Source organism: Sorghum bicolor, chromosome 10 (genome assembly GCF_000003195.3).
Source record: "Sorghum bicolor cultivar BTx623 chromosome 10, Sorghum_bicolor_NCBIv3, whole genome shotgun sequence".
In the NCBI taxonomy this organism is placed as follows: domain Eukaryota; kingdom Viridiplantae; phylum Streptophyta; class Magnoliopsida; order Poales; family Poaceae; genus Sorghum; species Sorghum bicolor.
In genome coordinates, this window is record NC_012879.2 from 8,107,979 (window position 1) to 8,174,564 (window position 66,586).

At 44.6% G+C, this 66,586-nt stretch overlaps 5 protein-coding genes across 5 annotated transcripts in view; 1 reads left to right on the forward strand and 4 right to left on the reverse strand.

The window, feature by feature from the left end:
* LOC8065520 (HVA22-like protein a) overlaps window positions 1–2,446 on the reverse strand; it is a 5,042-nt gene extending 2,596 nt beyond the window's left edge. Inside the window, exons 1-4 of the mRNA XM_002438056.2 lie at window positions 2,229–2,446; window positions 468–494; window positions 255–377; window positions 1–122 (exon numbers count right to left, since the gene is read on the reverse strand). The exon at window positions 1–122 is cut by the window's left edge and continues 119 nt beyond it. Of these exons, the coding sequence (XP_002438101.1) occupies window positions 1–122; window positions 255–377; window positions 468–494; window positions 2,229–2,284 (328 nt within the window). The 5' untranslated portion in view covers window positions 2,285–2,446. The remainder of the gene's footprint in view (window positions 123–254; window positions 378–467; window positions 495–2,228) is intronic.
* On the forward strand, window positions 23,697–25,863 carry LOC8065521 (transcription factor TCP14). Its single transcript, XM_002436700.2, has one exon. It carries the CDS (start codon window positions 24,247–24,249, stop codon window positions 25,429–25,431), a length of 1,185 nt encoding a protein of 394 aa, XP_002436745.1. The 5' UTR covers window positions 23,697–24,246; the 3' UTR covers window positions 25,432–25,863.
* Window positions 41,953–44,242, reverse strand: LOC8081286 (sphinganine C4-monooxygenase 1). The gene is made up of 3 exons (XM_002438057.2): window positions 43,662–44,242; window positions 43,160–43,405; window positions 41,953–42,707 (listed from the first exon to the last, which is right to left on the reverse strand). The coding sequence occupies exons 2-3, from the start codon at window positions 43,382–43,384 to the stop codon at window positions 42,141–42,143; spliced, it is 792 nt and encodes a 263-aa protein (XP_002438102.1). The 5' UTR covers window positions 43,385–43,405; window positions 43,662–44,242; the 3' UTR covers window positions 41,953–42,140.
* On the reverse strand, window positions 45,910–52,965 carry LOC8065522. The gene is made up of 5 exons (XM_002438058.2): window positions 52,810–52,965; window positions 51,487–52,493; window positions 47,357–47,473; window positions 46,787–47,244; window positions 45,910–46,545 (listed from the first exon to the last, which is right to left on the reverse strand). The coding sequence occupies exons 2-5, from the start codon at window positions 52,486–52,488 to the stop codon at window positions 46,149–46,151; spliced, it is 1,974 nt and encodes a 657-aa protein (XP_002438103.1). The 5' UTR covers window positions 52,489–52,493; window positions 52,810–52,965; the 3' UTR covers window positions 45,910–46,148.
* Window positions 56,283–59,867, reverse strand: LOC8065523 (probable galacturonosyltransferase 9). The gene is made up of 2 exons (XM_002438059.2): window positions 58,534–59,867; window positions 56,283–56,901 (listed from the first exon to the last, which is right to left on the reverse strand). Exons 1-2 carry the CDS (start codon window positions 59,767–59,769, stop codon window positions 56,623–56,625), a joined length of 1,515 nt encoding a protein of 504 aa, XP_002438104.1. The 5' UTR covers window positions 59,770–59,867; the 3' UTR covers window positions 56,283–56,622.

Below are 66,586 nucleotides of genomic sequence, written 5' to 3' on the forward strand. Positions count from 1 at the left end.
CTATTTGGCGGTTCACAAACGTTGGCCGCACAAAATGGTCGTAAACATAAGCAGCACCATTGAACCAAGGTAAGACCAACCAGCAGTTAAAGAACAACTTTGCATATGACCAAAATGGAAGCCTGCAAACAAAGATCTAAAGTGAGCATATCTAGTTTTCTATTCACCAACTTGATGCACCAAACACGGCTATATCCATGTACCACCACTGATGTTTGCAAATAATAACAAAGGCCACCGAAAGTGTTATTTACCACTCGATAATTGGAGCAAAAGTTAGCTCAAACAAAGTGATAAATGAGTACAACACCCAGTAAGTGAGCCACTGCTGGTCATCTACAGGATTTTTGGTCTCTATTGCTCTAACAGAAGCATATCTGCAAATGTGCCAAAACAGAAAGTGATTAGAAATATAACAATAGTGCTCACATAGCATCTAGAGGAAAAAACCGAGAGGTGATACTTACAGAGGATATGCAAGTGATATGAGTGGCCTGAAAAAAAAAAGGGAAAAGAGAAACTCAGTATCACCAGAAGAAAGCACCGTCAAACAAAGGGCCACCAGAAACTTAGAATTTACATTGACAGCATTTGGTAATCTATCTCAGTCATATAGCTAACAGCTGCCATATTTAAATTTACATTGACAGCATTTGGTGATCTATCTCAGTCATACAGTTGCCATATTTACTTCCTAGAGTAAGCTCTGTACCCCAAATAATATGGTATGTGACATTGTCATTTACTAATACTAAAATAAATAAAATTCATTTGGTGGAAGTCAGCCTCCATCCTCTCTAGTCCATGAAGATGAAAATGCAGATAAGTATGATGCCTCTGTACAGTACACATGACATCAGGGCCAACGGTTCTTTAATGCATCGGCTCTTTTCAGAACATTTTAAACCCATGTTTTCTAACCTAGGCCTTGTTTAGATGCGGAATCTTTTTGGATTTTGCTACTGTAGCACTTTTGTTTGTTTGTGGCAAATATTGTTCAATCATAGACTAACTAGGGTCAAAAGATTCATCTCACGATTTACAGACAAACTGTGTAATTAGTTTTTGTTTTCGTCTATATTTAGGCCTTGTTTAGTTCACCCCAAAAACCAAAATCTTTTCAAGATTCCCCGTCACATCGAATCTTACGCCACATGCATAGAGTATTAAATATAGACGAAAATAAAAACTAATTGATGAATCTTTTAAGCCTAGTTACTCTATGATTAGATAATGTTTGTCAAATAAAAACGAAAGTGCTACAGTTTCGAAAACTTTTCAGTTTTCGGAACTAAACAAGGCCTTAGTGCTTCATGCATGTGCCGCAAGATTCAATGTGACGGGGAATCTTGAAAACTTTTTGGATTTCGGTGGGAACTAAACAAGGCCCTAATGCTGATAAACCACTTATTTCTGCAGCTTTCTGTCTGCAGCGTGACAACTTCCACATCGGGCGTACAAATGTTCCCCATAAATAGTAAGTTATGGTAGCGGTGCAACCTTATGTACTAGATCCAGGGAATGTAGCCAGCAACAAAACTAGGGCCAAGCTACAGAAGCACAACATGGTGGATTTCAACAAAACAAAATGGCACACAAACAAGACAAAATATTACATCATACTGATCAGTAACACAAACGGTACAAGTTGAAGACCCAGCATGGAAACCTTGAAATATCTAGTGTATTGGGGTTGAACTTTAGAACTAAATTTGAAGGATTTGGATTCCAATACCAATATACAAAGAGTTCCAAGATGCCCTGATTGATTACTATCATCTATACCAAAAGAAAAAGGAAACCTTTTAGTGAGTTTCCTTCGATAGTTGTTGGCAAGGTTTTGCAGTAAAACCCAGCCTTAATCCTACCAATCAATTGACCAAGGCACTAAAATCCCATCGTAAAATCAAGTATTTAGCCACAACAACCCATCGCACAGTTTTATCGCAGCACCGAGATCCCCGGAAAGAGGGGAGCCCAAACACGTTCATCCACACCAACCCAACAACCCGCAACGGAAGATTCCCGTCGCACACACTTTCCCCATGCCGCCGATTGGTACAGCAACAATCAACAATCAACCATCAGGATCAGCCTCGCTCGCTCATATAGAATCTACGTCGAACCCTACCAAAACAAACCGCGAGAAAACGCTGCATCTAGCAAGAATCAATGAATCGCCCTGGGGGCGAAAACAAAAGGATGAGAAAAGAAAAAAAATACCATACCCTGCTAGGACATCGAAGTTGTTAGCCAGCACCTTGAGGAAAGATCCGGACCCCATCTTGCTCCCTTCCCTGCTCTTCTTCCTCCAGTAGAACAGAACTTGACTATCGCTGCCCTGATGGAGCAGCTAATACCTTGGAAGCGCGTGCAGAGACCGACTCGATTCTCGCGAGCCAGCCGTTGGGGGGGGCTGCCTGCTGCTCTCTCTCTCTCTCTCTCTCTCTGAGAGAGGCCTTGTTTAGTTCCTCAAAAATTTTACAAAATTTTTCAGATTCGTCGTCACATCGAATCTTTAGACGCATGCATGAAGTATTAAATATAGACGAAAATAAAAACTAATTGCACAGTTTGATCGGAATTGACGAAATGAATCTTTTAAACCTAGTTACTCCATGATTGGACAATATTTGTCAAATACAAACGAAAATGCTACAGTGTTGATTTCCCAAATTTTTTTGGAATTTCGTTAATCAAGTTGTCTAGCCTCCTGGGCCTTTTGGGCCGCGTCCGTCGTGAGCCAGGCTTGCGTTCTGGACTGTCAACATTCTTGGCCTGTCCACATTCTTGCCTTGGAAAACCTCCAATTCTCGATGGCCAACGAGGAGGTATATCTTCTCTCCGGAAGATCTCATGCGGTGGTGGTTCTGGCTCCACCTCTGGAGTAGGCTTTCCTGTTTGAAACGCGGAACTGATTCCTGTGAAATTTCAGCGTGATTTCACTAAAATTCCAGTGTTCCAAACATGCCCTTATGCTTTCCTCGTATTGCAGAAGAAATAAACCAACAATCATCATCATCAAAGCGACCACCAAAACGGTGGTCCTATCCTATCAAGTCGCACAAGCTTTCATTCACTCCAATGGCAGTATACGCCCTCCTACCGGGCTGGGAGCCTACCCAATCAAATCGCGACAAGCAAGCAAGCAAGCTGCCGATCGAAACGCCCGCGCGCGTGGTCCGCGTGACGATTTTTAATGGGGGCCAACAGTGGCATGCTCGCCACTCGCATGTCGCAGCTGCCGCGTGCCGTGGCTCGTATCGCGCCTGCCGAGCATTCATGATGCTGTGCGTCTCTGCCTGGCGCCCTCCGAGAGGACGGACGATGAAAACCATGCAAAAATCTCCTCGGGCGCGGGCGCGGCGCGGAGACCCTCGCCTCGCCTGCGCGCCCTCACGCGAACGGAGAGCCGCTTGCCTGACCTGGGCGTGCCCGTGCGGACAGGGACAACGCCAGGCGCGTTCGCGGCACCCACCGGCCGGCCACCGCGCGGCTCCATCCCCATATGCTCCCAGGACACCTGGAGCAAACGCAAGGCGGCATGCGTCGTGGTGGCCCGACACGGATGTGGATGATGACTCGGGCAGGCGTGGAGCTACGCGATATGCATTGCAGATCGAGTCGCGTCCCTTTCCGTGACCGTGACGCGACGAAAATTCAGGGAGACGTCGTCGGCTCGAAAACAATGGGTCGGTCCATCATCCATGGATTTATATAGGAACTTAAAAACATGTACTCTATGGTGCAGGGTCGTGTGTGATGACTAGTGGCGGAGCTAGCAGCAACTTATAGGAGGGGTCAATTTGTCTTATGAAGCTAAACGTGGATACAAATACTAGATCAATTAGTCAGTAACTGTAAACTTTAGGCTAATTAAGACCTAAAAAACGTAACAAATTGTATCAAGTAAACTCTATTAAATATAAATTACCATTTTTGTAGTCACTTCTAGTAAATGTATAGGCTATATAGAGAATAACTCTACAGATTAGTATGGAAATGTAAAAAAATGTAGCAACTAAAATATTGATTATTAACCTAAAACTACTACTTTGGTTGTGGCAAGTGGGGGGGGGAGGCCCAGGTTGGCCTGGCCTTGGCTCCGCCGGTGGTGATGACTGACAGTGCATGTACGAGATGCCTGGAGACCGACTGCACAGTGGGACTAGTGTTGGGTTTGATATGTTGAAAGACCGAGTTCATAGAGAAAAACCCCGCGTGCACGACTTGATCAGAGTCGCCAAAAGAAACCTGACCTCTCGATACACAAAGCTTATAAAAAGAAGGTTCCCTAACCTACTCGGTAGCCAACACGGAGGTAGGAGAGGTTAGCCACATCGATCAAACCCTAAGTACCCGATCTAAGCAAGTGCTGGAAAAAGGGAAGTCCATCGTCCCATGTTTCCTTCTTTGACCTCGTTCACAGGGTCATCGCCACCACTTAGTAGATGTACCATTGGAAGGAGTAAGTTGCCGCCGCCAGAAGGACATCGGCGACAAGTATGACTACAAGCATATCACCACCACCTCACTACATTAGTGCTTGCATCATGCAGGCACGAGCCCTCGCACCTAAAGCCTAATGCCTTCTTCATCGAGAGAAGAAGGTACTACCTAGATCTAATATATAAGCCTAAGATAGGTATCCTAATTAGAACTAGAGATCATGTTAAGTCGTGCCAAAGGACTCTAGCCCAAGCGGTTAGGGGATTCCGATGGCACCCCTAGGTCCTAAGTTCGTCTCCCTGTGGAGTGAATTTCAAGTTGGGGGAAAAATCCCCTCACCTATTGTTGCCTCAAGAGTCATGTGATGTTGTGGTAGACTTAGATATTCCTTCCCATCCGAGTGACATGGCACTCCACATTTGGTGTCAATCCTCCTCCGGGCCTCTTTTGACCTCTACGACCATGTGAAGTAACTTCTTTGCGGTGCTACTAGAGAGGCTTTGATTGCCATCCTGCTAGGGTTAGGGTCCTATTTGGTTCATGACCAAAACTTGCTACACCAAAGTTAGTCATGCTATAATTTTTTGGTAGTTGATTCCAAAGATGAGATGGATGGTTTCATATGATGAGTTGCATATCCTGTGTAACTCTGTATACGCTCATTACTCGTACTCTGTTAAAATAGTTCCTACACGTGAAGGTGAAAGTACCGATCTTACTTTTTGTTTAATTTTGAAATTAGTTTCGGTCCACTACCTGATTTCTCTTAGCTGGTACCTTCCTACTTTGGACCATTAGATCTAAATCAATAAATGGATACTATTATTTTCAAGTACTGTATGTATAACTACTTTCTTTAACACGCTAGGAATCCTTTATCCTTGGGCTCTTAGGGCTTCGACCACGGTTCAACATAGCTAACGTGACCTTTTTTTTACTTTTGTCCTTTTTAATTTTTGATTTTTTTTGTGCTCCATGAAACCTTTTCCACGTGTAGAAAAAACCGGGCATAGCGCAGCGCGCTCACCGTGTTAGTAAATTTATCTAGGCATAACCAGATTTATTTGGGATAACTTCCATCCTAAATTGTAAGTCATTACAAGAATATTGGAAAGTCAAAGCATCTTAACTTTGACCAAAATTATAGAGATAAATTACAAATATTTATAACATCAAATAGGTACAATATGAAAATATAATTAATAAACAATGTAATGATACTACTAAGTTGACACTATAAATATTATTATCTTACTATATAAATTTGGTCAAACTTGAAATGATTTGAGTCTCCAAGAATCTTGGAATGACTTATATTTGAGATGGAGGGAGTAGTAACTTTTTTCATTGAAGAAAGAAGTGGCCTGGTAGTAAATTTTAATATAATTGAATCCGAGTGCAATATAATCAACCCCCAAGCAATCCTGACAATGTGTCATTTCAAAATCCTAATGTTCTTATCAACAACGTGATGATCCATGGCCGACGATCATTACCGATCATGATAACCAACCCCCTTCCCTTTTCAGGTCACTTGTTGTGATAATTATTAGCACATTGTACAACTTGCAGGTGCATTTAGGCCTTATAACGGCCGGGTTTCAATAGATTATCTTTTCAGACCGTACAAAGAGGGAGGCACACAACACTCGCAGCCCATGTCATCATGTACACTCATTACTCATTAGGAACAAGTACCACTATACATATAATATACTCTGTCAAACAATATAAACAAAGTGGTGAATTTGTTGCGCTAGCTAGCAACAAACCTCAATCATTTGAGATGCTCACGGTTTAATTTATCTTTGCTTGACATCTATGAAAACATATATAGGACACATTTTGTTGTTATGCGGGGATTCTTTTCGTACTAATTGTCTACATTTAAAAGAATATATATAGGTATGTCATACCATTTCCAATATCACCTACTACTTGTATATATAATAATAAAAAGAATCTCTTAATTTACCTTTTCTATATATAAGAGCTAATGATCCTGCTAGCTAGCTAATTCACGTACTTGGTGTTCAGCTTTTTCTTCAGTGTGCGCCTATGCGTTGGCTACTTTAGGTAGAGGTTGACTGGTTATAGTAATCATGTTGTTCAAGCTTTGCTAGGATTTGTGCAACCAGCAATGTGCTGTTGGTTGTCTTTTTAGTGTTGCTTTGAGAAAGATATTATCTTATACATTTATTCAGGTCAAAGATGGTCCACCCACCAAAATGATGTGGTACAGGTACTCCAGGTACATGTTCAAGCCAAGAAAAGTTCTACCCATGTACTCCACCATTTGGTTAAGCTTCGTTTCCCTGATGTATAGCGTGTTTATTTTTTGAATCAGGTTAGCAATTTTTTTAGTTTCAAATCAACGAGCAACTCTACTGTTGGGACTTAAGTATTTTAATATTTCAAAAAACCTGTTTGGTCAAACGACGTCTCATAATAGATCTGAGAAAGATAGTTGAGACTTGAGAGAAGATAGTATTTTCAGCTCCATCCAACACCGGATTTTCAAGAGCTTCACTTGACGAGTTGTTTTATTTTATCCGTGCATAGAAAATGGCTTCTAAAGTTGTCAGAGAAGTTATGCCAAATGGGGATCAATAACCCTTAGAGCAACTCCAAAAGCCTCTATTTATTTTTCTTACTCATAGGAATAGTGATTTTGATAAAAATAACTTCTAACATTTTTTAATTAGATCTCTAAATATTGTCATTCTCTATTCCGGATTTTTTACTAGATAAAGATGAAGAACATGATTGTCTCTCTAGAGTGCACAAAAAATATAGAAAACTAGTAGAGGGTGAAAGATATGGAGAGTGGTTGTTATTCAAATGGCTATCTAAATGATGATTTTGAAAATGGGTTTAAGAAAGACACTTAGAGATATTCTTAGTAGCAGGCTTGTGTATCCACCTTCTAGTCTCTCCTAGCATCGTCCTATGAGTAACTTATAATAGAGTGGGTTAGTTATATATATATTTTGTTGTTATGCGGGGTATATATATATATATATATATATATATATATATATATATATATATATATATATACCCGAATGGCCTCCTAATTCCTAGTTAACTAAGCCTGAAAGAGATTTTTTGAAGTATGAATCTATAAGAGCATCTCTAATAGTTTACTATTTTTTACTTGGTAAATCTTATGATTTGCCAACTTCCACAACAATATGGGAGTAAAAAAATAGCCTCTCTCTAAGAGTTTGCTATTTTGGACTTGGTAAAATAAAAAAAGAAGGCCCACAAGATGGTTTTTTCTCGGGCGCTACTAATTCCACGTGCTTCTCCTCCTCCCTTTCGCGCAAACGATCCGCCGCCACATCATAGCTTCATCGATCGGTTCTCTAGCGTCAGACCTAGCGTGAACCCTAGAAGGACGATGACTACCCACAGCGCCAGCCTTGCCCTAGCATATGCCGACTATCCTAATTGTGCTTGAAGATCGACGATGGGACAAAGAAGAAATCACGTACCTGAACGCAGGACGGCCTAGCTTCACGTCGAGGAGAAATGAAGAATGGTGCGACGCGACCTTTTCTTCACACAGACGAAGGAGGCGTGCCCTTTTCTTCACACGCACGGGGGAAGGAAATGTGCGAAGGCTTCGTGTGCGTGGGGGAAGGAAATGTGACGTCAGAAATCATGATGGCAAGTTGATATGCTAAGTTGCGATAATTACTACATTAATTTACAAGATTATAGTAACTTCTTACTAAGTGGTTTACTATAACATTACGGTAAATATCCCCATGTGTTATAGTAATCCAGCTATCGTAAATATGTAATATGTATACTTATTATCGTAAATGGAGGTGGCTATATATATATATATATATATATATATATATATATATATATATATATATATATAAAGGTGGTCTTATCCAATAACAAAACCTTTTCCAAACAAGATCTACAAGTTTTCCACGAGATTGGGCAAGTTTTCATTGAATTAGGTTAGAGTTGGATTCGAACAACAAAAACTGGCCTAGGACTACTTCCAAACCGGACTAGGCCAATTTTTATGGGTCTCGTGGGCCGGCTAGAGAAACTGACCTTATCTTATGGGCAATAGTCCCGTACCTCTGTGTCACAACATGTCTAAATCATTATTATGGAGGTGATGGAATGCCCACCTTTGTAAATGCAATTAGAAAAAGAAAACCAACCTTGTGAGCTCACTACAGAGACCCACCGAATCTATCTAAAAGTGTATCTAGCCCTTTAGTGGATTTTGGTGAGTTGAATGACAATATAATTAAAGGTCTAATAAGTTTGCTAAGTGTTGGACAAGAAATTGAGTCTATTGCATATACTTGTGGATTATGTATTAACAAGTATATCCAAGGTTTAATAAGTTAGCAAACTTGATGGTATTTGTCGGTGTTTTCCCCACCGGGGGTCACACCAACGAGTAAATTTATATGCGTGCTCCCATTCCCAGATGGCGATGCAAGAAGACACAGAGATTTATCCTGGTTCGGGCAAGAGAAGGCCCTACGTCCAGCGGGGGAGAGAGAGTTTGTATTATCTTGCACCGAAGTGCTTGTACAGGGGTGAATACAAGCGTGGTATGGAGTGTGTGAGTTCTACTGCTTATGGGTGTAGTGTGGCCTCCTCGTTCTATTCCTGAGTCCTTCCTTTTATAGTTCCAAGGAGTGACTCAGGGTACATGTATAGATGTCAGAGTAGGGGTTGTTGACGGTGGATATACCATAGAAATCCACATACAAAACACCGTCAACATGCCTCGGTTGCAAGAGGAAACGACATGACATGAACATATTTTATCCATAACTAGTTCCACTTGTACTCTTAGCTTGTTTATGCAGGAACAACAAATTCAAGACATTATTTGACAAAGCCAACATCAGAATCATCAAGAGGAGATCGAGGGGACAACAGGTGACACCCTGGGCCCACAGGGAGGGGGTCGCCCGACCCCTCTTTGGTGGGACCCAGGTGTGCCACCTAGTCCACCGACATAAGGGACCCCTGTGGACACTGCTGGTGGGCCCAGAGGCCCAGAAGTGGGGTCGCCCGACCCCACGCGGTTCCAGGGTCGGTGGCCTCCCACCGACCTTCCCCACATGTCCCACATGTTGATTTGCCCCTGCAGTTGATCAAATGGCGGTTGTGAGGTCGGTTTGATCCAAGGGTGGAGAGAAGATGTCACGCGGATCGATGACGTGGCGATGGAGTAACCCCTACTCCATCTCCCTCTATAAAAGGCAGCCTCCATCCTTCATTTCAAGTGTGCAATTCCAAGGCCAAGTGCATTACAAGTTCCAAGCATACAAGTAGAGTAGTAGTTAGTCTAGAGTGGGAGTTAGAGTCGAGTCGAGCGAAGCTCGGGGTCTCCGGAGTCGTCTTCTGGAGAGTCTGGTATAGCTCTTGTACCTTTCTACTTTTGTAAGACTTTCCTTTTATTAATATATTATTCTTACTTACTTTACTGAGTTCTTACTTAGTGCAAGTCTTTTAGTCTTGTTGTGCATTTACTTTAGTAATATAGTTGTCTTAGTGAAGTTAGTGACCTGTAACCACTCCTGTGTGTGCATCATCGTCCTATCTTGTATAGGAGCTCTAGCTAGCTGCAACTAGTTAGCGTTGTAGGATTAAGTGTGAGCGTGGTGCTCATACTTAAGATTACCTTTGATTACCGCTGGCTTGAACGGAAAGTAGGAGCGCACTCCCTAGTAGGTGACAGATCGTGGGCGGCATTAGGTTCTCCTCACGTACAGGCTAGTTCTTAAAAGGTAAGGCGTCCATAAGCCCAATAGTCGCTTTCGGTAAGGGGTTAGGTGAAAAACCTTCTAAGCGTCTTACCAGCTCGGCTATCCCTCGCACACAGTTAGTAAGGCTCTAGCGTAGTTAAGACAATTATCTATTAAAGTAAGTCACAGAAGTCAAGTTAGATACATAGGAGTCCTTTACTCACTCGTTGTCCTCCCACCTAGCTAACTCTACCATTTACCTTTAGCATAGGACCTTGGATTCACCACTACCCTTCCTATTCGTTATTTACCACCCTTATTCACTAGTTGATACTAGATAACTCAAGGAATCTCATTCCCCTTTTTGTTAAACACACTTAGCCGCTTTCCCTTGGGAAAATATAAATTACGATACCTTGGAATACTCCTTGGTGAAGTGCTACAGCGGTACATTCTGTGCGCTTGCGGAATTATCCAATAGTAAATAGAGTTACCCTACCAGGGCACTTCTGGCGCCGTCGCCGATATCCGGTGGTTGCGTTAAGAAGTGTCAACAAGCATTTCTGGCGCCGTTGCCGGGGAGAGCGTCTGTCTAAGAGTTTTAACAAAAAGAGAATACAGAGTTTGCTAGTTATCAAGTAGTGATAGGGATAACCCATCACTTGTCTTGTCTTCCTTTATTGTGAAGCCTGACAGTGTATGAGCGGTTTCCAATTGCCGTCAAACTTCGTTGAAGATCCTGAGCAACTGTTGAGGAGAACTAGACGTCGTCAAGTTCCACCTCAAAGGTTCATCTCGAACCTGAATCCGTTAGAGGAAGGAGTATCTGCACCGGTTATCAAAGAAGCTATGGCCCAGAAGACCATCTCTGAGTACTCTGCGCCGTCGGCTGACAATGTCGCCACGGGTCCGCAGCTTAACTTGGGGGATGCGACTTTTGAGTTGAAGCCTGCGCTTATCAATATGGTGCAAGCTAATCCCTTCTGTGGAAAGCCACACGAGGATGCCAATGCCCATCTCCAACACTTCTTGGAGGTGTGCGGCACCTTCACCATCAAGAATGTCGCCGCAGACGCCATCCGTCTTCGCCTCTTCCCATTCTCGTTATTGGGGAAGGCGAAGCAATGGTTCTACGCCAACAAGGGTGAAGTGACCACGTGGGAGAGGTGCGCCAATGCAGTTCTCAAGAAGTTCTTTCCGATGGGCAAGATCAGCGCCCTTCGTGGAAAGATTTCCAGCTTCCAACAGCAAGCAGATGAGACGATTCCCGAAGCATGGGAACGTCTGCAGGAGTACATTCGCGCCTGTCCTCATCATGGGATAGAGGAGTGGCTCCTAATCCAAGGTTTCTACCATGGCCTGACCGGTTTGGCCCGTAGTCACCTTGATGCTGCCGCTGGAGGAGCATTCTTGCAACACAATGTCAAGGATGCCAAGGACCTCATTGAAAAGATGGTTATAAACCAAGGATGGAATGAGGAACGCCTCCAACCCAAGAGAAGAGGTGTCCATGCCTTGAATGAGGTGGACATGCTCTCTGCTAAGATGGACCTCTTAATGAAGAAGATGGAAGAAAGTTCCAAGCAAGAGACCATTCAACCTTACGCCACTGCACGGGCCATTGAATCTGATTCATGGTGCGAAGTGTGCGGAGGAGATGATCATTCGGGAAACAATTGTCCCGAAACAAAGGAGGAAGTGAGCTTCATCAACAACAACAACAACAATGGGTACCGGCCCCAACAACAGCAATGGAACTCGCGCCCCTTCTACCAAGGTAATCAAGGTAATGGTTACAATCAAAATTTCAATAATTCTTTTGGTAACCAACCTTCTCTTAGAGATCTTGTCTTAGGCCAATCTAAAATCAATGATAGCATTAACAAGAAAATGATGGCTAATGATAAGATCCTTGAAAACTTAAGTGAAAAGTTGGATAGCTTTAACTCTGCTATGAAAAATCAGTTGAGCTTTAACAAAATGCTAGAAACACAATTAGCTCAATTAGCAGCAGCTGTCCCATCCTTCGAGCAAGGTAAGATCCCAAGGAAACCTGAGGACCCAATTGAAGGAGTTAAACTAGTTACTACGAGGTTCGGTAAGCCTCCGGTACAATCCAACTGGAGCTATCTTCTGGATTCGCCCTTCATCACCAAGAAGGACGACCCAGGCCTGCCGACCATCACCTGTGAGATCGGACCGCAAATCTTCCACAGCGCCTTCTGCGACCTTGGATCGGGTGTCAACATCATGGCCAAGGTAACTTATGATAATTTGCTAGGGGGGCCTTTGCACCCCACATTTGTTCGTTTGCAGATGGCAGATCAGACGATCAGGTTCCCTGAGGGGTTGGCAAGGGACATACTGGTAAAGGTCCAAGACGACTACGTCCCTGCCGACTTCATCATTTTGGATATGGGATCCAATAATGATGTCTCGATCATCTTGGGAAGGCCATTCCTCAACACGGTCAATGCAGTCATCTATGTGGGGTCCGGCCAGATTCACCTCCAATTCCCAGGATGGAAGGTAAAATGTCCATTCAATGGTTATAAAGCTAACATGCAGGTGAAGGACAAAGAACCTCCGACTAAGCCTCGCCACATCCGACGCCGAAGGGACAAGAGAGGTAAGTCGGCCAAAAGGGCCGAAAAGAAAGAAGAGGAACCCGCTGAACCAAAAATCAATACCAAGCAAGTATGGCGGGAGAAAGAGGTTCAATCAAGGTCCACGTCTCCGGGACCATCTGATGCACCCGAAGGATGAACAAGATGGAGAGGTCCTGCTCTACGGACCTAAAACATGGAGCCCTTGCTGATAAGGTAAATCAGTAGTTATCCCATATTTATTTTCTGCATTTCAATTTCTACTATTCACTTTTCAATTGCATTCTTACTTTGAATTTTGCATATCTTATTTCGACAAAATGTTTAGCCATAATAAATAAAATCTTGAGAATAACTTGTCATAAAAATTTGAGCTGCTGGAGCTCCCAAAGGGGGGTCGCCCGACCCCACCTTGGGGCCCACTTCACCACATTTCAACCTTGCTAGTCATAGAGGTTCCAACCCAGCACTTGGATGCTCTGGGAGCTCCAATGTGGGGGTCGGCCGACCCCCATATTGGCCCCACTTGCCTCCTGCTGGCCACCATTTGAATCACAATGGAGTCCTATGCTTGTAACACTAGCTAAAGTTTGAAAAAGAGTGGTCCCTTGATCCTTTACTTTAGTCATAAGATGCTCCTTTCATCTTTGATTCTTTTGGGACCACTCCACTAGCTTAAATTCTGCAAAGTGGTCACCTAGGCATGCTTGAGTGCTCCCATGGTCCATAGGAATCACTTTAGACATGTCTCCACTTTTGCCATTCATCTTTTACCTTTCACAAAGCACTAAAACAGGGAATCTCAGAAACAATTTGAAAACTTTTGGTCCACACCTAGCCTTTACTTTTTCGGACAATCAATGACACAATGTTTAAAGTGGAGGAGGGGCTAGGATGGGGGTCGGCCGACCCCCATTTTGGACCATCTCTGCAAAATCTTGAAAGCATGCAGAATGGTTCCCTGTATAAAGCTAAACTCAAATTCAAAGTGCTTCTAGGGGGGGTCGGCCGACCCCTATATTGTGGGTCCACTACTTGCCCTTCTCCCCCTATAAATACCACAGCATTGTGAGCTCAACTCCACACCCAAAACCACCAGAACCATTTCGAGCTCACAATCCTTTCTCTTCTCTCTTTGTTACAAGCCATTTCTCAAGTTTAGTTTAGAAATAGTCATCAAAACAAAAACCCAAAAAGATTCCCCTTGCATAGTAGTAGTAGGAGGAGCTTGGTTTGCCTCACTTGTGTAGGAGGATGAAGAAGCATATCTTCGGCAAGTTCAAAAAAGCAAAGGGTGAGAGCTCTTCTCAAGGCTCTCACCATGCTCATGGAAGGGAGGAAGAAGAAGGTTACCATGGGATGGTACCCTACGAGCCTCCATCAAGGATGAGAGAGCCCGAGAGCGGCCTCATGTTAAGCCAAGAAGAGTTGCAAAGGTACTACATCATCCGAGAGGGTCTCTTCCTACACACTAGCATCATCGATCCGGACCTTTTGGCCCGCACAGGTATGGATGTTGAATTCGATAAGGTGTTTAGAGCAATTGGTTGGAGTAGTTTTTTTGGCAAGTGCCTGAATTTGGAAAAGAATTGCTTGCTAAGGAATTTCTATGCACCCTAAAACTCACAAATAATGGAATATCTTTTCGCATGTGTGAGCAAGAACATCAATTAAATTGGAGTTTGCTAAACACTGCTTTAGGGTGTGAACATGAATGTGAACTTGATCTAGATCATGCCACTAGAATGTTCGATAAAATTAGATTCTGGAAAGCAATTTCTGGCTCTAATGATTGTTCAAATCCTACTCCCATTGAAATCCATAATCCAACCTTGCGCTTTCTTCACTTCTGGATCATGTGCACTCTATATCCTGGCATGGGAACTGATACTTTAATTGATGATGAACTTAAAATTCTCTATGCCATGGTTAGTAAAATCAAGGTCTCCCCTGTGAAACTGCTAGTGAACTATTGGCTTAACTCTATTGAGTATGGGAAGCCCATCTATTTCACATCCTTTATTACTCGAATAGCCGATACTTTTGGATTACTTGAATCACATTATTTTGAAGACATTGGCTATGTTAGAGGAGTGGTAGATGAGAACTTCTTTATCAATGCTAACATGCTCATAAGAGATCCAAATGGTGAACTTAAAATGATTTATCCGGGCTATACAACCGAAATTCCTCTCCCATGTGCGAGGCGCCGGTTGTATGGGGTCCGCACACTTACCATTAGACTAGCCCGAGTGGCAAGTCCAGATGTTGCAGGGACACACAGGGTGACAAGAAGGATGATGCAAGCCGCCCAGATGGAGCAAGGAGGATCCTCGCACCATGACGTTGAAGAGGGCGATGAAGCGATGTCAGTGGATGCTTCAGACTCCATGGGTCTACCTCCACAACGCACTCCACGCCCAAGGGACAGGGCTAGGCGTCACCAGCCCACAGGTATGGACAGTCTCATTAATGACATGGGCGAATTGCAGATTGGGCAAGAAGCAACATTGCAACTGGCGTTACAAAACGGCCAACATATCCGACGTGTGCGAGAGGAAGACGCACAACGCTGGGCCGGATGGTACCAGAATTTCCCGCCACCACAGTGAGCGAAGATCTAGCTTGGGGGAGATCCTCTCCCCCACTAAGGTAAGTATTCTATCCTATTTATTTTCATGCATTTTATCATTCTTACTTAAAAAAAATAAAAAAATAAAATAAATAAATATTTATTAGCATTTCCCTTTAGCATATATGCTTCATGTATGTTTATATCCCTCATGGAAATTATGACTAGTTGCTTGTTAATGTTTCTCTAGTGCCTAGTATACAACTTAGTATTTCTCTAAGTATGGATCACTTAGCTCACTTAAACTGCCATGAACCTAAAAACTTTGTGGGTTGCAAGTGCTAGAACTAAGTCTAAGTTGTTGTGGGACATGAGATAGTAAGACAAGAGCTACTATAATATTTTTCTAAGCATGCATGATTATCAGAGATTTATTCTTAAAATGATCAAAACCTTAATTGTTCCTCAATGGTGATGAATTCCTACCACAGCCATATCTACTTTACATAATTGCAACCTTTCCACATAAGCTATTTGCTTTGTGTTGAGTGTCGTCAAGTCTTGTTGACCCTTGTTAAGAGACTTTTCATGCTCCTAAGATCAAGATCACGTACACACCACATATATATATGCTGCTTCTACACTGGAAGTACGCAACCACATGTATTTCGCATCCACTAAATAGGTTGCTCCATACTCTAAATGTTAGAACATCTCTCTAAGCATTATTTGGTAAATGAGACATCAAAAGGGCTAGGCAAAATGAAATAAAAAGATGGACATGTGCAAGTCCACAGAAAAAGAAAATTGAGCACATGAAAGCTCATATATAAAAAAAAGAAGAAAAAAATGCTAGCCATGTCTCAATACATAGAGAGTCTATCAAATAAAGGAGCAACCTAGTCCACCATATATCACACTTGCACATCTTGATCTGGGAGTATGACACTTCTCTTCAAGGATCCGAGCTTTGACTTCGCAATACATGCAAAGTAAGTATGCTATCTCCTTTCATCCCTACCTTGAACTCCACATAAGCCTTTTAGAAATAGGATGAAATAGAGAAGGCAACTCTTACCATATGCCTTGGTGAGGAATCATACACCATTCGAGTGACATGAGAGAACCATAAGAGGAACATTTAAGCTTTCTTTTGAAAATATCACAAAACCTCTGATATGAAACTTGCTAAGAATGAGAAAGTTAGTGCTCAAGTCAAACTGTTCTGTCTCTCAACCACCTAAGACAAAGGAAAAGCCATAAGCCCCATAAGGGACTAAGGTAATAGGGGTAAGTTTACATAGCTAAATTTTTCATGCAAAGAGAAGAACTTTGTTGTACACATGGTACTCTTGAAATGTGAACATAGTAACAATACCTGATCCACCGAGGCTAAGTTTGATTGTTTGCTCGGGACGAGCAAAGGTTAAGCTTGGGGGATCTTGTTGACGGTGGATATACCATAGAAATCCACATACAAAACACCGTCAACATGCCTCGGTTGCAAGAGGAAACGACATGACATGAACATATTTTATCCATAACTAGTTCCACTTGTACTCTTAGCTTGTTTATGCAGGAACAACAAATTCAAGACATTATTTGACAAAGCCAACATCAGAATCATCAAGAGGAGATCGAGGGGACAACAGGTGACACCCTGGGCCCACAGGGAGGGGGTCGCCCGACCCCTCTTTGGTGGGACCCAGGTGTGCCACCTAGTCCACCGACATAAGGGACCCCTGTGGACACTGCTGGTGGGCCCAGAGGCCCAGAAGTGGGGTCGCCCGACCCCACATCAAAGGCGGTTCCAGGGTCGGTGGCCTCCCACCGACCTTCCCCACATGTCCCACATGTTGATTTGCCCCTGCAGTTGATCAAATGGCGGTTGTGAGGTCGGTTTGATCCAAGGGTGGAGAGAAGATGTCACGCGGATCGATGACGTGGCGATGGAGTAACCCCTACTCCATCTCCCTCTATAAAAGGCAGCCTCCATCCTTCATTTCAAGTGTGCAATTCCAAGGCCAAGTGCATTACAAGTTCCAAGCATACAAGTAGAGTAGTAGTTAGTCTAGAGTGGGAGTTAGAGTCGAGTCGAGCGAAGCTCGGGGTCTCCGGAGTCGTCTTTTGGAGAGTCTGGTATAGCTCTTGTACCTTTCTACTTTTGTAAGACTTTCCTTTTATTAATATATTATTCTTACTTACTTTACTGAGTTCTTACTTAGTGCAAGTCTTTTAGTCTTGTTGTGCATTTACTTTAGTAATATAGTTGTCTTAGTGAAGTTAGTGACCTGTAACCACTCCTGTGTGTGCATCATCGTCCTATCTTGTATAGGAGCTCTAGCTAGCTGCAACTAGTTAGCGTTGTAGGATTAAGTGTGAGCGTGGTGCTCATACTTAAGATTACCTTTGATTACCGCTGGCTTGAACGGAAAGTAGGAGCGCACTCCCTAGTAGGTGACAGATCGTGGGCGGCATTAGGTTCTCCTCACGTACAGGCTAGTTCTTAAAAGGTAAGGCGTCCATAAGCCCAATAGTCGCTTTCGGTAAGGGGTTAGGTGAAAAACCTTCTAAGCGTCTTACCAGCTCGGCTATCCCTCGCACACAGTTAGTAAGGCTCTAGCGTAGTTAAGACAATTATCTATTAAAGTAAGTCACAGAAGTCAAGTTAGATACATAGGAGTCCTTTACTCACTCGTTGTCCTCCCACCTAGCTAACTCTACCATTTACCTTTAGCATAGGACCTTGGATTCACCACTACCCTTCCTATTCGTTATTTACCACCCTTATTCACTAGTTGATACTAGATAACTCAAGGAATCTCATTCCCCTTTTTGTTAAACACACTTAGCCGCTTTCCCTTGGGAAAATATAAATTACGATACCTTGGAATACTCCTTGGTGAAGTGCTACAGCGGTACATTCTGTGCGCTTGCGGAATTATCCAATAGTAAATAGAGTTACCCTACCAGGGCACTTCTGGCGCCGTCGCCGATATCCGGTGGTTGCGTTAAGAAGTGTCAACAGGGGTCGATAGCAGCATGGAGCGCTGACCTACTCGAGGCTTCCGTACCGGCATGGCTTCGAGCTGTCCCGTCTTAATAGCCTGGTGATGATTACGCGTGCCCCTGCATTCTGCTCTGTGCGCCGTCTTGTGCTGGCTCGACGGATGCACGCTTGTACGATCCGGCGGCAAATCCGGAGGAGTGGTTGGGATGTAGTCAGTCGACGCCCAATCCGTCCCCTGGAAGGATCCCTATCTGGTCGAGGGTCAGATGCCGTACATTATGCTGATATCCGGAGCGCTGACTTTAGACGTCTCGAGGGGGTCCCGATGAGACGTCCCATCCTTGTTTCCCGCGCCCTGTCATGCCCTGGGTCGTTCGGCGGGAAGGCTGCAAAAAGATCGATGGGACGGAAGCATGTTCCCTATCACGCCTCCCGTGACCTGCGTGTTAGATGGGGAAGCGTCAGGCGCATTTAATGCTCCGACCCGCGTGCGCGCGTCAGGCGGCGGGCGGCGTCCTTGCGCTCGACACCCCCCGGTTCGCGTGAGCCTGTTCCGTATTCGACGATATCCGGCGCTCGACGCCAGATCGATTCGCTCGACGCTATTTCCATCTTCGAGGTTGCGGTCGTTGGTGGCGGCGCATACGTAAGACTAGAGCGTCGAATTGAGGGCCTCGACCTGCGTACGGGCAATCTCATAATGCGCATCGCTGAGGGTACCCCTTACCGATACCCTCGATAGTATTCCATATAGTGTTAAAATGAAGGCCAAAATTATGTATTGTTGTATGGAGGATTACGGAAACAATCTAGTTCAACCAAAAGACAATAATACAAATGGAATCTATAAAATGGCTAATATGTTATAGAATATCATAGCATCATGTGAAAGCAAGCATATTTAGCAAATGACAAAGGAGATAACATATAATGGATATAAGATGTTCTCTACATTCGGTTGCTTGTATGGATAAAGATTTAGAAAATAACTATGCATTAATATGATCAAGCTATAAATATAGAAAGATATATATTGAAGTGAGTATTAGGAGTGTTAAGCCAAAATGGAGAGGATATAAGGAATCGTGAATTGGCTTGAATAAAAAATGGATAAAGCAAGCATTGATGTTGATTTATATATCTCTCTATGTGAATCAAAGTGAAGCTTGATTGATCCTAACATTCATATCCAGAAGATATTCAAGTAAATATCACAATATTGAAGAAATAGTTTTTCAATGGATGCTTAATATGATGTGACTTGAGTATGGCTTGATAAGGTGAAGATAGCAAGAAAAGGGCTTCGACGGACTAAGCGGGAGGTGAAGGGCAAACAACGGCTTAAAGATCAAGGTACCATGAAGAGAATACTTGCATTGAGTTGAGGAACTAATCAAGCTATAAGGAGTCATATTGTATTGAGGATCAAATTATTAGTAGAAGTGACTTGAGGCCATGAAGGTGAACTCATATTTGTGAAAATGGTTCAAGTCACATGTTCAAGGTGTGTTTGCTCAAATAAAGAAGACAAAGTTGACTGCAACCCATTATAAAGAAATACTGAGAAGAAATGACGTATGAAAACATTGAAGACTCAAGTGGTTAAATTTGTTATATTCTCTTGATCTTGAGTATAGGTATGTCATACTATCAAGGAGGATGCAATACAAATCATTGACAAGTCTTAAAGTGCTTAAACTAACCAAACTCAATGCTAACATGAGAGAAAACACTTACACTGCACTTGCACTAGTTGATGTTTGGACTTGTCCTCTCCTGGGTTGGGTAGCCCTCAAACAAGCTTTCTGAAAAGTTCAAGATCACTCAAAATGGAGTTTGGTGTAAAAAGTTATGGCTTTTTCACTAAGATGACCTATGTTGTTCCTTAGAGGGCGGCAATGCTGCTCCTAGATAGTCATAACGACTAGTTTTCGATTCCTAATGGCTAGTTTAAGAGAATAAGTATATATAACTATTCCACGGCTCCTGGTCGTGTTGTTTGTGCTCCAACCTTCCAAACCATTTAGTGAGCTCTCCCTAACCCTTTCTTTGTGAGAGTGAAGTGCTTAGTGCACAATTAATTGTTGGGGCTATGTGATTAAGAGTTTGAGAGCAGATTAGAGTAATCCTAACCTTGAGCACTTGTTGGGCTGTGTGAAGCATTCGTTGTGCATTTGTTACTCTTGGAGGTGAAGCCTCCTAGATGGCTAGGCGTCTCCTGGCGAGCTCCCGTGCTTGTGGTGAGCAGCGGGAATAGTTTATAATCATCTCTTACAGCTAGTGAAATCACTCCTCACTTCAAGAGTTCATTTCTTAACTTCAAAACGAGGGTAAGGCAAGCGTTGGTGCTGAGCTGATCCTTTGTGGATACCTCAAGAACGTGGACATAGGCCAGCCTTAGTGGCAACGCCGAACCACGGGATAAATATCATGTGCTAATTTATATCCTTGCATTACTATTGTTGTTGAGGTGCTTCTATGGTTTGTGGCCGATCTACCTGGTGGTATTTGTTCGGCTACATATAGTTATTATTCAGTGACTAACACACTTGCAGGAAGCTAAGAAATTTATCTGATCTAAATTTTTTTGGTTAAATTTTGAATTGTGTTAAGTTCTCCTACGCAAGGGCGTTAGTGCCGCCCTCAAGGGGCGGTAGTGCCACCCTTTGATCTGATAGAATTTCTAGTTGAAATTTGATAGAATCATCATCGAATATCACTAGTATATCTCCATCAAGTTTGGGCTGTGTTGGACTCACGACCACAAGGAGGCGCAGTTCCACACTCAGTTTTAATTTTTGTTTGAGCTAAAAATTCTTTTAGGCCTATTCACCCCTCCTAGGCCCTCTAGGCGACATCAAGATCCTTTCAACATCGTCATAGACCTCACCGTTGCCTATGGTGCTGCCGCTAAGCCCGCTCCTACTCCACCATCACATCTCTACTCCCCTATCACCATCACTGCTACCCACGGAGCAAGCACCATCGTTGGAAAGAGATGAAGCCTTTGTGCAGCCATCGGGTCCAGAAGGGTGCGGTGGTTGCTCTGTCAGTCGTGCCATCATCGAAGCCATTGTCCCCGTCCCCGTTAGACCCTGTCACCACACCTACACTCATATCATTGGTCGTGCTCTTGTTGGGTCTCGCTCCTAGATTTAGAAGGTTGGAGCCCACACGTCGCCACAACTTTGATAGGTCTTTTGCCGCTAGATTGTACAGAAGCAAAGCCCACGCACTGGCACACCCGTGGCCATCCCTCCACGCCATCGGATCCAGCAAAAGGGGTGAAGCCCATGGTTGTCGTGTCCTTCACTATTCTCCACCATCAGATCCAATAGAAGGGGTGGACGATGCCCATGCGCACCTTGGTCAGCTCTCGCCCGGGCCCGTGCTGCCAGGCAAGCCGTTACCACGCCCTTCACCATTCGAGAAATAGAAGAGACAGGGTGAGGGAAAGGCATCTACGGAAAAGAGATGAAGTCTAAGCAGTGAAACCCTAAGCGCTCATGTGTGTGTGAACACGCAGTGTTGGACCATCTAGACTTCGAGCCTATTTCTTGAGATCATAGTTATTTAGACCGGACCGGACCGGCGGTTGGACCGATAAAAGACCGAACCAGAGCCTACACCGGTCCGGTTCACTTAAAAGACCGTCCATGTAATCGAACCGCTAAAAACCGGTTAAACCGGCCGGTTTTCTATGAAACCGGTGAACCGGCCGGTTCCATGTGAACCGGGGCGGTTTTGTAAATTACCCAAAAATACCCTTTGCCTGCACAAGAGGAGATCATCCGTTCGGAGGTACGATTGGAAAAGTGTGTCAATGTGCCCCTTCAAGGCTACTGGGCGCGTGAGGGAGGGAAAAATTGTGCCTTTTGCATTTTGGGTGGTGGCGGCGCATAGCAGGGGTGGGCCGCCGGCGCATCGGGCTCGGCGGCCGTGTGGGGAGCCGCTGCTGCGGCCTGTGCACGAGCGGACGGCGAGCCGGCGGCTGCTGCTCTACTCCTGTACCTCTGCGCGCGTGCACCGGCGGGGGCTGCTGCTACGGCCTGCAGGGTGCCTGCAAGCGAGCGGCAGGCTGACGGCGGTTGCTACTCTGGTCCTGCTGCAGACGGGCACCATTGGGGTGGAGACCACTGCTACTGGTGAGCAAGTGGGCGCTGGCGGGGGCTGCCGCTGCGGGCGAGCGGGCGGGCGGATCTGTGCTCTGCTTGTGGACGACTACGGCTGGACGACTGCAGGCTGCTACTCTGCTCTACGAGTTGCTCTGTTCCACCTCCACGGCTACATGGCTCCAGAGAACATGGCCATGGTAAGCTACTGAGCCTGAGCTTTTAGTTTCAAGATTTAACCTTTGGTTTTGGGTTTTGTATACTAGCCTGCTATCTGTGAGACTGTGACTGATTATATATTTCTGTGATGTACGAACTGTGTGTGTGTGAATATGAACCTTACAATATCAGTTTACCACACACTTTGTATTTTCAATTTGAGACCATTTTCATTCTATATTTACATGATGTATGCACCTTATGGCGGTGCAATTAAATTATGTTGTTTCATTTATCAATTATTAAATTATATCATGTATATAAATATATTGATTCAGTTCTCAATTATTAGTTATATCATATTTATATATACCGGTTCAAAGTATCTGTGACCGGTTCAATTTAACGGTCTAAAATAATTGAACCGACGGTTCAACCGGTTCTAAACGGTTGGACCAATGAACCATTGAACCGACGGCCTCGCCGGTTCGACTTCCGGTCCGGTCGTAATAACTTGGCTTGAGATAGGCCATCTAACAACCCCCAATAAAAGTAGCCTTTATTTTTAGAGTGAGACTTCTTAAAAGATTGGTCTTTGTTGATTTTTATTTTGAAAAAAAAAACGCTAGTGTCTTCGAAAATAGACCAATCATCTTTGAAAATAGCAAACTAATTTTGGAGACGGTGAGAGTTTCGTTCATCTCTGTTAATAAAATAAGATGTCTCCCAAAATTGTTTTTACTAGTGGCCGTAACAATTACAATCAATCAAGTAAGAAAATATACTAAAGTATTTGCCAAAATTATTTTAAGTATAAAATACTCAAATGTGGCAGTAAAAAATCTAACTGCCCATAAGTCCTATTTTGGTGAGCCACCTTGCTCCTTGCTAGCTCTCGCTGCTAGTAGTAAGATTGTGTGATCCGCGAATCGTAGAATTTTTGGGAAAGTACCTGAAGCTACTCTGCTTTTCTTGACATCAAGAGAGCTAAGTGTGTGCCTACTAATTTCCCTCCGGTCTTATCCTCATCAGTCCTCAACTCGTCACTCCTCTATCTCTCAGCGCACCTTTAATGCGTCGTGATCTCTCTCCTCCAATCCCGACAAAGTACACCATCGTCTCCTGTCTTGATGTTTTCTCTCTCGCGCTCGCCCCACCCTCCTATCATATGCTAGCTCATCTCTTCTCCTTCCTCTGGCCATCGTCCTCGCTGCAACGCACTAGATTTGTCGACAAACCCAACCAGAACTCCATAAAATAGTGTCGATCACCACGAGCACACACCTCCGTCCCTCCCTCTCCCTCTTTCTCTCTCTCTCTCTCTCTGTCTCTGAAAAAAAAATTGCCTCCAACGGCAAGCACCACAAGCACAAGCTCTCGCTTCCTTGATCTCACTCTTTCGCTAGCTCTTGCTAGCTCCAACGCCGCCGCCGACGGCGCTGCCGAGCCTCCATCGCCCCACGTCATCACTCCAAATCAGGTCAGCAGTCCCACAAGAACAGTTCGTAGGTCAGCAAATCCATTACTAGTACCGATATTCCTCCAGCTCCCTGAAGAGAAAACACCATCTTTGGTATATACCATGGTCTAATCGGCTATGGACGTCACCGGAGATGCCAGCGGAGGTCGCCGCCCCAACTTCCCTTTGCAGCTTCTGGAGAAGAAGAAGGAGGAACAGCCTTGCTCCACGTCCCCAGCAGCTGTTGTGGGTGCTGGGGCTAATGGGTCGGCGGGGTCGGGAGAGATGCTGCAGATGAAGAAGGTGGCGCCGCCAAAGCGCACATCGACCAAGGACCGGCACACGAAGGTGGACGGGCGCGGGCGGCGCATCCGGATGCCGGCGATTTGCGCAGCTCGGGTGTTCCAGCTGACGAGGGAGTTGGGGCACAAGACGGACGGCGAGACGATCGAGTGGCTGCTGCAGCAGGCGGAGCCCGCGGTGATCGCGGCCACGGGCACCGGCACCATCCCGGCCAACTTCACCTCGCTCAACATCTCTCTCCGCTCCTCGGGCTCTTCCTTCTCCATCCCAGCGCACCTCCGTGCTGCCGGCTTGCCCGGCCCACGCTTCGGCGGCGCGCGGGGAGACCCGTGGGAGCGCGTCGTAGGCCTCGGGTTCGGCGGCGCCGAGGGTCCTCCATCCGCTACGTCGTCGGCGTCGTCTCCGCTGCTGCTGAGCTTCCACTCCGGCAGCGTCGGTCTTGACGTGTCACCATCGTCGTCGTCTGCTGCCGCCAGCTCCGACCTGTCCAAGAAACGGCGGTGGGAGCAAGAAATGCAGCAGCAGCAGCAGCAATACCAGCAGCAGATGGCCGGGTACACGCAGAGCCAAATGCCAGGCACCGTGTGGATGGTGCCGAGCAGCAACGCCCAGGCCGCCGCAGTTGCTGGCGGAGGCGGCAGCAACGAGTCGATCTGGACGTTCCCGCAGACAGGAAGCGGCGGCGGCGGCGCGGCGACCGTGTACCGCGGCGTGCCTAGTGGGCTACATTTCATGAACTTCCCCGCGCCGATGGCGCTGCTCCCCGGTGCGCAGCAGCAGCTCGGGCTCGGCGGCCCCGTGGGCGGCAACGAAAATGGCAGCGCCAGCGGCGGCGGAGGCGGAGCCGAGGGCCACATGGGGATCCTCGCCGCGCTCAACGCGTACCGGGCACATGCTGTCTCGGACGCTACGCCGGCGGCGCAGAACGGTGCAGGAGGAGGCGGCTCTAGTCAGCATCAGCAGCATGGCCATGGCGGCGGCGAGCGACAGGAGAGCATGAGCCCCAGCGACGACTCGTAGGTCTTCGGAGGCGTGTGCATGCACTGGTCTGCTAAGGCGTCCCTCCTGTTTTTAATCTGTGCTTCTTGACTTCCCGTTTGCAGTATTTTTTTGGTTTGCATTGTTATGGCTGGCCTTCTCTGGCTCCTTCACATTCTTGCAAGGATCATACAGAGTTTCATTTCATGGCATCTGGGACTGGGATATATAATCACGCTCCGCATTCGTGTTGGCTTCACCAATCACATCACAAGAGAAGACGATAGAGGGAATCCATGGAGGAGAGACTTTGCATTGTTAGGGCTTGACGGGCATGGCGGAGATGGAAGCTGCTACAGACGACTTGGCAGCCATGTATATATGACAATCCATTATTGTCCAATGTTCAACCATGACGATATCCGTCTTCCGGGTTTTCCTCCAGGTGATTATACTGATGCTGAAGCAAAATTACCCTCGTGTGTCTCCCTCTTAGCTCCCTATTTTTTTGCAGAGCAAATTCAACACTCTCTTAATCCTTCTTAAGAATAGAGATTTTGATAGAAAAAAAAAACCTTCCAACAAACTTTTTAATTGGAGTTGCTTTAGAGATTTCTTGCTAGACAAAGATAGACATCTTCTATGCCGGATTTCTTGCTAGCCAAAGATAGAAACCAAGAATAGCTCTCTAGAGCACAAACAAGATATAGAAAAAACTACTGGAGTATGGTAAGATATAGAAAATAATTTTTATACGAATAACTCTCTAAATAATGATTTCGAAAGTGAGCTTTAGAAATACTATTAGAGAGATGCTCTACTACAGTACTATATACTAGCTAATAGTTTTGGGCAAATCAAGCTCATCCCCCCACCCACCCAACCCACACATATACACACACACACAAATTTTAACCCCCAAAAAATTTGTGCATTCATCATATACCCGCAGGGGTATGTATCTTATAGACGCCATGTTCCTGCTTTGGTTTGAATCGCGCGTTGGCACCAGAATTATGTTGCCGAAAACGAAACACGGCAATAGTGACACCCAACAGTAGCAAACGTACACATCACCAGCCAAGCCAGCAGCCATGTTGGCACATTCTATATTTCTATATATTAGCCCAGCTACCCAGCACCAGCAGAGAGCTGATCACCAGTAGCTCACCACCGTACCGGCCCCGGCAAGACATCGCAATCACATAGCGCATTATACACCACCACGACGACCAGCATGACCCGTTCCAAAAAAGAGCAGTAGGTTTCCAACCCGGCGACGCGCGCGCGATCCTGCAGGGCGCGGGCGCGGACTGATGGCAGGAGCGGGCGCGGCAGCTGCGTCGTCTCGTCTGTGCACCAACCAACAATGCATGGCCCCGGCGGCCCGGCCCCGCCGCCGTCCCAAGCTCTTGTAGTCTTGTAGCACTAATGATCGTGCGACGAGCGAGAGGACGAACGGACAAGAGAGCGGGAGACGCGACGCGAGAAGTGCGGTGGTTCGCCAAGTCCCTTGCTGCTGCTGGCCGCGCGCGCGCGCGAGGACACGGCGGGGCAAGCGGCTCCCGCGCGCGGCCGGGGATCGGAGGGAGGGACAGGGAGGGAGGACCACATGACCAATAAAACCGGCCCACGCGCGGGCGCTGGCTATAGCTGTACTACTGGAGTACTGGCTACACCTGCGGCGGCAGCAGCCGCAGGACGCAGCAGGAGCGCGCGGAGTGGCCCTGCCCTGCCATCCAGCAGGATTGCATGCCCTTATTGTCTCCCGCGGCTGAGGCCCCGCCAGCCCGTGGCCCGGCAGCCGGCAGATCCGTCATGGCGCGCAGCTCTCTCCAAGGTCTTTGACAGGACAGCTTACTCACTTGATAAGTTATAGCTGAAAATATTGTTAACTAGTTTATTATAAAATAATATTACTAAGAGCCTGTTTGGTACAGCTCACAACAGTTTCATGAGCTGTTGTGAGCTGTTTTTTTTTTTTGCCAAACACTTATTTCCAAAACAGCTTCATGGGTGAAACTGTTTTTCCCCTCTCCTCACAAAAACATAAATTGGATGAAGCTGGAAAAAAAGTAGCTTATTGCAGCTTCTCCCTCATTTCTCTCTCTCAACTATGCATGAAGGAGTTGGTGAAGCTATTTTGCCAAACACTTTTTCCAAAACAGCTTAGTTTTATCTAGAAAGTCACTCATGAAGCTATTTTCTAAAAAAACAGCTTTACTGGTGAAGTTAAGCTGTGCCAAACAAGCCCTAAGTAATTGATAAATTTAAGTTGACAGAAGCAGAAGCTCATGAGCCGCAGCTGCAAGGCACATTACATTTGTATCCGTGGCCCAAGTGGCCGTCCGTGTGTATGGATTGGACCGGACGACGTCGTCGTACCTAGTAGTCGTATAGGTCGTAGCCTCTGGTAGGTACACGTGTAGTGCACCAGTGATCGTGAGAAGTGGTCGATCGGCTAGCTACGTATATGAGCTGGGGTGCAAAGCTTGCGGTCGCTGATCGGTCTAGATTAGAGAACGAGCGACGACAACAGTTGGGCTTATACTAATTAACAGGAGTTGTTTAAAAGTTTAACTAGAGTTATTTAAGCTCGTAATCATGGTTTGCTTGTGTCACGTTAAGAAAGCTTATATAAAGTCACTTAAACATCATCATTACATACGTGACTACTTAAATTCAAACTAACACGCCATGCGCATACATGATGAATGAGAAATGCTAACGTTTATGAGATACACATGGAATGCCTTTATTTGCTTATTAACACAATAACACCTAGGCCTAATTTGGAAACTTCAATTCCTCTGGGATCTCGAACTTTTCCCTACTAGATGGGTAATCTATGCGGATATCATTTTAATTATCATTCTATTTCTTAGTGGGGGATTTTCCATCCCTGGATTTTGCTTCCAAAGGAGCTCCTAGAGTGTTACATGCATGTGTTTTCAATTTTTTCGCACTTCATAAAGTATTTACATAAAAAGTTGACTAATATTCTCTATGAGTTTATGGATGCCTTTTAGTCCAAAAGATTTAATATTGATGCTTAATGACCCTCAATTGAAAGGAAGGCAACTCAAGTGGATTTATCCTTTTTATTTTGAAAATGAGTTTAGGAAATATCATACTATATAGAAAGGAATGTCATTCTCAAATGACCTGGAATGAAATAGTGCTCAAAAGATCTAACGCATCAAATGAGAGACACAAATATATTGTGTGCACTTGGGTTGGGTGTTTGTGAGCTTATCTTCACTTTTGAGCATGCCCGGAAGTTCCTAACTCCAAAAGCTTTGAACAAGCTACATAGGCAGATTTTGTCTAGAAGTTTTGGGTTTAAATTTGATTTTCTAGGCTTATTAGGTTTCTGTATTATACCATAACTCATATATATATTACCAATTTTCAATTATAAACACTACTGAAACTCTTTAAATGACCATGCATTCTACAGCATAAATTGTTGAAAATGACCATGCATTCTACAGCACGGAGGTGACTATATGTAGGCAAGTCGCGTCATAGTCTTTGGCGTGGGCTAAAGGACTGATTTTTGAAAAATTAGTTTGGGATGTGCACTTTTAAAATATTAGTTTTTTAGCTAAAATAAAAATTGAAGAATGAGATAGATTAGTATATTCTTATTTACATTTTTAGTTGCCCTCTCAATCATGCTCCTGCATGGGTTTCAAAGACAAACATTTAAAATTTGAACTGTCGTCTCAATCCAATGTAGTTTTAAAATTTCAGAAAAATGAAACTTTAAATTAGAGAGCTTAAAATAGATTTTGTAAAGCATAAATTGTTTCAAATAGAAAAGTGATCAAATATAAAGTTTGTTTTCAATTGACTTGATTTGAAAAGGTTATTAATTTTACCGTGTTGCATCTATTTTTAGGGATGGGTCAATTAGCCAACCGTCTCAAATCCATTTCTAGTTGTCAAAAAAAAATCCATTTCTAGAGACAGGCCGCTGGTTTTCCCAACCAACTCTAAAAACATATTGACTTCTAAAGGCGGCCAAAAAAAAGCCCGGCCACCTCAAAAAATGTCATTTTTAAAAACCATTGACTTTCCAGCCACACCTCTAGAAACAGAGAGCATTTTTAGAGGTAGTTGAACTCTCTAGATGCCTCTAGAAGTCAAATTCTAAAGACAAGATCATCACAAAGACTATTTTTAGATATGTTTTTTAATAGAGTGTATTTGTAAGAAAAAAGAACACCTTTAAACTAAAATTGTTTTTGTAGTAGTGTTAACTTCAAACGAGGGATGTGGCCCTCTCTTTCTTGCAACCAGAGAAGAGATGTCGCCTGGGAAGGAGGAGGAGCCCCTAGGCAAGGGTGATGGCTTAGCGCCCTAGCTGAGGGGCGGCGATGGCCTTGTCAGTTTGGCAATGGCAGCACAAAAGCCTTCTTACGAGCTACTAATTTCACCGGTCATGAAAGGATACAATTTGAGACCAAGCACGTACTGTACATATTTTTGTATATAACAGTTAATACATTAATATTAATAAAGTTTGACTTGGACAAACAAGATGGAGTGGTATTCATGACTAGAGGAAGTAGTGTTGATTAGACTATTTTTCTTGCTCCTCAGTCGATGCGTGTCATACTCTGTATGGACTTTTGTGCTTCCTTTGATCAACTGGCCCTATTCATTCTTCCCACGGGCGGACAGTGCCACGCTCCCGGGCTCCCGGCCCCCACTGTCGCTAGTCTCTTTGCTGTGTCCCCATCATCATACTAAGTGCACTCATAATATAGACTCTATCATAAAGTCTAAAGTTATTTATTACCTCGAACAATGTGAATTTTGAGTCTAAATAAGACTTGGAGTCTTATTTTTTCTACCTCTTTCTTCAATAAATATGCTGCCACATCAGCAAAATACCATAAATAATATGTAATTAATTGTCTTGGACTCTGTGATAGAGTCTTGCATTGGGAGTGCCCTAACCGGTATGGTAACGGATCTAGTGCAAACTGTGCAAACTCTAATCTGGACCGCAGGATGTTGATCCAAGGGGGCGCATGAGAGAGGTGGAAGGAGAGATGAGTAAAAGTGTGATTAAGAGCGGGTGGTTAAGTGCAAAATTACCCAATCTCTCTGCGCCCCTTGGATCAACATCATGCGGTCCAGATTAGAGTTTGCACAGTTTGCACGGGAGATGAGTTTGCACTAGATCCGTTGCCAACCGGTATAGCCATTCGGTTTCAGATTGTACGTCTAGCTGGCAAATCGAAGGACTATATATGATATAGGAGTAATACAGAATAGGAGATATAACCTAAAAGTATACACAATTTGAATGGTCGTCTTTCTAAGTGTTCATACAATGTGTTTATGTGAAAAGCTAAATTGAACTCCTTTTTTAAAAAAAAATAAAATCTAACTGTAGGGGCGAAATTCTTTAAAAAAACTCTTAAGTCAATTCTAATGAGAGCTTCATGAACAATAAAGCCGATATGACATAGTATAAAATAAAGAGCGAAATGAAAACAGTTTCTGAGTTGAGTTTTATGAAAATATTGGAAAGAAAGACATGAATTCCCACTAAGACTGGCCTTATGATTTCACATACACGTGTATATATATATATAGGACGCTACACGCGCGTGTAGTTACTCGCATCTATATATCTCTAGATTTAAGGTGTATATGACCGAATGAAATGTATATAGACAAAGTATATGATCATACTAGACCATCTAGAGTGATATGTATGTTAAGTATGCATGCATACATAGAGTATATGGTTATACTTATTATATATAATATAGTAGTGGCATTTTAGTAATATATTAAAAATATAATTTTTTTTGAAAAATTTTCGCGTGGTAAGATCTAGAGTATCTTAATATGAGTATATAAACATACTCAAACCGATAAACAAGTATGAATACATACACAATATAGTTTATTGAAGATGAGAGTAACTACACGTACGTGTAGAAAGAAATTTCCATATATATATATATAGTACTTGAGAGTTGGAATCACGGAGTAAGGTTAGCCACTTAACCAATACTCCTACTAGTAACCTGATGATCAGTTGAGCTACCGTACCATATGTCTGGCAGACTGGCACTGATTAGTAGGTCATCCCCATCGGGAAGGCCCCGGTTTTAGGAGTGTGGGTGGGTGGGGGGTTTGGGAACTACTCTATCCGTTCTATTGAAAAGTGTTGATTTTTACTTTCAGACTTTTTATTTTTGATCGTTTGTCTTATTCAAAATTGTTAAATATTACCTATTTATTATGACTTATTTTGTCAATAAAAATACAGTAATAATGATTTATTTATTTTACTATTTTTATAAAAAACAAAACGAATGGTTAAACAAGAAATCTGAAAGTAAAAAAAACAACATTTTTAATGGAACGGAGAAAGTAAGCAACATCTCCAATAGTATCTTAAATTGTCTTCAAAAACATCATGTTCTTCAACTTATAAAAAGGTATTGGAGAAAAAATAGTACCTAATACATATTTTATTTCCAAAAAATAAAAAAATTGGTCCCAATCTCTCTCTCTCTCTTTTGTTTGCGGCAGTTTTTTTTCGCGCGACATGGCAAGGCCGGTCGCGTGAAACCCTTCGGCGGCACCTCCTTCGTGCTCGTGCCGATCCCATTGCAGGTACCAGGCGGCGACGGCCAGCTTCCCGGCCATCAGCACAGTAGCATGCGACCGGCTATCTGGCAAGCAGGTCCACCAAGCGGCCAGGCAGCTTCACCTTGCGCCAGCAAAAAGTACCATGCAAGCAGTAGAGCAGCCTGCCAAGAGCATTACATCAATACGCATACACTACGACAGTTTTTTTATTAGAAGCGGTCATTTCTCGTTAATAGAGACCGGCATGCAGGGGTAACCGCCTATAATGATATATCATAGTTCATAGTTAATCGTGACTTAATGGAGGCGGTTGTTTCTATCCGCTACCATTAAAACTTTAATGGAGGCGGATGTTATAAGACAACCATGGAGACTGTCACTATCCTCGGCCCACCTCAGTTAAAAAAAAGTCTAGATCTTAGAGCCAGCTAGCTCTAGCTTCTGGAGCCACCGTCGTTCAGGCAGTCCTTTCCATGATGCGTCCTGCCTGTCGACGTTGCGAAGGTCGCTCGTGTGCCACCTTCCGCCTGCTCGCCGCCGCAGTCGTCCTCGCTAATGCCGGTTCCTAGGGTTTCGCCCGCTGTCGCCATCGTCTGTGTGGCTCCATCCAGCACCAAATCTGCAAAACGGAAGAAGAAAGAGTGAGGGAGATAGAGAGAGGAAGATAGAGAGATGGGAAGACTGTATCTGGCCTATTGGTGTCGCCAGCTAAGCCTGGGTGTTCGGGTTACCTGATTTTTTCGGTCGGGTAATACAGGTAATGAAAACTGCTACCCGATATTAGACCCGAGAAAACACTACCCGTAATTTCGGGTACCCGACAATTTGAGTTTGGGTTCGGGTATTCCCGATATACCTGAATTTACACAAAAACAACAAATTACACAAAACTTCAGTAGTAATATATATATATAATTTCAGCAACATTTTTGTATAAATTTCAATAACATTTTATAGAGAATAATATATTATAGTTACTTTTTCAAATAGAGAGAATTATATTCTAATAAATTGATAAGTTCAAATGCTCAACTAACAAGACATGATAAATACAAAGACAGATAAATATTTGGGTAGTTTGGGTACCGGGGGATATTACCTAAATTAACAAAACTAATTTCGGGTAATCAAAATCGCTATCCAAACTTAGGATCGTTGACGTAGAATAGAACGTGAATCATCCTAGCATCCATGGAGGTGGTTATTTTGTAATGACCGCCTAACGGAGGCGGGCACCTTAAATCGACCGTCTTCGTTAATACCTATTAATGGAGGTGGTTTGTTAATGGATTAACGGATGCGGTTGTTATTACGCAACCGCCTTGGTTAATCGATGACTAACGAAGGCGATCATCTTAATCCAACTGCCTCTATTAAAGTTAACTGAGGCGGGCATTTGGGAGGGTGACCTGGTTCGAAACAACGGAGGCGATCGGGAGGTGTGCCTCCAATAAAAAAAGGATAACGCCACGCAAAATAAATTTTATAGTAGTGATATACACAGGAGGAACTACCGTCAGAGTTCATCGCGACCGACGGCAATCCCAACACCATGAGCGAGCACGGAACCACGAGGGATGGCAATCCCAACACCACATGAGCGAGCACGGAACCACGAGGGATGGCAATCCCGGACGGCGCCAGGGGACAGGAGACAGCATGTGATGGCGCAAAGAAGACGAACCGTGGAAAAAAAACGTGACACCGTGAGGCCTTGTTTGGATGTAGTCGGATTCGCATCAATCCACATGTGTTGGTGTGGCTTGGAGTGGAACTTGAACTAAATTTTACCCCAATCCACTCCAACACATGTGGATTGAGGTGAATCCGACAACATCCAAACAAGGCCTGAGGGAGGAGAGGATACGCGCGATGACCACGACGTGTAACTTTAATTGGGTCGGAGAGTTTTTTCCCGACTTGCAAAAAAGATTGGAGGATAGATTAGAAGTTGTTGGAGATGGATTTTTTTTTTCCAATCTTGCTAAAAACAAGAATTAGAAGAAGATTTAGGATTCTCTTGGAGACGCTCTCAACCGGTGGCAAATGGCAATTCATATCACGTGCGCGCACACACACAGACACACGCCGGCATGGCTGCTTGATTAGCTGCAATGTGGTGTGTGCGCGCAGACGGGAAAAGGAGCGCGCGCTAGCAATCTAGGTGCAGGATGATGAGGCCAATAACGTGCTGGAGCTGTCGGTTGCTCTCTGCGCCGTCACATGTCCAGCCGGTTGTGGCTGCTGCATGGTTTGCATCGCATCGACGGGCCCAGTGGCGGGCTGGCGGCAGCCAGCAGCTGCTGCCCCTGCTCCCTGACCACTCGGATCATCATATATGCCCAACCGATGACCATGCTTTGACCGAGCCTGCAAGGTGAATTTCATATTAGGATTGTAAAAGTAACATGATCTAATAGGATCTAATTGGCGGTTACAACTCGTTGTACAGTAGTAGTATTTATAGTCTATTAGGCCGTGTTTAGTTCCTTAAGAGAAAAATTTTGTGGCATTGTAATATTTTTCGTTTGTTTGTGGTAATTATTTTCCAACCATGGACTAACTAGGCTCAAAAGATTCGTCTCGTAAATTTCGACCAAACTGTGTAATTAGTTTTTTTTATCTATATTTAATACTTCATGCATGTGTAAAAATTCGATATGATAGAGAATCTTTAAGAATTTTAGATTTTGAGTTGGAAGTAAACATGTCCTTATTGTTTAGATGCATCCAAAAACCCAAAACTTTACAAGATTTCTCATCCCATCGAATCTTGCGGCACATGCATGGAACATTAAATATAGATAAAAAAGATAACTAATTGCACAGTTACCTATAAATTACGAGACGAATTTTTTAAATCTAGTTGCTCCATAATTAAATAATATTTGTCAAATAAAAACGAAAATACTACGGTGTCAAAATTCAAAAAAAAAATGGATCTACCAAGTATCTGACTTGTGAGTTTGAGCTTTGGTGGACCTCGACTGGCGCGCGCATTCCTCTTTGCAAAAGATGGAGATAGGCAGGCGGCAGCAGGCCTGCAGCTGGCAGCGAGCGGCAGGCAAGCGCATGTGTGCGTGGCTACCGAGGCCCCGCCAGCCCGGGCGGCAACAAGATTGCAGGAGGGGGGCAGGGGGTATCAACCCTTTCCTTCATAGGGATCATGAGTGTAAAAAGCGGCAGCGACCATTTGCTCGCTCCTCACTCACCACATTCTCTCCCCCGCGCGCACAGAAACACACACAGCAGCAGCGCAAGCGCAATGGCAACAATGCAACGCGTCGCCGTCGTCGCGTCACTTTCCTCGCCCGGCCCCCTGCATCATTTGAGGCCAGAGCGAGCCAGCAGGGAATCTGCAGAGGCCGGCCGGCCGGCCACGCAGAGAACGGCAGCACAAGGCAAGGTAGCCACAGGACACGACGCTACAGTCTACATCTACAGTAGAGACGAGGGAGGGCCAACAGGCCAGGCTGCGGCTGCCTTTGCAAATTGCATGCGATCTTTATCGCTTTTGTGGCTCGGGATGCGTCACCTTGTCACGCACATACTCCTCCATCGTTTGCATATGTAGTATACCGCTGCTGCAGGCTTTGCGGGGCAGCAGCAGCTTTATATGCGTCAGATTTACGTGCGTGGCGGTGGTGCCGCTGCACAGGCCGCGACGCGCCCGACGCGGCCACAGTGCGCGCGCGTGTGCTCGGCGAATCGGCGATGATGGAGACGCGTAGGGGCACTAGCAGTAGCGCACTCTCATCGACCCCCTGCGCGCGGCGCGGAGCGGCCTTTTCCGCGCAGCGCGTGCGAATGCGATGCGATGAATAATTCCTCCCTCCCTCCCTGCCTGCCGATGCGTGTTTTTCCCCTCCGCCTTTGCCGGCGCCGGAGCGGCGGCCTAGCTTTTTCAGAAAGGGCTCAGCTTTCGTCGCGCGCTCTGAAACGCTGCGCCCTGCTGCTGGCTGCTGCCCGCGCGCGCCCGCTCCTCGTCTACCTCCACCCTGCTTTCTGCAGCAGCCTCGGCTGGAGAGGACATCCCATCCCGTGCCATGATTTGAGCTTGATGCGCCGATGATGGTGGGTGCATGCATGCATATGCATGGGCAAAGGCCGCCGCGGTCGCCCAACCAATGCAACGGAGCTGCATGCCTGCCATTATCGACCTCAGGTTCAGCGTTCATCGAGGACCTATCAGCTACTGCATGTCACTGGTCGATCAAGAGCCTCTGGTACGTACTACTAGGACTAGGAGTAGACTGGTACTAGTCGTCGGCCACCACCCCACCCCATAGAGCTGCATGCAAGATCGACTGCGAAAAGGTGGCGTGGATTTTAGTGCGTTTTTGGCTGCCTCTTGTCTCTGAACAGTGAGGAATCAAAGCTGGCTAGGCTACACTACACACAGCTGGGTAGTCTATCGTCGAATCCGAATATGTTTGATTAGTCTAATGCCTACTCTAGCCAATGCTAGCATCTCTACGTGTCTTCACAGAATCACACACTCTGGTGGTCCTTGTTCATGCAGTTTCGATTCGATCGATACGATACAATGCAAGGGCATCACCAATGACCACTTCTAAATGAATAGTAGATGTCACTTGGAAGAGAGATGGACCAAAAATCGTTGAACTAGTCCGAAGAGACAACCTGAACTCTTTACACGTCCCGATGTACGAAAGACACACCTCTACGTGGCATATATGAGAGAAGATACATATTTATTGAATAAAATACATCTTACATTAGAACATATAGGATGAGATGGCAAGTAAGTTAGCAACTAAGGGTCTCTATTTGGCGAGGCTTCTTTTGAATCTCTGGTTTCTTTAGAGAAGCTGAAGATAATGAAGATAATTTTTTTCATTGACTGCTAGTTCATTTCTGAAAGAGGAAGAAAAGCAATAACTCCTTACATATATAAGAGACCGGTGCTAAAAAAAAACCTTTTCTCGCTTTTCTTTTCATAAACAAGACTCACTAGTAGTTCCAAAGAGAGGAGCATCCGGCATAGGAAGCAATCCTTGGTAAGGCTTTCTTTCTCCGTATACGTATAATCAGTTCTTTTTTGTATGATTAGTTATTTTTTTTCACACGTAGGTTCTTCTGTGTCAAAGATGGTATGCTCGGTTGCTTGCGCGCGCTCTTACTTGGAAGTGTGGTCTCAGTAGCGAAGTCAATAAAGAGGGTAGCCCTCCTAACTAGGAGGAAATGTTGATGCAAATACCTTTTGTTTAAGGATCACATTTCACTTTGAAAATAATTCTGATTTGAAAGGGAGGGGGCGAAAGGAAATATGCGCAGAGAAAAGGGTTTTTCTTTCGCCCAAGACTTCCTTAGATGGCTAACTTGACTTTTCATACTTAGACACTAGTGAAAACTGCCTTTCTTAAACCTGCTTTCCTAATAAGCTTTTTTGAGAAACTCTAACTACTCTTACCATCGGTGACTTGTTCTTCATTGTTCCTCTCCCCTGCCATATATGCTAGGAGGTTTTGGTATGGTGTTTTCTCACACTCTTCAATAGAAATAGGTAGAGATTACTACAAGAACATTCTTTAGAGGCCACTAATTCAACTGCCTCTACTGTGCGTCTCTAGAAATCAAACGGGTTGTCGCCTGCCTCTAGAGTTTGATTTCGTAACCACCTCTAGGAATATTTTTTCTAGAATTTCAAAGTTGAGCCACAAAAATGGTTTTAATCTGGAGAGTTCTATCGACCAGCTAACGGCATCGCAAGTCACAAATCGTAAGATTTTTTGCCACCTTTGATCAATATAGCTCAGTTCTGACTGCTGCTAAGGACGACAGACTATATATTGAGACCAAATATAATGGTCAGGAGACAGCAGTGACGTAACATGACAGGTTTCGGATAAGATCGCTTGTGGTGTGTGCGCACACTAGTCTCAATCTCACCCAAAACAGAAATTTCCACATCGCGCTATCAAGATCAGGTATTATCATTTTGGCAAATCAAGAGAACCAGTACAAACAAATGTCACCAACCAACCAAACTAATCTAAGTAGTAATATAAACAAGTGCCAATTTATTTTGTAGTGCAAATAATTAGCCATGACTCACCGGTGATTGTGTCGCGTGACTGTGAATGGTGTTTAGGAAAGCAGGAAACTGTCCATAAATGATTAAAAAAATGGTTCCTCTCTTCCTCTCCGCAAAATCTCATCCCCAGCCGAGGGATGTTTTGTGCGCATTGGGTGATTGCCGACGCATTCACAGGGAATCGAACTGTTGCCGACGATAGAGCTCCGGATTCGCGAGAGGTCGCTCTCGCTTGGAAGAAAGCGGCGGCTGCCGTTTCGGGACATGTACGGCCACGGACACGCGGACGTCCGTGCCGGTCCACGTCAGTACGTCGCGATCGCGAGAATCGCCGGCCGGCGTCGGCCACCAGCAGCGAGTCAGCAACAGGCCGGCCGGACGGGACGGCTGCACTGCATGCATGCCGACCTGCCGCGCCGCCCGATCGATCGAGTCCGGGCCCGGCCGCTGTGCTTGAACTGACGTCGTCGCCGAGCAGCGCTGGAACTGGGAGTATGTACAGGTCGCCGTACAGTACAGGCAGGTTCCGGGATTCTGCACTTGGATTCCACATGAACCTCGTGAGATTCCAGGAGCTTTTGCAGGTCGGGAGAGCAAATCCAGCCCGCCCAGGCGGAGGTAGACGAGGAGGGCCTGCACTGCACGCGGTAGACGTAGACGAGGGCCACGCGATTTTTCCACTCCTCGATTGGGCTGGGAAAGGTCATGCTGGGCTAAAAATTTGGAGTTGGGCTGCCAGAGTGAATACCACCGGGTCGTCCCTTCCTCTCTCTCGCGCGCGCGTGCGTCGGAGCGCGGGTGGGCCAACACAACGCGGCCCAGTAACAGAACGGTCATAAAACGGAGAAATCATTTTATCTCTGGATTATTGTTGTGGTCTGATTTTTTTTCCTTAACTTCAAAGCCAAACATCATACTCTCTAAACTCAGAAAACCGTTTAAATTACCTTTCTGCCTAGATTGAAATGGTATTGAATGTGGTTTCATCCTCTCTTTAGTTAAAAAAATTTTGGTAGGTACTTGATAAAATTTTTTAAACTATGAAATTTTATCTTAAGTTTATAAATGAGTATAATGTACACTGGGTCCTCAAAGTTTTGGAGCATTCCCATCTGGGTGTCTGAACTAAGGCCCTGTTTAGTTCCCCATCCAAAATTTTTCCATCCATCCCATCGAATCTTTGGACACATGCATAAAACATTAAATATAGATAAAAAAAGTTAATTACACAGTTTGATTGAAAATCACGAGACGAATCTTTTAAGCTTAGTTAGTCAATGATTAGCCTTAAGTGCTATAGTAACCCACATATGCTAATGATATATTAATTATGTTTAATAGGTTTGTCTTGCAGTTTCCAAACGAGTTATGTAATTTGTTTTTTTATTAGTGTCTAAAAATCCCTCCCGACTCCTTCCGACACATCCAATGTGACACCAAAAAATTTTTCATCTCCCATCTAAACAGGCCCTAAAAAAACGACCATATGGATCCCTAATCTACTGCCACGCTAGCACGAGCATGTAACGTGGCCATGCCACAGTAGCACCTGGATGCTATGACCATGCCACGGAGGCAGGTGGTGGGCCTCCAGCGCATTGCCGCAAATCCGGGCGTGGGGCAACCATCGTCGACGCGCCCATCGCAGTCGTGACGCTCCTTCGCGGGCTCTCCATAGAGATAGATTGGAACAATATTACCAAATATTTAGAGCTCATAAAAACATCTCTAAGAGCTTCAAAAAAAATACATTTAGATCTAGAGAAATAGTAAAAATATCCAAAGAAAACATTGAATTGTGCATTGTTTGTGTTTGGACGCATTCATGATATACATTTGTGTCTTATGTTTTATCGTGGAAAATTTTGAAAATGCATCTGAACACCAATTAGGATGTTTTGAGATTTTTTTCATATTTTTTTTGTTTTTCATATTGTTCCTAGAGCTAAATCTATTTTTCTAGAAGCTTCTAGAGATACTTTTATGATCTCTAATATTTTTATTTCAATTTTTCTATCTGAATCTATCTCTAGGATTTTTTTAGAGCTTTTAGAAAGTTAGAGATATTTTTTATGGTTTAAAGACCTTATCAAGTATTTACCAAATTTCATAAACTGAAATAGGAGGAACTGCCTTTAAAGCCACTTCAAATCAAACCAAGATAGGAAGGTAATTTGAATAGTTTTGAGAATTGATGGGATAAGATCATCTGGTTTTGGTGTTAAACAAAAAGGGGACCTTTTCTTGAAAAAATCAGACTGCAACGGTATTTCAGGAAATTAAAGGGGACCTTTTCTTTTAAAAAAAAACTGCGCCGATTCGGGCTCACCACACTATCGGTCCAAATTCTCTACCAAGCAAATCGGATAGATTTTTTATGTTTATTTTATCATTATTAATAATTTCGAAACGGATTGGCAGAGCACCACTCTGATTCCTGGAGCATCCGCGATCCACATTTGCTTGGAGCGGCAACCTTACCCAGGCGATAGAAATTTATTATACACGTAGATAAAATTGCTGCTTCAGATAGAGATGCAAATTTTTAGCATACTAGTTTTTAGCACCTGCAAGCTATTTACTACTCAATCCAACCCAAATTGTAAGAAGTTTGATTTTTTTTAACACCAAATTTGATCACTCGTCTTATTCAAACATTTGTGCAAAATATCATTTTTTTATAGTGGCTTGGTTTATTAATAACAGTTATTCAATAAAACGAGTTGTCAAACTTGGGATAAAAAAATCAAATGACTTATAATTTTGGATGGAAGGAGTAATAGTTACCACACCTTTTACCTTTTTAGCAATAGCTTTTTTTTGCTTCCACACTCACTAATTCTTAGGGCACCCCCAAAAGTCTTCTTAAACTCTCTCTAAATTATCATTTGGAGAGCCATTTGAACAAAATTATTCTCTATATTTTTTCACTCTCCAACTTTTTAATATCATGTGTGCACTTTATAGAGCCAACCACGCTCTCTATCCTTAGCTAATGAGAAATCTAAAACATTAAATATAGGATAACCATATTTGGTTGTCTAATTAAAGAAATTTATCAAAATCTCTATTTTCCTATTAATAAAGAAGAATATAAAAAAACTCTTGGAAATGCTCTGAGTTGGTAACTTACGGCGTGTTTGGTTGGAGGTACTAAAATTTAATAGGTATTATAACATTTTCATTTTATTTGGCAATTAATGTATAATCATAGACTAATTAGGTTTAAAAGATTCGTCTCACAAATTATTCTCTAGCTATGTTTTTAGTTTCATAAATAATCTATTTTTAATACTTTATACATGTCTTGAAACATTCGATATGATGGGAACTAAAATTTAGCACGTGGAACCAACACAGGCCTTAGCTATGTGGAAGGATGCAAATAGGGCCTATTAGCGACACACTCTAAGTATTCCAAATATATTTGCTGCATTCTACGCTCACATTTCACGATAAACACGAGTTGCTTTTCCATTTCAGTGGTAGACAGATGCTTTGCTATTATTAAGATATAAACCATACACAGCTACAGATCATTGTGCCCTGAAGACTCAACTCTCACATTCCCGTGGGCAAATGCTGCTTGGAGCCCATCACTTCAGCTCATGGTTTCCAGATGCCGGGCACGGGCAGCAGCCAGAACCACGTTTCAGGCTGGCACTGTCCAACGGACAGTCTGGGCCCTAAGCACAGCTCACTGCTCCCTTTCAAATTCTAAAACTGGAAAAGCATCAGCATGAGGCATGACTTACAACAGAGACAACAGACAACATCCAGCGCAGAAAAGGTAAGTAAATATTCAGAGTGTGATGGCCAGCTCACTGTTGCATACGCTGCCAATATCAGCTCTCCTTGTCACACACAAACGCAACTCAGAGGAAACAAACCTCAGTGGATCTTCATTAACAAGATGTTTTATTTGCTATATCTTTTGGGTACAACATGGCAATTGCCTAAATGATTTTACTATATGGACAGGAAAATACTTCTACAGTACAAATGCAGTCAGAAGGGGGGGGGGGAATCAGGGGAAGTTGTAGTAGATAAACAGGAGAAACCACACTGCTTAATCAGCTTTGGTCTGCTCTGCTTGGTTGAGCTTAACCGGGCGCGCCTCAAACCCACCTCCCTTGCGGGTCTCCAGAGCGTAAGGCATGTATGTTCCGAGGATCTTGTCCCACATGACAAAGAAGGGCTGCGAGAAGTTGTACTTGTTTCCATAGAGCTGGTGGTGGATGTCATGGTAAGCGCTGTTGTTGCTGAAGAATACATGGAGGATGTTCCCAGGAAGCCACAGACCACAGTGGTCATCGACGGTCTTGATGGTCGCAAATGAGAAGAAGAATATGCCAATCCTTGGGGTCATGCCAGAGACGAGGAACGAGAGTGCACCGCCGATGGTGTCCAGGATGAGTCCCTCCAGGGGGTGGTTGTACAGAGCTCCAAAGGCGTAGGGGACGACAAGAGTGTGGTGCTTAGAGTGGATGTGCTTGTACAAGAATTTGTTGATATGCATGTATCTGTGCATGAAGTACTGCCATGTGTCCATGACAAACATTGCAATGATAAATTGCAATGCTATTACCAGAGCCGGGGGCTGCTTCTTCACTGTTCCATCCTCGTCACCAAGAGCCTGCAGTTCCAGGAAATTTCCCTTGTAAGTTGTAAGTACAGGTTTTCACAGATGAAATTTGAAAGTCAACTCCAGAAGCCATCTAGAACCAACATTGGTCAAAACTAGAAGGAGAAAGTGCTATAGTATTATTAGGAAATACAGTGCACTAGGTCAAACTTTAGTGGCTTCTCTAGATTTCAATGCCATCACCTCAGTTTACTTTTTTAATCTCAGCAATTCGTTCTGAACCTATTGATGCTACCTTTCAATTACCACGACAAGAATACAAGAACCACCGGATTCTGATTCATCGCTTGCTTTGCTATTGAAACACAGTGTACTTATCAAATTCAGCATCTGGAAAAGAACTAGCAAAATACTAATCCCAAATACTATTCACACATTTCACAAGTATCGTGCTGAAAATCACAAACTTTTTTGGCAATTAGATGCTGGAAAAGAGGAATTACCGTGAAGAGAAGAAGGGAGACAGCGATTTGAAACGCCTGCTGAACAAGGACGCCCCTGACGACCGTCCACTTGGACACAATGTTCCTGACCTCCTCCCCCTTGGGATGGAGCCTGTAGTCGTCCATCCCGAGCCCGTCCAGGACGACGTAGAGCCCCGAGTAGAGCCAGTACACCGCAATCGGCACGAAGGTGCCCAGCAGCTCGTCGGAGACCGCAAATGCCATCCTCGCTTCAGTCAGTGAGCCCTGCGACCGTCAGCAAGCGCACAAACACCGAGATGTCACTATGTTAGCCAGCAGCTGATTGGGCTAGCTAAAACGAATGATTGAACAACCAAATCTTGAACCCAAGCGAGCGCAATGTCCTGGCATTATTTATGAACACTGGCAGGAGATACGCCGCAAATGCGCAGGCCCGGAGAGGATTATTCCCCTTGCCAATAACCACGCGAAGGCATTTCGCAGTGGAGAACTTACGAATCAGGGCGGATCTCGTTCTTACCAGGAAAGAAGAAGAAGAAGAAGCTCAGGCCCCCGACGGTTCCTTCTCCTGGCTCTGTGTCCTGTCCCAAGCAAACAGGGAAAGAAGCGCCTTTTTGCTAGATTGCCTCAGCTCCGAGATGGATGAGATGAGATGAGATGGGATGGGATGGAGTGGCCGCCTTGTCCGGCGAGTACTTATAGCTAGGCGTCAAGCGCAATGCTTGTGGGTGATGTGGTCTGAGAAGGCCGGCGAGAGAGACCGTCGACTGGCCGGCCCTGGGCTGCTGGGGAGATTTTTACTTGGCTGTTGGCTCCGGTCACCCTCGCTGGCTTCAGTTCCGTCGTCCAGTCGTTGGAGAGGGGAAAGACCGAGAGGAGGGGGAGGAGAAAGCGGCTAGTCCACCTATGCGCGCTGCTGTTTTGACTAATTTGGAGGCGACTTCTCGGCGGACCGGAGACGAACTCCTTGCCTCACGGTGTCAGCTGGCTTGTGTTTTTCTCCTGCTACCACGGTGATCAGCTGCCGCTGGCCTGTTTTTGGACTGATGGTGGTGGATGGAGCTGAAGCTGACCCGGCTGAAGCGGCCGCCAAAAAAAACCGGCGACAAGGTCTAACCCTAGCGAAGCAGCGATATAGGGGGAAAAAAAAATAGGAACTTGTGGTGGCACACAGGATTGCAGGATGTGGGAACCGGATTCTCTGCTGACTGCGCAAGTGCACAACCGAGGGGGATGCACATGCGTCACTTCCTGAAAGCAATTGTATCGATTTGGAGGCTGAGAAATAGTCCCACTCGGTGTTCTGTATTTGTTTTATATATCAGAAAAAAAAAGGTCTTGAAGCTATTTGAGCCTAAAAAAGAAGTCTTGGAGCTATTTGGTCAAAGTGAAATATGGGGATACAAACGGAACACATGGACTGTTAGGACACGTACAATTTAGTATTTAGTATTTACTATTCAGGCAGTATATTTAGTATTTACTATTCAGGCAGTATATATGGGCCAGTAAAAGCGTGTAGATTGATCTGGAAAAGAAAAAGAATATCAAAAGGCCATCCATTCTGGACCCGTACGGCGACCGGAAGGCCTGAGTGCTTGACACAATGATCCTCGTGGCCTCTCATCTCTTGACCTGTACGTGATCGTCCTCCGGGTGCTCACCGTTGGTCAGCAATGGCGTAGTTAAATATTGCAAGCAAATCTACTGAAACAGCAGAGAGGGTCTACAAGCTGACTGCTTCAATCTATTGCAGCTACAGGTGCTAAAGATTTCAAATTATATGTCTTGGCTTTAATTTGGACCGTGGAAAAAAAGGTACCCAACCGCCAGTCGATGCGTTGAACATGTGATGTTAAGTCAACCATCTGCAGTTGTAAAGAAAGGAAATTTGTGTATCGAGGCCTCTTTAGAGAGTAACAATGTTGTAGCTAAATTTGGAGATGCCCCATCAAAGATACCAATTTTGATGTTTCCAAATAGTCCACGCTCCTATAGAAATTCTAAGCAACCACCAACCATAACAAAGTTGAATCCAGTTCGGGTTTGATTATTTAACCAAGGATTCCACGCTCACCCACCAATCGTCTAATCTAAGCAGCCATCATCAGTTCTCAGGAATAGTCTGTAGGCCAAGCTTTTTCAGCAATAGAAACCTAAATTCCTGTGAGAAGGAACAAGAACAGAGCAAGTGATTACCCGATTCCTCCTCTTAATCACGGTGGACATCAACAAGGGCGGCGTAGGCCTCGCCATGCTAAATGATAGCGGCCCCCAGTCCAACATCTGAGCCAACCACCACATGAAAAACCAACATTTCACGTTCTTCCATGACCTCCTACCCCTCCCATGGTCGTTTGCAGAACATTTACGGGAAGTAGAGAGGCACGCCAGATGCTACTTCATGCTGCAAAACTCGTAAACGTCCCAGAGCTTGTAACTGCCTCTTGGGCAGTCCTCTTATTAGCTCTCCGTTCTGACACATGACAAAACAGATGCTTTGCAAGATCAGGAACACACTCGATGAGAGAAATTTGAACTGGCTTATGGCGGTGAAACCATTCCCAGAGAAACTCATGACCACAAATGCAAATCGTCAGATATCACCCCTTGAACATCCTGTATATTACGATCAACATACACACAAATCCTAAGAAATGATCATTTCAAGAAGTAGCCCAACTTCAATCTAGCAAATAGCCACCAATCTGAACGGAAGAACAAACCTATGCTACCAAAATGCGCACCGACCCATTCACAGAATGAAATGAGCTTCAAGCATGGCAGTAGATATGCAGCAGAAATACATAATTCAACAGTTTAAACCAGCAAGTCTTTACAACGAATGTCATTCATCCAGGTAAGGATATTTAAGAAAATCTAGAATAGAAGCTAAGGTAAATAAAAGTTGCAGTTCTTTTTTTTTTTTTTTGAGGGAACAAAAATTGCAGTTATAGAGCTGTCTTCTTAGTCTGGCTACGGCTTTCAGCAGAGCCATGATCACTCATCACCGATATACTGGACCACCAGTGAAGGAATAGTGTGACGAAACCGGCGCACCAGGTCCACTAACCCTTGCAGAGACAGGCCTGATGCTCGTTTCAGCATAAGCAGGGTTAGTCTCATAACCAGCTGTAAGGTAGGCTGAATGAGGGGGGTCCACAGCACGGTTAACAAGTCGATCAGAACGGTAGAGTTCCTCCACACGATCAGCTCTAGTGGTGATCCCCACACGATCAGCACGAGCAGCAATTTCCCCTGGACGGTACAGATCCTCCACATGAGCACCACGAGTCCGGTAAAGATCATCCAAGCGGTCTGCTCGAGCAGATGCCTCTCCTGGCAGTGCTGTGTGATCCCTAATGATTGGATCTCTAGTGGTTATGTCAGCCACAGTTGCATATCTGGAAGTAAAGAATTTCAATTAGTCAAGGCAATATCATATACTTCTAGTCGACATATACAATGAGCATTGTAAACCATAACACCATGTAAAATTTTGAAGCCCTCACTTCCAACACACCATGACACACATAGTGCAAGTATCATATAAAATAGATGATACATTGACAACTGAATAACTGATAGAACATTATGTTGTATGCAAACTGAAACAAAAAGAGAGTAAGTTGGCTCATAACTTACCGCTCAGGCACCAGATTCTCAACAGGCCGATAGTATGAATCACCAGATGGAGCTAAAGTGCGATAATATGCAGCAGGGACATGTCGAAGCTCTGGCACAGTAGGCCCATGGTGATGATCTAGGGCCGGTGGAACATAGCGAGGCTCTAGAACAAGAGGAATGTGCCGAGGCTCAGGTGCAAGTGCTGGTGGTTGATAATATCTGTGGTGATCACCCTGAACTGGAGCAAAGCGTGGTGCCCTATATGGATCCTCAAGAGGAACATGTCTAACTGCAGGGCGCCTTTCCTCATCAAACCGTGGCTGACGCACTTCTTCAATAGGCAATGAAGGCCGCCTTTCTTCAAAATGATGATATGGCATCCTTCGTTCTTCATAGTGACGCCTTTCTTCACGGTGATTATTTGGAACAGATTGTGGAGCATTAACAGACTTAAACAGAGAAAGTAACCTTTGGACCTGCATAATATCACATATTCATAGTATTATATAGGATATAAATTAGCATTATGTTTGAAATCCCTGAACCACTATTTAAATAATATTTGTAGCATGAGTCCAAAACACTCACTTGTCTTGTGGTGAGCTCAGGGTCAAATTTGCTCCTTGCACTGTAATTTTCCTTGATGGCTTGCTTGAGACTACTCTCAGGGAGAGGACGGCAATCTTTATCAATATTAAACTTAACCTGCATTACACATATATAAACATAGTTTTAAATACAAGAATAATGATGAATATACAACAGAATGATCTTTTAAGGAAGCCTCTTTAAAACATCTTCGGCTTTAGCTTCTCCATATGAAAAAGAGGCAAGTAGTGCCAAGCACTAAGGCTATCAGTAATCTTGTGGGGAAGCAGAAGCTGGGATTGAATTAAGAAACCCTATGAGTTGGCTTTTACAAAAGCTGAAGCTAGGCCAAAGTGGGGACAAATCGCTCTTTATCATGGAAACTCTAAAAGGAAAAATTTAGAGATGCCACAGCCAAGCATCCAATTCTGCGTCAAAAGGTTTATAGCTTTCATGTTAATGAAGTCACCTAAATACCAATACATATCTAGGGATTGAAAACCCGCTTGCAGGTAAGGTGTGCTTTCAAAACTCACCTACATCTCAATTCTTCACAGTCCAGCAATTGCAAATTTTAGGCATTTTCAAATTCCCCCTAATACCCATTGATTAAACACAGCAGCATCCTGTCAAGCGCCTCAACGCCCAACGTCGCCAGACCGCGGCTACGCAAGTTGTAGTCGCGCTCCAGACCTTCACCGAGAGAGGTCTCACCGGTGGCTTGAGAGAGTTAGGGATAGATGAGAAACTTTGGGGTAAATGATCTTGCTTAATTGACTCCAAGTCTGTTACACGGCTTATATGCCAAAGCCCAGCCAAACTCTCCTATAATTTAGGCATGCAAAAGGGAAACTAAATCCTATCTTTCTAAACTTAGCCACTGGTGGTGGCACCCGCCTTGGCTGCACGCTCGTCAGCCCTCCTGGAGTCACGACGGCGCCTATAGGTGCGCCCGTACATGACACATCCACATAACCAACCTTTGTCTCCTTACTTTGACTTGCCAAGACAAGCTAGTCAACAAGTTTATCTGAGTTCACCACAGCATCGGCCAAAATTCACTCATGTTCGCCAAATCCAACCACCGCCACCATACAATACAAGGTGGGGTTCTATATAGTATACAAGGCTGTGAACCAAGGAAGCTCCCCTTTATCCTCTCTTTGTGCTCAGAGGCAGAGCCAGCCATAGGGCGAGGTCGGCCGGCCGCCCTACCTCCCATCTGGCGGGGGCAGTGCCCCGGCCCTCAGAGACCAGAGGGAGACTGCGGAGCATTAGAGTGCAACTGTCTGAGGTTGAAAACGGGAGCTGTGGCAGGCTGCGCGAGCAAAAGGGGCGAGGGGCAAATTGGGCTATCCTGGAGCTCTCGCGTAAGCCATTGAGAGAGGGGATTACGCATTCCCAGCGCTCAGCACTCACCAATCTCCGACCCAAAGGCACTGGGGCACAGCACAGGGCGCACCGTGGGCGGCTCCCCCTCCCAGCCTCCCTGTCTCAGCGTCCTGCCCTCTGCACTCCACACCAACCAGCCTCCTGGCTCCTGTTCCTGGCTGGTGGCCCAGCACCCCGCACGCGGCAAGTGGCACCACGGCAGGCTAGTACTCACAATTGGAGATGCACCAATAATAACGAGTCTGCCTTTATTTTGCATGTCACAATAACGAAATTAAGCCGAGATGTAAAAATGGCTTATTTGTGTGTTAAGTGAAGTGATGCTCCTGAGGAGGGTCTCCTGCAGCTTTAGGATGAGCTGCTCGAAAATGGGACAGAAGTGTTATGGGTGGCCCAACCCATCTACCTCTCACGTCAGGCCTAGAGATTAGTTTCTTAAGGGTCAAGTCTCGTCAGCTATGTAAGGAAAGGAATGGGACAGTATTTACTTTCAATCAAGCAATGTAGAAGAATTAATCCAAAGTTCCCCAATAGTCTAGTCTCCCTCCAAGCCAATTTAGCCTTGGCAGCGTACGGTGTACCCCTATGATCTAGGATCATAACACCTCTGCTATTCTCCACTCATGTTCACTCTCTTACACATCCCGATAATACATGGGATGGTCCGAGTAATGGTGGAAGCTGTGCGATAGCAATGTTTCTTGGTCAGCGGGCATGGAGGAAATATGGAATGCCGTACTGCAGGTGTTAGACCAAAAGGACTTAAGACAGCTCGGTAATTTCCCCAATAAAACTTGAAAAGTCTTTGGCCCGCTTTACAAATCTTACTCATGGCAACAATCCGATCATCAAATTAGGAATAAAAAAAGGTACAAGCATTATATTGTGTAACAAAAACTAAGTATCGCATAATGGTTCTCAAACTAAAAAAAAGAGTTCCAGTTTGAAACTTTGAATTGAGTAAAAAGTGGTTACCATGTGGACATGACCAAGAAGTAGAATTCAAAATCTGAATTTGAGTCTAAAATCTAGTGAAAAACAACCAAGAGGAAAAATGAGCTTCTCATATTTGAGCAGTTTTGAAAATTATTAAGAGTCAAATTACCAAAAAGCCAATTAGTATTAAAGATGAATTCCTAGCATTCAACTATATAACATACCGACTCAACTATCATATCCCAACATGATCAATTCCATTGATGATGGCTCAAGAATTCAATTCATATTTTAGGTGCCTATATGTTCAGGTTGTTTGGGTGATAGTTTTTTGGGTTCATCCTACCACTATCATACAGCCTACCTAGGATCTTGATCCTAAAAATGTTGTGTTCACCAACAACTATACAATCCAATGTCTGCTAACATTACTAGTAGTTGATTGTCACTAAAGATGCTAATTTGGCATGAATATTGGAATCATATTTGAAAGGTAGCTAATTTCTGAGGCCTTGTTATAAGGAATTAGCTGCCTTACCAAAATGACTCGACCATTAACATGTTGTCACCCAAAAATGACACCAAATACCTATAAAAAGAAACCCCCCCCCCCCCCCCCCAAGCATCCAAAAGATAAGTTTACACCAGGTACGTATCAACCCCTCTTTATAAGTTGCTTATAAGGGCACATGCATCAATACTAGACTAGGATAATATGTAAACCCCAAAAAAGCATCAAAAGGCTCATGTCTATCAACATAAGGCAATGATGTTAATAAACAGAAAGCTCCTAACATGTTTAAAATGGGATACCTCAATGCTAAAAGCTGTCATATCTACAGCCAATCAAAATACATTTCATGGTGAAGATACCACTGGTATGAAGTTAAAATAACCCAAAAGAAGAATGAAGGTGGCTAGCTCATCTTGGGGGTTCAATTATCCAAAAAAAGCTTAAAAGAATGCACAAAGTATGATAGCCTTCTATTTTTGGTACAATAACAACAAAATGAGAAAAAAAAGCTAGAGAGAAAGTTCCACAGCCTTCATCAAGTGAAGAAAAAGAATAGCCCAAAATATCTCTATCTCTAGAAACTAAGAGCATTCTGATCCAATGCACAAAAGCTAAACATAAAAGATACAGAAATTCATCAGTTGGAAACAGCAAAGCAATAAAGGACTTGCTCATTTCTTGATTCAAAAACCTGACAGCCTAGAGTGATGTACAAGGGGCACTAAATTTAAAAGGGGAGGCATTTTTTCTACAGATATATATATATATATATATATATATATATATATATATATATATATATATATATATATATATATATATATATATATATATATTGCCGACAGATTGGCAGAACGAAGCGTTATTTGATAATGGTCAGGCAGAACCACAATTAACCCCTGTAACTACATATACCAGGCACACAATAAAATTTCTCAATGTATATGGACATGAGTGTATAGCAACATACTATGTTTTAATAAATAGTGAAATCCATCTATGATATTTAAAAACACCTATTATTCTAATAAGGGTAAACATCTCTCACTACTGCCATTTCTAAAGCTTTACCAGCACAGATTTAGTTTAGAACTAAATTTACCAATACCTATAATCCATACATGTCATAGCCCCAGCAGAACAACATATCTACTCATGTCCACTATTCTTTAAACCAGACATGAACCCTATTCTCACACGTCCGACATCCAATCTATCAAAACAAAATACATTGCCTTACTACTGCATTTGGTGCAAACGAATCTATGAAATGGAAGAGCAGAATTACCTGTGCAGGGAATTTCCCATTAAATGCTTCTTGGACAAGGTTCAGCCCACCATGTGATGCTGCCTTGTACACACCATACAGAAGCTTCAAGTCAAAATCATACAGGAACAGCTTCACCCCTGGCCTTATCTTCTTGACCATTCCAATCTTCCCACTGGGCATCCCGAACAAGCGGTTCTGGTAGCACTCCTTCTTAGTCTTTGCATTGCACATGAATATAAACCCTGCAACCTTACGGTCACCCCTTTCTTCCTTCTTGCCCACAGACTTCTTCCCCTCCTTTCCCTTACTTCCTCCATCCTCCACAACCTCCTTCCCCTTGCCACCCCTACCCCTCCTCCTTCTGCTCTTCATCCTGCCATCACTCCCGTTGTTATCAGCATCCACGGCCTTGTCCTTTCCCTTGCTGGCAGAAATTGCAGCTGCAGCATCAGCATTAGCATGAGCTGGTTTTGGCTTTGGCTTTGGCTTTGGCTTTGGCGACGAAGCTGATGCTTCAGCAATGGCTGGCATTGGTGCAGGCACCGATCCTTCAGCATCAGTGGCTGGCTTCTGTGTCTGTGCCACAGGTGATGCCTCAGCAAAAGTGGTTGACTTAGGCGTTTGCACCACAGGTGATGCCTCAGCAACATTGGATGGCTGAGTTTGCACCACAGGCGATGCCTCATCAGCAACATCGGATGGCTGCTTTTGCACCGCCTCAGCAACATTGGATGGCTGCGGTAAAACCGCCGATGCATCTGCATCGCCATCACCAGTGCCTGCGCCTACCGGGGCGACCTTGTCAACAGCTGCGGCAGCAACCGCTGGCTTCTCGCGGTTGGCCTTGACCTTCACCTTCTTAAACTTCGTGGCCTTGCCAGTCCCAGGGGTGGACGGATTCGCCTTGGTTGGCCGGGCCTTGACCGACCCAGGGGTGGACGGATTCGCCTTGGATGGCTGGGCTGCCGCGTCGGCAGAAGTCGCCGTGGCCTTGGCAGCGCCGTTGGGCTTCTTCACCATGGCCGCTGCTCGGTGCAGATTTGTGGAGGAAACGAGAAGTATTACCACAAAAGCAGAATTGGATCCACCACAATCGAGTAATCGACAGTTATTGCGCACGGGTGGATCGATCGGACAGCATATAAACGAGTTCGGGGACGGGGGTCTACGATTTTATCGGATCAGAGAAGAACTTTAGGGCAATCAATCGTGCTCCTAACAAAGGGATTTTTGGGGAAAACTCTACGATTCTAACCGATTCGAGAGAGTATTTGGAGGAAACCTAACTTACGGTCGACTCTACCTATGCGGAGCGGCCGAGGAAGGGGGGCGACGACATACCTGGAGGTGGAGCGGCCGCGATACTCAGGGGAAAGGAGGATTTTTTTTCTCGGACCCGGACTTGAGACAGCGAGCCAGAGGGGACGGGGGATAGATATATAGGAAGAAGAAGACCGCCCGATGTGCGCCGATTGCGCTTGTGCCGTTGTACGGTCCGGATGGAGCGAGGAGAAGTTGAGGCCAGCCCCAACGCGGTGATGTGGCTTGTTGCCTTAACCAGCCAGCTATGTTCGGATGTCAAGTTGGAGGTAAAGTAGTGGCTTGCAGATTGTCAGATGAGCTTCTGCAGGCTACTAGTGCTTCATGCTAAAGATGCTGGTATAAAGCGATAGGTGAGAGTAGGAGAAAGAAAAACAGAGTACGATGAATACAGAGAAGCAAAAAAGCTAGTTGTAGTTTCCATTGTGAGTATGGTAGCCTTGGAGCTCTGAATCTACATGTAACTAAACTTTTTATCTAAGACCACTATGGATGTATGCTTGCGTTGGGCATGCTCTGAGAGAGAACTATTTGGGGGCGGTCCCGAGTGCAGAGAGCGGTGCCGCACCGCTTTTTGGTTTCACTGCCGCACACTGTTTAGCCTTGCTGAGAAAGGATGGCTACCATGAACAAATGTTTTAGTTTGAGAAACCCTAAACAACACTCAAGTGTTTCTCGAGCACGCGGCACCTATTTGATTCCTACGTCAAATCTGGCATTTTTCTCCTTTTCTTCTCCAAGTCCGGCGCGCATAGAAGGGAGTTTGTGAGAGGAAGGCCGGTCAGGTGATAGGGACAGTGATAGGGTGGTTCAGGGGCCTGGCAGCGGTGGAGGCGGCCGGACTAGGTTGCGGCGGGCACGGAGCTCCGGCGAAACCCTAGCGCGGTTTGAAGCGGGGTGGTGGGTAGCGGCGGAGATGAGAAAGATGAACAATGAACAAATAAATCGAGTGTTCTACCTTCCTCCTCCTCCCCTCACCAAACACTCGAATGTAGAGTTGATAGACTTTTTCGTTTCCATATATGACCTGTGCTAGCAAGAATTAGCTCATTCCCCTTCGAGAGCCAAAATTGCTTGTGTGCCTGAGCACACAGTGAGGCGAGACAAGGAAAACGCGTACGGAACCAAGTAGACCTTGAGAGATTGGAGAGAAATGGCGCAAGGAAGAGCGGAGTTGCTAGGGGCGCATGCAATATCAATTAAATCACTTTTGGCGCCAAGGTAGGAGGCGCGCGGGGACCACGATGCCCACCCCGCGGACACGATAGCGACCATATCATCACCAATTTTGGCGCTAAGTAATATGGCGACAAAAGTGTTTTCTAGGGTCTATTTTAAAATATCCTTTCCTTAGAAGTCTTAAATATATTTTTTAACAAATACTAAATTAAGTCAGGACCAGGGACAAGGGCATAAAAAGAGCCCTACGTAGATATAAATCAATAGAGGCAACTTGATGTCCAAAGCTAATGCCCTATGTGGGATGCAGAAATAAGAAACAGAGGAATATAAAAAGTTACAAATATGATATGAAGAAAATATAAAAAGAGAAATGAAAAAACAAAGAAAAAATAGAAAATGATGTTTGAAATACAAGAAATAAAAATTCAATGAGTTCTGCATATAACAAACATGCACACAACTCCTTTTGGCAGTGACATGTTGTCACAATAAAGATATGTCTTATCACAACAAGCTCCACGTATGGGGGCAGCCATAGCAATGCCTAAGTTTTGCCTCGAGCATACACAATGGAAAAGGAAAACAAGAGTTTTTTGAGCAAATGTTTTATTTTACGAAATAATTCTATAATATTCTAAAGAAAAGGAATCTTCATAATCCTCTCTTCCAACTTCCAAGCGCTCATAGTAACTTCCTTTTCTCCGTTTTCAATTCCTGCAATTTTCCATTGGAACCCTTCGAAACCAAATGAGGCTATAATGTTAAACATAGAATATATATAGACCCCAACAAAATTTACAATCTAGATTCCATAATAGAGGAGGAGCTCAAAAGGACTCCATTATGTGGGAGGTGGTAGGGGTGTTGGGTGGGGTGCCTGCCTCTTCATTCACAATTCACAAATGTATATAATTGTAGGTAGGGGCGAAGCTAGTTGAAGACTCTGAGTGCCCATGCACCCCCACCAAAATTTGAAAAAATCACTATTAGGAGGAGTTTTTTTACCATGGTTATAGATTAATTTTTCACAACTATAAAAGAAATACACTCCCTCTAATTTACTCTAGTTTCGCCCCTGATTGTAGGGTTTTTAGCCATTTGGACATAGCAGCATGTCTTATTGCCATAGAATTTTTAGAAACTTACCCAAATCTACAACAGCATGTCTTATTATCTCTTACTTCAAATCCAGCTTCACCGTTTTGCAAGACATAACAAAGTTGGACCCTGTGCCTGGTCTTTCTAACCTTTCCTGTGCATGATTTTTCTAATCTTAAAATGCTAGGACATATTTACATCCACCTATGCTCTTATTCACGGCGAGACCATCCATGGGCAAGGGGACACCAACCAACAGCTAGCCTCCAAGCCTCTACACTCTCCTCAATATCGACTTGATGCTTTAAACCCTAGCCACCTGCACAACCGCCATAGAAATAGATAAAATGAGTTGTGCTTTGGACCATGATGGTTGGCTTAATGGAAATAGGAGCGGGCAAATTGGTCAATTCAAGTGTGTTGACTTGTCTCAGAACCGACTAGGTTGACAAGATGAGCTAACATGGAGCCACCTTAGACGGCGGATGAGATCTTGACAAAATTGCAAGTTCATGGACTAAAATGGCCATTTAAATGTTGATGGGCGAATTTGAGCTTTGTACCAAAGTTTAAGGACAGGATTGGTTATTGCGTCAAAAAAGGAGGTTAATGAAAGTGTCATTAAAGAAAATGTATAAATAAAAAAGGAAGATAATGAAACCAAAGAAAAAGCAAGCATTCGCACACCTACAAAACACACCAACATTAGACATTTATCCACCTTCGTGCATGCATGACCTATTTAAAATCCCTTGTGTTCTGGATTAAAAGTGAAAAATCTCAGTGAAAGCAGCACCTGACAAATGGTTGACAACATTATTGTGTATCACTGTATTTCTAGTATGCATCGACATCATGTTGAATATGTTCCAAATTCAGTTACACATTATAAAGGCGACTTCTGTCTCCGCTTCGCTCCGGCCCGTACGTATACCTAAATTAAGGTTCCACTTAAGATTACGATCTTGTAAGCTGCCACACAGCGTTGTAACCCAACTTTTGATAATAATGAGGAATGTTGTTGCTGCTGGCGCCCGTGGTTCTTTTCCCCTTTCGCATTGAAGGGATTTTCTACATTAAATCTTGTGTCTCCGCTATGATTTGATCTTGTGTTCTTCGTCGTTTATCCGCCGTCATTCTCAACACATCATACATTCATACCTCAAAATAACCAGTAGTATTCTAAAAAAAGATCGGTGCACAACAGCACAAGGGCAAGGAAACACCAGCAAAATAGAATTCCAATCTGACACCAGCAACTTTTTTTCCCTTATAGATACAATTGTAGATACTCTTGTTATTCAATAATACAGGAATGTTCATCTACAGTTTCCTCCCAATGACTCATTCTCTATGCACAATAATCCAGCAACTTTAGCTGACAGAACAAATACTATCACAAACAAGCTACCAGATCTACAAGAACATTGTTGCCCAGCACAAGTAACAACTCTGCTACAGATAAGTCCACTTGTGCAGCGTTCGAGGCTCTTTTGTCCCGAAAGAAGAAGTAGCACCTGCCAGTGGTTTCCTTAGAAGCTCTAAAGAATCTCTTCAAAGACCAAAGTTACAGAGTGTTAGGAACTCCATTTCAGTGTCCACATACTTTGTCCACAGGGCCTTGTATTGGTTCAAAGCAACATCAAGCCAGGGCTTCATGTTCCCATCGAAGTGTATCACTGCAGCACTACGGATTGCCTCAGGGCTGATGCTTGGATTATAGCCAAGACCCATTACATGCCATGACTTATCCAGTGGCTTGGTATTGCCATAGAAGGACATCAGCCCAGCTGTTAGAATGGATGTAGGATCCCACAGCTCGCCATCCTCATTCTGCCATAAGAATATAAAAACATCAGTCCCTTGGATCAAAATCAGATGAATTTTATTCTGATAAGAATGGGCAACTATTGGCATCATTCGCATAATTGCATACAGATATTACACATCAGAGACTAATGCAGAACATATTGTTAGTTAGATTATGAAGTAAACAAGTTTAGGCTTCAGAGCAAAGCATTACTAGAGCATATGAACCCTACTCTCAGATAGGAACTCTTCCAGAAAGTTGCCAAGACCCCAATGTGCACCAATCCACTATATACTAAAAATTAATATGCCATGTTAGGACTCTAACATTCCTGACAAAAAGGAGAAAACGTGAAAAACTATAGACCATGGTTCAGCTGGACCCAGAACAGAAAAAAATGACAAGGCATGGCTTACATGTTCTCAGAAACAGGAAAAACACTTCTAGTTCCTGTTAAAAAGGAATGTGTAAAAACAATAACACACTCAATTTTGTGACTGCCATCACATTTGAACCCCAGCAATTAGAAGTTGCCTACCTGCAACCAAATTGAACTAAGAGGAAGTAAACATGACAACACTAGCTCAATTGGGTGATCCTAAATACTCCCTCCATTCCAAATTACAAGTCATTTTGGCTTTTTTAGAAATGTATCTAGACATAGCATATATCTAGATGCACAGTAAAAGCTATGTACCTAGAAAAGCCAAAATGACATAGATGCCAGTAATTTGGAATGGAGGGAGTACATTTGAACCCCAGCAGTTAGGATGCCAGCAACCAAATTAAACTAAGAGGAAGTAATCATATAACACTATAAAACAACCCACATTAAGATAGGATTTAAAACAAAATTGAGACAGTCATTAGGACCACATTAAGATAGGATTTAAAACAAAATTGAGACAGTCATTAGGAAACTCATTAAAACTCAAAAGAAAAGAAAACACTCTAACGATCAAAGCAAGCATTGCTAAGATATGATTTAAGATAATTGTAAGTTTGTTAAACAATAAGACATAGGAGCTGAGTAGTTGAGTGCATAAGACTGAACCATGCAATTGTTTGGGCCAATCCATCAAGACATTGATATTAAACTTCTACAAATGATTTGCTATCCAATGATATGTACACAGCCATGAATAACACAAGTTACTAGAATCGTTAACCTAGAGACGCAAATTTCTTCATTGCAATACCAAACATTACAGGCTAAAGCACCCTGTACTTAAATCCAACACATGAATATTGGTAATGGAAAAAGAAAACCTTAAACAGAATCCACATCAAAGCTAGGCCTTGTTTAGTTCCCAAAAATTTTGGGAAATAGACACTGTAGCACTTTCGTTTGTATTTGACAAATATTGTCCAATCATAGAGTAACTAGGTTCAAAAGATTCATCTCGTCAATTCCGACCAAATTGTACAGTTAGTTTTTATTTTCGTCTATATTTAATACTCTATACATACGTCTAAAGATTCGATGTGACGGGGAATGTGAAAAATTTTGCAAAATTTTATGGGAAGTAAACAAGGCCCTAGTGAAAAGGTGAAGTTGAAGCACACATGACCTAAAGTACATATATAGCCACTTATCAACCCCAATGTACTACAATGCCACTTGTAAGTTGTGAACAGAGATCAGAGCAGCTCACCATTTCCATATACTGATGGAACAATTCTGTGCAACCATCCCGCCGCCATGTCTCAAGATCGAACACATTTAACCCATATGCCCATGCACAGGCGCTGGGATTGAATCGATCCCGCACAATGGGCTGCGTGAAGTTGAGATACTTCCTATACCTCCTAAACCCCCCGAAGCAAGTCTCCACTGCGCCATTCACCTTCCCATCCAAGTCGACCTGCCAAAGCGCTGCCAAATCCTTCTGCACCACCACATCGTCCTCCAAAAGGACCACCCTCCGCAGCGTCGGGAACATATCTGGGAGGTAGAACCTCAGGTAATCCAGCAACTCGACGTCCCTGTTGCCGGCGTCGATCTGCCTGACCACAGGCGAGTTGGTGGCATTGAGGAATGGAAAGTCGGAGTAAGCAAGGAGCTGGACGTGCACGCCAAGCGGCGGCGGGCGCCGCGCGAACCAGACCCGGAATGCAGGCAGGTACATGGGCGCGGTGACCACGTGGAAGACGTGGCGCGAAGGGTCGGCCGCGGCGCGCGCAGCAGAGGCCACCACGACGGAGACGGCGAGCACATTGTCGGAGAAGATGGCGTAATGGTACAACGCGGGGTCATCGAACTCGGGGGACGGGTCGGGGTCGTCGGCAAATGCGGAGGGGTTGGCGAGGCGGGCCTCGAGGAGGCGCATGGCGAGGCAGTGGAGCGACTTGGGGGTGGAATCCGCAGCGATGCGGGAGGACATGCGGCCCGCGCGGCGCGCGCGCGAGAGCTGCTCGCCGACGGCGAAGACGGTGTCGGAGAGCTTCTGGATCTTGGACTGAGTGTCGAACCCCTCCTTGGCGTCAGCGGCGAGTGCGCGCGCGAACTTGATGCGCTCGCGGGCCTCCTTCTCGAGGGGCCTGAGCGCGTCCTCGGGGAGCGAGGAGGAGGAGAGGTGGGAGGCGAGGCGGGCGGAGAGCGCGGAGAGGTCGGAGGAGAGGGTCGAGAACGAGAGCGACTGCGCTGCGGAGGCCTCCTTGAGCTTCCGTGCGTGCGCGGCGTACGCGGCAAGGACGGCCGCGTGGTCGGCCGCGTGTCGGCGGACGGCGGCGAGGCGCGCGGACGGCGGGGGGGACGAGGAACGTGCCGACGAGGCGGGCGGCGTGGAAGAGAGGAGGAAGGAGAGTGCCGCGAGGAGGAGGAGCGTGAGCAGAGCCGCGAACGCCGCGCGGCGCGGCGCGGACGGCCGGAACGCGCGGCCGCCGGCCATCGGGGATGGGGGAAGTGGCCCGAGTGGGAGCGGGGGGGAGTGTGGAGTGGCCGGTGGCGAAGCGCGTCGCGGATCTGAGCTGATGGGCGAGGCGGAAAGAGGCTGGTGGACGATCCTGTAGGTCCAACCAGTCAGTGAGTGGTGGACTAGGCAACCGTGGGTATCGATGTCGGTGAGAACCCAAAAGAAAAAAGAAATGGAGGGAGAGAGAAAGAGACATCCCGTGATTGGTTGGTTTGCGCGGCCAGCTACCCTCGCCTCGCCTCGCCTCGCTCAGCAATGCCAGGCTTGCCAGCTGGGGAGAGCAGTTTTGGCTCGCTTGTGTCCACGAGGGAAATTCTGGAGAGCGCGAGAACCGAGGCCGGAAGCAAATGAACCAAACGGTGGGTTGGCCTTGTTTAGTTCGCAAAAATTTTCAAGATTCTCCGTCACATCGAATTTTTGGTCGTATGCATGGAGTATTAAATAAAGATAATAATAAAAACTAATTACACAGTTTACCTGAAATTTATGAGATGAATCTTTTGAGCCTAGTTACTCCGTGATTGAACAATGTTTGTCAAATATAAACGAAAGTGCTACAGTAGCCAAAAAACCAAAATTTTGCCAACTAAACAAGGCGCCCAGCCAAGCAGAGCAAGGCAGAGACATCCAAACGTGCCTGATCCATTCTCCAACAGAGACAACTGGGGTGCGTTTGCGGGGGCGGCCCAGCGGCTCGGCTGCGCCTTTGGGCTGCAACTTGCCGTGTTTGTTTCCCTGGCCCATTCTGAAGCCTGGCTTCCGGCAGCCAAAATCGCCGTCTCCGCCTGGCCCTGGGGAAACGCCGCTAGGGTTCGTTTCTTCCCAGCCTGGTCGCTCGCGGCGCGCGGCGGACGATTTCGGGGCGCAGCGTGGGCGTGGAGGGTGGCTGGCGGGAGCTCGCGCGGGAAGGTGAAACTTCCGCGCGCGCGTTCTCACCTGGTGAAATCTCCCGGCTATAAGTAGTACCCGCCCTGGCGCTTCTCCTCCTCCCCTTCCGAGCTCAAATCCCTTAACCCTACCTCGTGAGAGACCGGCGGCGGTGACCACTGCGCGGCTGCGGAGGCGGCAAGCGTCGGCTTTGTCTCCGTTCCCGGCGTTGGAACCTCTGCGCCGCCTTGGTGCTGCTTGTGCCGGGACTCCTAGTTGGTGGCTTCTTCTTCCTCCTCTCCGACTCGTCTTCGTCCACTCCCATCGGATCCGCTTCCCCTACTTCCAGATCTGCTTCCTCTCCGTTTCGCCTACCCCGAGCCCAAGGTGAAATCGAGCTGCTGCTGTTGTTTTTTCTAGGGTCATGAATGATTTAGGGTTTGGGGGGATACATGCTTCGTTTGAGATTATACTTTTCTTTTTGCTGTTGTTTGCACTGTTGTTTATGTTGTTGTTTTTATGTTGTTGTTTATCAAGGGTTTCAGATTATATTGTTGTTTATACTGTTGTTTATACTCCCATCGTATTTTTGTTTGTATGGTCAATGATGTTGTCCAATCTGTGCACCCGGAGGCCTCATTTCGATGTTGCAGCCGTGCATTTTTCTTTGAATTATTTCATCAGCAAGCTTGTTGATGCCTGGCAGGCCTTGTTTAGCTGAACAGTAATTTTTATTTCATCTGGATGTAGATGGATCCCTCTGTGAGCCATGACATGATGCGTAGACAAGCTGCTGCCTTGACAGTAGTGATGGTGTCTTTTGTGACCACCAGGCTCAAAAGAAAGATGCCTGACTCTGAAACACAGCCTGACCCTGTAGCACCTATTATTAGGGAACAAAATGAGCAACATAGACAGCGGACTTTGAGCCTCATTTACCATTCCACTGATGTAGAGTGCATTTCCATGCTTAGGATGAGTAGAGCACCTTTTTTTGCATTATGCAGTACTTTTAGAGTTAGGCAGCTGGTGACTGACAGGGAGGGTGTCTCAGTGGAGGAGCAAGTTGCCATGTTTCTCCATGTTGTTGGGCACAACCAGAGGTTTAGAGTTGTACACCATCCTTTTAGGAGATCTATTCAAACTGTCCACAAGCACTTTCATCAAGTGTTGTATGCTGTTGGTGAGCTTAGGGATGAAATCATCAAGGCACCTAGCAGTGGCACCAACCCTAAGATTCTTGGAAGTCATAGGTGGAATCCATACTTGAAGGTAAATGTTTGCCTAGGTTTCATGAATTGTTGCTAGTTACTATTATCTTTCACTCACCAATGGTTTTTAGGATTGTATTGGTGCCATTGATGGCACTCATGTGCTGGCAAGGGTGCCTAGGCACATGCAGCAAGCTTTCAGGGGTCGAAAAAAGGATCCAACACAAAATGTTATGGTTGCTGTGGACTTTGATATGAAGTTCACATATGTGTTAGCTGGTTGGGAGGGTTCTGCACATGATGCACACATTCTTTCTGATGCCATTGAAAGGGAGGATGGGTTCACTGTCCCACAAGGTAATTGCACTAGCACATCACGAAAATGAGGACATATGTCATTACCACACTAGCTCACAGTAGATATCACATTGTAGGTAAATTTTATTTGGTGGATGCCGGATACGCATGTCGCAATGGTTTCCTCCCCCCCTATAGGGGGGTCAGGTACCATTTGACCGAGTTTGGGGGCACAAACAGACCTACCAATGCCAGGGAGCTATTCAACCTCAGACATTCATCACTTAGAGTCACTGTCGAAAGGGCTATAGGTGCATTGAAGAATAGATTTCGTATCCTGTACAATAAACCCTTTCATAGGTACAAGACTCAAGTCAGGCTTGTGCTGGCATGTGCCATCCTCCACAACTGGATCATTAGCTTTGGTACTGATGAGCATGTCCCCGCAGAGGAAGGATTCACTGGCACTTTACCTGATCCTCTTGATAGTGTTAGCTTGGAACAAGATTCACTTGTCATGGCTCAGAAGAGGGATGAAATATGCAATGCTATGTGGGAAGGAAGGGGAACTTCTAGGGTGTGATGGTGCATGATGGTAAGCTTGTTGAAAGGCCATTCTGTTATGCTTCTTTGCCCTGCCATGGAACTCTTGCTTGTGTGATGAAAATGTTATCATTTCTTGGACTTGGCTGAGACCAAATGTAATTTCATGTAATTCTGGTATTCTGTTGAATTGTTTTTTTTGCAATCTGCGTTCTCCATTATGCCTTTGGGTGTCTAATTGCATTTTATGTTGGTACCAAATGTTAGGATGCCTGAACTCGGTGTTGATTTGGTTGGTGTGGATGGTGGTGTTGATGTTTTAGAAGAGATGATCAGGGTTGGGTCGACTGCTGCCCACCCTATTCCTGTAGGTGTTGTAGCTGCCCCAGAAGGAGCAGATCCTGCTCCTGCTCCTGCAAATGCTGGAGGTGGTAGGGTTATGAGGTGGAACAACAACACTTCAGGTTTTGTGCTTAGGAGGATGGCTCAGCTTGTTAGTGATGGTAGCAGGCCTGACAAGGTCTTCAAGGACAAGGATGTCAACTACGTGGCCAAATGCCTTAAGGAGTTTTGTGGTGAGATAGTGAGCCCAACTCAGGTCTACAACCACCTGAGGAAGTGGAGGCAGAAGTGGGCTAGGGTTGCTAAGTTGAAGGACCTTAGTGGGGCTTTATGGGATAGTGACACCAATGCTATCATGCTTGAGCAGGAGCACTACCTTGGTCACTGCAAGGTAGATGAGTTCACCTCTTTCCTATGTGTACTTACCCTCTTTTTTGTAGTGAATCAACTATAACTATATCTTTCCAACCCCTTCTTCAGGACCATCCAAAAGATTCTGAGTTCCTAAACACTCCCATTAGGTTCTACACAGAGATGGAAGCCATTTTTGGGGGTAATCTTGCCACAGGTAGGTATGCACTAGGTTCAGGTGAACCACTTGGTCAGTCTCAAGCTGACAGTGTTCCTACCAAGGTTGAGCCCCCTCCCATGACCAACAGCAGTAAGCAAACTGAGATACTCCCTGAGGGCAGCAAAACCACTTTTGTGCCTGCTTCTACTGTTTGTGGAAAGAGGAAGAGGAATTTCAGTGAGGATGAGATGCTTATGCTGACCAACATGTCTGACGCAGTGAATAATGTGGCCAATGCTCTCAGGGAGACTGGTGCTGCTTATGTGGAGGATAACTTGTACCAGGCAGTGATGGAGATGGAGGGGTACAGTGAGGACGCACTGCTGGTTGCCTATGGCCACCTCCTGGACAACAAGGCACAAGCTAGGGGCTTTGTGCTAATGAGTGGTGCACATAGGACCTTATGGCTTAGGAATTACCTAGCCAAGCACTACTTCTTGTAGTTGGACATCAATGGGTGCATGTCCATGTGGGGGTTGACTGTTGAGATGTATAGTTCCTCCACCCCCCCCCACTCTCCCTTTCTTTTGGAGTACAGGGTACTTGTTAGGCTTTTGTGCAGGGTGGTTCTACTAACACCTAACCTTTTGGTGGTTCAGTTTAGTTGGGAGTGTGGGCAGCATTTGAGCCCTTAGTTAATTGGCCAGAACTAGTATTTGTAACATACTTTAAGCAGCCTCTGTTGGCTGTTGTTTATTTCATGCTTGAATTCTGTCTACACTGTTATTTGTCTACACTGGTTTTGTCTTTCATGTTTCCTGTGTACTATGAAGCTTTTTGGTTTCTTCTTGGCCGATGATGACAAAAATTTATGATATGGGTTTCCTGTTTTTGTTGTGTCATTCATCACATCTGAAGGAACCATAAACTTTACTCAGCAACAATTGGGTCTATGACTCAAGGTGATGGCTAGAAGTTTATGGTCCTCCAGATGCCATGGGTGCCACAAATGTTTGGATTTTCCATTACAGCTACCAATGATTACTGAGGTGGCTTTACATTTGGCCTATGATGACATACATAACAATCTGAGGTGGCTTTACACCTGTAATTGCTCTTGTTTTGTAAGGCTAGCATTCACTCATGGTTATCATCAGGACATGGGATACATCCATCCCCAATGCAACAGGTCTTGGTCTTACCACCTGATGGCTGAGGATGGATGTATCTCATGGCCCCATGGTACTCATGAAACAGTTCTTTGGGATCCACAAAGTTGCCACCAGTGAAGATTGTCTTAAGAATAAATTGTGCAAAGTCAATAAGGTCTGAGGCCCCCCCTTTATGTGCTTATGTCCTAGCCTATGATGTCACATGATGTAGTAATGAAGCAACAAATGGTTGCGGCATGGAAGAACTTCCATTTGGTTCAAACCAAACTGAAGTTCTTCAATGCCGCAGTCATAGTTGTTTCAATTTGGTTCTTTATGACTGAGGCTTATTCAGTTCCATTTCAAAGACTAGCAGAATTGAAATCTAAATTGATGTTCGGGTTTTTTTGAAGGAACATGACTTGGTATGTTGTGTACAAGGGATACAAGCCTGGAGTGTATGCAGACTGGGCTGACTGCAATGCACAGGTTGCTGGTTTTAAGAAGAACTGCTACCAGGGGTTTCCAACAAAGGAAGAGGCAGTAGCCTCTTTCTTAGAGTACCTGGGCTGTGATGAAGATGCCATGGAAACCAATCTCTTTCCCAAACAACAAGGCATCACTGAGCCCAAGCAAGTTGTTGGTACAATGAACATCTTTCTTCCTATAGCTATATCTCTAATTGTGCTCTTGGTGGCCATGGTTATGTATGTATCTAAATCTTGTTGCACTTGTCCTGCAAATAAGTAGGTCCTGCAGCTTTTCTAGCTTTCAGATTAAGTATTGTATGCTGAACTAAATTAATTCGAATGGGCAATGATGTTAAAACTGAGGCCCAATTTAGACGTTGTAACAAGGAGGATTTCTGTGTGTGTTATGTTTATTTTGCTGCATCTTTGCAAAATTCAGTTCAAAACATGTGAATTGTTGTATTCTGATCATGGGCCTGGCCGAGTTTCATATGTGCCAAACACAATCTCCATAAGGTAGTTGAGGTAGTTGTCCTGTTAGCCTGGCTCCCAACTGCTACACAAACACCAGCTACTTTGGGCCAGGCTAGTTTCATACAATGACACAAACAACAGCACTTGCTCCAAACAAGCCTGGCTTGGCTGGGCCTGGGTCTGATGGGCTAGCCAGGCTGGGCTGGTACACCCTCACAAACGCACCCCTGATGTTTACGACTATTCTGTGCGACCAATGTCTATGAACCGTCAATAAAGAATATTACTCCTTTCGTTCTAAATTAGGTTTATTTTCATCGTGCATCTAAATATAATGTATATCGAAGCACTTAACAAAAGTAATAAATTTAGAAAAGTTAAAACGTCTTATAATTTAAAATAGAATAAGCATATTTCAAGAAATGAGAAACTAGATAGTAAATCTGATGGTGTTCCATAAACTGCAGAGAGATACTCCCTCTATTTCTGAAAGATTTAATTCTTAGAGTTATTTTAAATCAAATTTTTTAAAGTTTGGCCGATTTAGTACTATTAGATTTATCATTTTCATAAGATACTTATTTTATATTATAGATATTGATATTCTTTTTTATAAAGTTGGTTAAATTTAAAAAATTGACTATAATACGGATTCTAAGAATTAAAACTTCAGAGACAGAGGTACCGAGGGAGTATATTGAATAAAATAGACCAGAAGCATTTGAGAACTCATCAGCAAGGTACTCCCGTTCTGAACTGAAATTATTGGGTACTAGTGGATTCTAGTCGTTCATCTGCTAACGAGTGCATTAGTATTATCCAAGGTTATATCTTTAGGGTCTACTTGGGTACACTTCGATTCACGCAATCCACATTGCACTACTATAAAATTGAGTTTAAAAGACATGTCTATTTCATTAACGTAGG

What these genes read in the sequence shown, in the direction of transcription:
- LOC8065522 (XM_002438058.2), bottom strand. Translation starts at nt 52,488, where the DNA reads ATGGTGAAGAAGCCCAACGGCGCTGCCAAGGCCACGGCGACTTCTGCC. An exon ending in ATGGGAAATTCCCTGCACAG is followed by an intron (nt 47,474 to 51,486) that starts GTAATTCTGCTC and finishes TGTGTAATGCAG; the next exon opens with GTTAAGTTTAATATTGATAA. An exon ending in GAGAATCTGGTGCCTGAGCG is followed by an intron (nt 46,546 to 46,786) that starts GTAAGTTATGAG and finishes CTTTACTTCCAG; the next exon opens with ATATGCAACTGTGGCTGACA.
- LOC8081286 (XM_002438057.2), bottom strand. Translation starts at nt 43,384, where the DNA reads ATGGCATTTGCGGTCTCCGACGAGCTGCTGGGCACCTTCGTGCCGATT. An exon ending in TCTCCCTTCTTCTCTTCACG is followed by an intron (nt 42,708 to 43,159) that starts GTAATTCCTCTT and finishes CTGGAACTGCAG; the next exon opens with GCTCTTGGTGACGAGGATGG.
- LOC8065523 (XM_002438059.2), bottom strand. Translation starts at nt 59,769, where the DNA reads ATGGCCGGCGGCCGCGCGTTCCGGCCGTCCGCGCCGCGCCGCGCGGCG. An exon ending in TCCATCAGTATATGGAAATG is followed by an intron (nt 56,902 to 58,533) that starts GTGAGCTGCTCT and finishes TTCTTATGGCAG; the next exon opens with AATGAGGATGGCGAGCTGTG.
- LOC8065521 (XM_002436700.2), top strand. Translation starts at nt 24,247, where the DNA reads ATGGACGTCACCGGAGATGCCAGCGGAGGTCGCCGCCCCAACTTCCCT.